The sequence below is a fragment of the Oncorhynchus clarkii genome, chromosome 20, assembly GCF_045791955.1.
Source record: "Oncorhynchus clarkii lewisi isolate Uvic-CL-2024 chromosome 20, UVic_Ocla_1.0, whole genome shotgun sequence".
NCBI lineage: Eukaryota > Metazoa > Chordata > Actinopteri > Salmoniformes > Salmonidae > Oncorhynchus > Oncorhynchus clarkii.
This window is the reverse complement of record NC_092166.1, coordinates 39,047,807-39,119,509: the sequence shown is the minus strand read 5'-3', so window position 1 is coordinate 39,119,509 and position 71,703 is coordinate 39,047,807. Positions and strand designations below refer to the sequence as shown.

The 71,703-nt window shown below is 43.6% G+C and overlaps 3 protein-coding genes across 8 annotated transcripts in view; 2 read left to right on the top strand and 1 right to left on the bottom strand.

Moving 5' to 3' along the window:
• Positions 1-19,896, top strand: part of LOC139376342 (WD repeat-containing protein 47-like) — a 23,543-nt gene extending 3,647 nt beyond the window's left edge. For all 4 annotated transcript variants that reach the window (XM_071118767.1, XM_071118768.1, XM_071118766.1 and 1 more), the window contains 14 exons: positions 1-8; positions 1,474-1,605; positions 4,803-4,979; positions 5,145-5,647; positions 7,587-7,695; positions 10,492-10,685; positions 14,432-14,701; positions 14,828-14,894; positions 15,725-15,894; positions 16,034-16,206; positions 16,497-16,667; positions 16,792-16,923; positions 17,051-17,269; positions 17,643-19,896. The exon at positions 1-8 is cut by the window's left edge and continues 77 nt beyond it. In XM_071118767.1, the coding sequence (XP_070974868.1) occupies positions 1-8; positions 1,474-1,605; positions 4,803-4,979; positions 5,145-5,647; positions 7,587-7,695; positions 10,492-10,685; positions 14,432-14,701; positions 14,828-14,894; positions 15,725-15,894; positions 16,034-16,206; positions 16,497-16,667; positions 16,792-16,923; positions 17,051-17,269; positions 17,643-17,785 (2,468 nt within the window). In that variant the 3' untranslated portion in view covers positions 17,786-19,896. The remainder of the gene's footprint in view (positions 9-1,473; positions 1,606-4,802; positions 4,980-5,144; positions 5,648-7,586; positions 7,696-10,491; positions 10,686-14,431; positions 14,702-14,827; positions 14,895-15,724; positions 15,895-16,033; positions 16,207-16,496; positions 16,668-16,791; positions 16,924-17,050; positions 17,270-17,642) is intronic.
• A 6,495-nt stretch (positions 19,897-26,391) lies between these two features.
• On the bottom strand, positions 26,392-50,960 carry LOC139376341 (G-protein-signaling modulator 2-like). Of its 3 annotated transcripts, none has more exons than XM_071118764.1 (14): positions 50,770-50,960; positions 49,871-49,909; positions 47,049-47,363; positions 36,946-37,167; positions 35,374-35,509; positions 35,076-35,215; positions 33,229-33,352; positions 30,831-30,946; positions 30,245-30,509; positions 29,906-30,118; positions 29,484-29,663; positions 27,866-28,025; positions 27,589-27,788; positions 26,392-27,436 (listed from the first exon to the last, which is right to left on the bottom strand). In XM_071118764.1, the coding sequence occupies exons 3-14, from the start codon at positions 47,111-47,113 to the stop codon at positions 27,266-27,268; spliced, it is 1,992 nt and encodes a 663-aa protein (XP_070974865.1). In that variant the 5' UTR covers positions 47,114-47,363; positions 49,871-49,909; positions 50,770-50,960; the 3' UTR covers positions 26,392-27,265. The 3 variants fall into 3 exon arrangements, with proteins under 3 accessions (XP_070974865.1, XP_070974864.1, XP_070974866.1); XM_071118763.1 differs by having other exon boundaries at positions 27,119-27,436; positions 27,589-27,791; XM_071118765.1 differs by lacking the exons at positions 47,049-47,363; positions 49,871-49,909 and having other exon boundaries at positions 27,119-27,436; positions 27,589-27,791; positions 50,770-50,827.
• A 1,424-nt stretch (positions 50,961-52,384) lies between these two features.
• Positions 52,385-67,919, top strand: LOC139377080 (microtubule organization protein AKNA-like). Its single transcript, XM_071120122.1, has 21 exons — positions 52,385-52,751; positions 52,902-54,262; positions 54,352-54,426; positions 54,574-54,691; positions 56,060-56,196; positions 56,282-56,341; positions 56,516-56,649; positions 56,996-57,179; positions 59,016-59,130; positions 59,192-59,213; positions 60,166-60,345; positions 60,678-60,810; positions 60,936-61,030; positions 61,121-61,434; positions 61,550-61,676; positions 61,916-62,169; positions 64,216-64,359; positions 64,681-64,779; positions 64,915-65,032; positions 65,217-65,379; positions 65,687-67,919. The coding sequence occupies exons 1-21, from the start codon at positions 52,532-52,534 to the stop codon at positions 65,855-65,857; spliced, it is 4,224 nt and encodes a 1,407-aa protein (XP_070976223.1). The 5' UTR covers positions 52,385-52,531; the 3' UTR covers positions 65,858-67,919.
• The last annotated feature ends 3,784 nt before the right edge of the window (positions 67,920-71,703 follow it).

The following is a 71,703-nucleotide window of genomic DNA, read 5'->3' as shown; positions in this document are numbered from 1 at the left end:
CACAGCATGTGAGTCAACAGACAAAGAATAGCCCCCCCACCCCACACACACACACACACTTTGTTCTAGTGTCTGTCTCTGCCCTCACATTTTCCATCTCCCTGTCTTTGTTTGTCTGTTTCCTTTCATCTGTCTTCTTCTGAATGAGCAAACAAATGAGCAATGAATCCTGAAACAGTCCCTCTTTATTTTTCCATCTAATTATTTTCTATTTCTCGCTGCTTCTTTTTCTCCTAGCCCACACACATTCATTGAGCTTTCTCTACCCATCGTCCTATATTAGCTTAGTCACAGATAGTGTAGATGTGAATCCAGCTTGTGAAGCCTGGCTGGATTAGTCTGGGCTCCTCAAGCCAGCTGTGTCTGTGTGTATAAGTGTGTTAGGTTGTCAGCCCAGCTCTTCATGAGTTAGTGTGTAACTGTGTGTGACATATGAGTCAGATTTAGGTCTAGGTTAGATCTCGTGAACATCTCTTTTGCACAATGATTGAAAGCAGTTCAAAGCAACATGGACATTATCTTATTTCTGAAATTTCTCCTTGGACATGATAAAGATCTAAGCCCTTCTACCCTGACATTTAGAATCTAAGGGTGGGTTGCACCAACATGGTTTAAATTAATCTAGGTTTTAAAGTGACAATTCAATTTAGATTAGAGGAAGGATTTAATTGAACTAGGATTAATTTAAAACTAGGTTTAACATTTGGGGCAACAAGATTAATAGATAAACCTTGATTTAACCCAGTTTAAGAGATAATCCATGTTGGTGCAACCCACCCTAAGCCTTAGAGAGATGACTAGATAAACCTTGATTTAACCCAGTTTAAGAGAGAATCCATGTTGGTGCAACCCAACCTAAGCCTTAGAGAGATGAATAGATAAACCTTGATTTAACCCAGTTTAAGAGATAATCCATGTTGGTGCAATCCACCTTAAGCCTTAGAGAGATGAATAGATAAACCTTGATTTAACCCAGTTTAAGAGATAATCCATGTTGGTGCAACCCAACCTAAGCCTTAGAGAGATGAATAGATAAACCTTGATTTAACCCAGTTTAAGAGATAATCCATGTTGGTGCAACCCAACCTAAGCCTTAGAGAGATTAATAGATAAACCTTGATTTAACCCAGTTTAAGAGATAATCCATGTTGGTGCAACCCAACCTAAACCTTAGAGAGCGATAACAGGTTCTACAGGATCTACAGACATTCTGGGTTTATATGTTCAAAACATAATTTTTCATCCCTCCTCTGTCTCTGAGGTAATGTTGAGTCTGATGGGAATGGTAGCGCTACATTGTCTCTAGAAATGAATAAATATGATAAAAGCCCGTTTTTTAAATTGCAAACCTTCTAGACTGTATCGAAGTCCTGAGCTTAGCATGAGTGAATCTGATGTGGCCCAAAATCCACTCTTTCTTTCTCTCTCTCCCCCTCTACCGCTCTCTCCTCTCTTCATCCCTCTCTCCCTCAGTTGGAGTTCACCATGCAGGAGGCAGTGAAGTGTCTTCATGCTCTGGAGGAGGTCTGTCCCTCTAAAGATGACTACAGCAAGCTATGTCTGCTCCTCACCCTGCCTCGTCTCACCAACCACGCTGAGTTCAAGGCATGACACATTTTTATATTTATGGCATACTATATCATCTTATAATAATATATATGATTATTGTTATATGGCATCTGACCTTATGATTCGTACTGTTATTCTAGCACAGTGATTGATTCTACGACTTACTTTTAAGAAGGTTTGGTAACAGTTTACTGAAAGTTTACTGAAAGCATTACTCATCTCATATCGTTTACTGAAAGTTTACTGAAAGCATTACTCATCTCATATATATATATATATATATATATATATATATACTGTATTCTATTCTACTGTATCTTAATCACTTAATGTTCACATATCTGGCATTACTCATCTCATATGTATATACTGTATTCTACTCTATTCTACTGTACCTTAGTCACTTAATGTTCACATATCTGGTATTACTCATCTCATATGTATATACTGTATTCTATTCTACTGTATCTTAGTCACTTAATGTTCACATATCTGGCATTACTCATCTCATATATATATATATATATATACTGTATTCTATACTATTTTACGGTATCTTAGTCACTTAATGTTCACATATCTGGCATTACTCATCTCATATATATATATATATATATACTGTATTCTACTCTATTCTACTGTATCTTAGTCACTTAATGTTCACATATCTGGCATTACTCATCTCATATGTATATACTGTATTCTATTCTACTGTATCTTAGTCACTTAATGTTCACATATCTGGCATTACTCATATATGTATATACTGTATTCTACACTATTCTACGGTACCTCATTCACTTAATAATGTTTACATATCTGGCATTACTCATCTCATATGTATATACTGTATTATATACTATTCTACGGTACCTCATTCACTTAATAATGTTCACATATCTGGCATTACTCATCTCATGTGTACAGTGGGGAGAACAAGTATTTGGTACACTGCCGATTTTGCAGGTTTTCCTACTTATAAAGCATGTAGAGGTCTGTAATTTTTCAGCTGAGAGACGGAATCTAAAACAAAAATCCAGAAAATCACATTGTATGATTTTTAAGTAATTTGCATTTTATTGAATGACATAAGTATTTGATACATCAGAAAAGTAGAACTTAATATTTGGTACAGAAACCTTTGTTTGCAATTACAGAGATCATACATTTCCTGTAGTTCTTGACCAGGTTTGCACACACTGCAGCAGGGATTTTGGCCCACTCCTCCATAAAGACCTTCTTCAGATCCTTCAGGTTTCGGGGCTGTCGCTGGGCAATATGAACTTTCAGCTCCCTCCAAAGATTTTCTATTGGGTTCAGGTCTGGAGACTGGCTAGGCCACTCCAGGACCTTGAGATACTTCTTACGGAGCCACTCCTTAGTTGCCCTGGCTGTGTGTTTCGGGTCGTTGTCATGCTGGAAGACCCAGCCACGATCCATCTTCAATGCTCTTACTGAGGGAAGGAGGTTGTTGGCCAAGATCTCACGATACATGGACCCATCCATCCTCCCCTCAATACGGTGCAGTCGTCCTGTCCCCTTTGCAGAAAAGCATCCCCAAAGAATGATGTTTCCACCTCCATGCTTCACGGTTGGGATGGTGTTCTTGGGGTTGTACTCATCCTTCTTCTTCCTCCAAACACGGCGAGTGGAGTTTAGACCAAAAAACTATACTTTTGTCTCATCAGACCACATGACCTTCTCCCATTCCTCCTCTGGATCATCCAGATGGTCATTGGCAAACTTCAGATGGGCCTGGACATGCGCTGGCTTGAGCAGGGGGACCTTGCGTGCGCTGCAGGATTTTAATCCATGATGGCGTAGTGTGTTACTAATGGTTTTCTTTGAGACTGTGGTCCCAGCTCTCTTCAGGTCATTGACCAGGTCCTGCTGTGTAGTTCTGGGCTGATCACTCACCTTCCTCATGATCATTGATGCCACACTAGGTGAGATCTTGCATGGAGCCCCAGACCGAGGGTGATTGAACGTCATCTTGAACTTCTTCCATTTTCTAATAACTGCGCCAACAGTTGTTTCATTCTCACCAAACTGCTTGCCTATTGTCCTGTAGCCCATCCCAGCCTTGTGCAGGTCTACAATTTTATCCCTGATGTCCTTACACAGCTCCCTGGTCTTTGCCATTGTGGAGAGGTTGGAGTCTGTTTGATTGAGTGTGTGGACAGGTGTCTTTTATACAGGTAAAGAGTTCAAACAGGTGCAGTTAATACATGTAATGAGTGGAGAACAGGAGGGATTCTCAAAGAAAAACTAACAGGTCATGAATTGTATGATTTTTAAGTAATTAATTTGCATTTTATTGCATGACAAGTATTTGATCACCTACCAACCAGTAAGAATTCCGGCTCTCACAGACCTGTTGATTTTTCTTTAAGAAGCCCTCCTGTTCAAGAACTACAGTATGATCTCGTATGATCTCTGTAATTGCAAACAAAGGTTTCTGTACCAAATATTAAGTTCTGCTTTTCTGATGTATCAAATACTTATGTCATGCAATAAAATGCAAATTAATTACTTAAAAATCATACTCTCTCACAGTTGATGTGTACCTATGATAAAAATTACAGACCTCTACATGCTTTGTCAGTAGGAAAACCTGCAAAATCGGCAGTGTATCAAATACTTGTATATACTGTATTCTACGGTATCGCATTCACTTAATAATGTTTACATATCTGGCATTACTCATCTCATATGTCTATACTGTATTCTATACTATTCTACGGTATCTTAGTCACTTAATGTTCACATATCTGACATTACTCATCTCATATGTATATACTGTATTCTACACTATTCTACGGTACCTCATTCACTTAATAATGTTTACATATCTGGCATTACTCATCATATGTATATTCTGTATTCTCTACTATTCTACTGTATCTTAGTCCGTTCCACTCTGACATCGCTCGTCCATATGTATAGTCTTAATTCATTCCTACTTAGATTTGTGTATTGGGTATATGTTGTGTAATTTGTTAGATATTCCTAGTTAGATATTACTGCACTGTCGGAGCTAGAAGCTCAAGCATTTCGCCACACCCGCAATAACATCTGCTAATCACTTGTACGTGACCAATAAACTTTGATTTGAAAAGGCAGTATTACATTGTTCATTGTTCTAAGCATGTATGAGCCCTTGTGGTTTATTATTCTCTCATAATGTTTGGGTTTTAGCTAATTGACTAAACAGTATAATGTTTCCCCTCCAGGACTGGAACCCCAGCACGGCGCGGGTGCACTGTTTTGAAGAGGCGTGCACCATGGTAGCAGAGTTCATCCCTGCAGACAGGAAGCTGAGCGAAGCTGGGTTCAGGGCCTCAGGGAACCGCCTCTTCCAGCTCCTCATTAAAGGAGTTCTGTATGAGTGCTGCGTCGAGTTCTGCCAGGTACTTACAAAGTACCTATACCATTCTATCGATCACTTGATATTACTGTTTTAGTTTAATATGATGTTGTGATTTCATTGCTTGCTTGATTATATTAATTAACCATTGATTCATGCCATGCTTAAGTGGCTGATAGATTGATGGATTGACTACCTCTGTCTCCAGAGCAAGGCGACAGGCGAGGAGATCACGGAGGGCGAGGTGCTCCTGGGGGTGGACATGCTGTGTGGGAACGGCTGTGACGACCTGGACCTGTCCTTACTGTCCTGGATGCAGAACCTGTCCCACAGCGTCTTCTCCTGCGCCTTCGAGCAGAAGCTGCTCCAGATCCATGTGGACCGCCTGGTCAAGCCCGCCAAGGCCGGCTATGCAGACCTGCTCACCCCGCTAATCAGCAAGCTGTCCCCCTACCCCTCCTCGCCCCTCCGCCGCCCCCAGTCCGCCGATGCCTACATGTCCCGCTCCCTGAACCCGGCCCTGGACGGGCTGTCCTATGGTCTGTCTGGCCAGGAGAAGAGGGGCCCAGGGGGGGACATGGCGGGGGGGAAGGGGGTGTCCCCCATGTCTCATTCCTTCGCTAACTACCACACGGGGGGCCAGAGTCTGAGCAGGAGTCTGATGCTGGAGAGCTCCGACTGCCACAGCATCTTTGAGGAGTCGCCTGAGAGGTGAGAGGAGGATGGGTTGGATTCATGTAGTGCTTTTCAATATGGAGGTGTAAAAGAGTTTTCCATTGTAAGTGGGGAATTTAACTCATCTACCATTAATGTGGAGTACCCACCTGGGTGATGCGCTCTACCTAGTCATTTTCCCCTCTAGAATAATCCCCAACCATTGGCTAAGTAGGCCAAGTAATTGCATGAATTAACCTGTTTGATTTAGCCTAGACACTGGAGTAGACTGTTGATTAGCCTGCGTGGTAGAAAACACTTGAGACTCTACTGTTGAAGGAGAAGCTCAGTGATTATCTTGAAGTTTTCTACTGCTCAATAACACCCACTTATGTGGACGCCGTGACAGTAGGGCGTAGCTGAGTGACAGTAGGGATTATCTGAGTTGTGTCTGGTACATCTGTTTGTACTCTGCAACCCTCTCTCTGCACTTGCATTTCACTGCACCGTTTAGACCTGCTGTATCCTGTGCTCGTGATGAATACACCTGGATTTGATTTTATGTCTTGCTAACTTCATTGCTGTGATTGGTGTTGGCAAGAAAGCACAAACAGATGTGGGGCTCAAATCAAATGTTATTTGTCACATGCGGGGGGCAGTGCAAATAGTCTGGGTAGCCATTTGATTAGATGTTCAGGAGTCTTATGGCTTGAGGATAGAAGCTGTTTAGAATCCTCTTGGTCCTAGACTTGGCGCTCCGGTACTGCTTACCATGCGGTAGCAGAGAGAACAGTCTATGACTAGGGTGGCTGGAGTCTTTGACAATTTTTAGGTCCTTCCTCTGACACTGCCTGGTATAGAGGGCCTGGATGGCAAAAAGCTTGGCCCCAGTGATGTACTGGGAGGTACGCACTGCACTCTGTAGTGCCTTGCGGTCGGAGGCCGAGCAGTTGCCATACCAGGCAGTGATGCATCCCGTCAGGATGCTCTTGATGGTACAGCTGTAGAACCTTTTAAGGATCTGAGGACCCATGACAAATCTTTTCAGTCTCCTGAGGGGAAATATAGGTTTTGTTGTGCCCTCTTCAGGACTGTCTTGGTGTGTTTGGACCATGTTAGTTTGTTGGTGATGTGGACGCCAAGGAACTACAGCCCACTACAGCCCAGTCGATGAGAATGGGGGTGTGCTCGGTCCTCCATTTGTCTGTAGTCCACAATCATCTCCTTTGTCTTGATCACGTTGAGGGAGAGGTTGTTGTCCTGGCACCACCCAGTCAGGTCTCTGACCTCCTCCCAATAGGCTGTCTTGTTGGTGATCAGGCCTACCACTGTTGTGTCATCGGCAAACTTAATGATGGTGTTGGAGTCATGCCTGGCTGTGTAGTCATGGGTGAACAGGGAGTACAGGAGGGGACTGAGCACGCACCCCTGAGGGGCCCCTGTGTTGAGGATCAGCGTGGCAGATGTGTTGTTACCTACCCAGTTGCAGAGGGAGGTGTTTAGTCCCAGGGTCCTTAGCTTATTGATGAGCTTTGAGGGCACTACGGTGTTGAACGCTGAGCTGTAGTCAATGAATAGCATTCCTCACATAGGTGTTCCTTTTGTCCAGGTGGGAAAGGGCAGTGTGGAGTGCAATAGAGATTGCATCATCTGTGGATCTGTTGGGGCGGTATACACATTTGAGTGGGTCTTGCACCACTAGGAGCGCCGCCTCTTTATGAGCGTTTTCCTGTTTGCTTATGGCGGTATACAGCTCATTGAGTGCGGTTTTAGTGGTGGTATGTAGACAGCTACGAAAAATACAGAAACTCTCTAGGTAGATAGTGTGGTCTACAGCTTATCATGAGATACTCTGCCTCAGGTGAGCAAAACCTCGAGACTTCCTTAGATATCGTGCACCAGCTGTTGTTTACAAATATACATAGACCGCCACCCCTTGTCTTACCAGAGGCTAGTCCATAGAGCAGAAGTTAATCTTTCTGGTTCTTCTTCCTAGCTCCAGGACGGACACGCCCGTAGATAAGATGATGAGTTCGGGCACCCTGCGCCCTGACTCCGCCCCTGGAGAGGACGCCCCATCACCAGGCTCTGCAGAGAGGAACGAGGTAAAACACCTGATGGAGGAAGATGAGATGTAACCACGTCTGTCTTGCAAAATATACAGATTTCTAGAAAATACATTTGAAGTCGGAAGTTTACATACACTTAGGTTGGCGTCATTAACTTGTTTTTCAACCCCTCCACAAATTTCTTGTTAACAAACTATAGTTTTGGCAAGTTGGTTAAGACATCTACTTTGTGTAGGACACAAGTCATTTTTTCCAACAATTGTTTACAGACAGATTATTTCACTTATAATTCACGGTATCACAATTCTAGTGGGTCAGAAGTTTACATACACTAAGTTGACTGTGCCTTTAAGCAGCTTGGAAAATTCAAGAAAATAATGTCATGGCTTTAGAAGTTTCTGATAGGCTAATTGACATCATTTGAGTCAATTGGAGGTGTACCTGTGGATGTATTTCAAGGCTTACCTTCAAACTCAGTGCCTCTTTGCTTGACATCATGGGAAAATCAAAAGAAATCAGCCAAGACCCCAGAAAAAGAATTGTAGACCTCCACAAGTCTGGTTCACCCTTGGGAGCAATTTCCAAATGCCTGAAGGTACCACGTTAATCTGTACAAACAATAGTACGCAAGTATAAACACCATGGGACCACGCAACCGTCATACCGCTCAGGAAGGCAATGCTTTCTGTCTCCTAGAGATGAACGTACTTTGGTGCGAAAAGTGCAAATCAATTCCAGAACAGCAGCAAAGGACCTTGTGAAGATGCTGGAGGAAACAGGTACAAAAGTATCTATATCCACAGTAAAACAAGTCCTATATCGACATAACCTGAAAGGCCGCTCAGCAAGGAAATAGCCACTGCTCCAAAACCACCATAAAAAAGCCAGACTACGGTTTGCCACTGCACATGGGGACAAAGATCGTACTTTTTGGAGAAATGTCCTCTGGTCTGATGAAACAAAAATAGAACTGTTTGGCCATAATGACCATCGTTATGTTTGGAGGAAAAAGGGGGAGGCTTGCAAGCCGAAGAACACCATCCCAACCGTGAAGCACGGGGGTGGCAGCATCATGTTGTGGGGGGTGCTTTGCTGCAGGAGGGACTGGTGCACTTCACAAAATAGATGGCATCATGAGGGAGTAAAATTATGTAGATATATTGAAGCAACATCTCAAGACATCAATCAGGAAGTTAAAGCTTGGTCGCAAATCGGTCTTCCAAATGGACAATGACCCCAAGCATACTTCCAAAGTTGTGGCAAAATGGCTTAAGGACAACAAAGTCAAGGTATTGGAGTGGCCATCACAAAGCCCTGACCTCAATTCTATCCTATGGGCAGAACTGAAAAAGCGTGTGCAAGCAAGGAGGCCTACAAACCTGACTCAGTTACCCCAGCTCTGTCAGGAGGAATGGGCCAGAATTCACCCAACTTATTGTGGGAAGCTTGTGGAAGGCTACCCAAAACATTTGACCCAAGTTAAACAATTTAAAGGCAATGCCAAATACTAATTGAGTGTTATATAAACTTCTGACCCCCTGGGAATGTGATGAAAGAAATAAAAGCTGAAATAAATCATTCTCTCTACTATTATTCCCATTTGACATTCTTAAAATAAAGTGGTGATCCTAACTGACCTAAGACAAGTAATTTTTACTAGGACTAAATGTCAGGAATTGTGAAACTGAGTTTAAATGTATTTGGCTAAAGTGTATGATATCTTCCAACTTCAACTGTAAGTGCATGAGATGGAAACCATTTTTACCCAGTTCCAACAAACTCTGGAGTCATCTTCTCTGCTGATGTGTATGGGTTGTGGATTGTGGAGAGGATTACTTTCAAAGATGGTGGCCTTCTCCCTCAGTCTAAATATAGGCCGGACTTAGAGTTGAATGTGTGTGGTGTGTATGAGACTCACTGAGTCATCGACCTTCTGGGGCTTACAGGGCCTGAATTACAGCCAAGAGACATGTCACCTGCCCTGCTCTCTCTGTGTGTGTGTGTGTGTGTGTGTGTGTGTGTGTGTGTGTGTGTGGCGCGCACACACGAGTTACAGTACAGCCGAAAGGACACTAGTCCCCTGACTCCACTCCAACTCTAGGCTTCGAAGAGATGAGACTGTGTGAATTAACAGCCCTGCTCAGCCATGTCACCTGGGAGACTGATCAACAGACTGTGTGATTTCACCTTCAGATGAGACTCTGGTTTGTGGGTCCCTCTGCCACACCGTGTGTGTGGTTATTGGATTTCACACTGGCTGTGGTCCCTGTGTCAACGAGGGTGAGAGATGGCAATGCATGTCATGAACGGCTCATTTCTTCCAACCCTCTCTCTCTTTCCCTCTGCATCTCCCTCGTCTTTGGCATGCTGGCCCCTGGTCAGTGTGTAAGTTAATGCCTATCAAATGGCACTGCAGAGGGCACAGTAAGGAAAGTTGCCTTTGACACACTGTCTTTTCTCTCTCTCTGAAGTTACAGAGGGAAGGGGTGTGGGGTCAGTGCTGGCTTTGAATGTGAATGGCAGTATGTAAGAAGTTGGCTGTACGTCAAACTATTTCTGAATTTGGTTTATTTTAGTATGGTGTGTGTGTGTGACTACTGAGAAGTTGGAAGGGTTTTACCAGCAGTGTGTGTCGGTGTATGTACGGTGCGGTGCGTTCAGAAAGTATTCAGACCCCTTGACTTTTTTCCACATGTTGTTACTTTACAGCCTTATTCTAAAATGGATTACAAAAAAATACTCAGCAATCTACACACAATACCACATAATGACAAAGTGAAAACAAGTTGTATGTGTGACGTTATGTTCACTGTGTGTCTCTTACCACCTCAGCTGCATGACTCGACAGAGAAGTTTGAGGAGTTCTACCGCCAGCGTCTGAGAGTGCAGCAGCACCTGGAACAGAAGCAGCAGCAGAGACAACTCTACCAGCAGATGCTTCTGGAGGGAGGGGTAAAACACAGTGACCAGCCAGCCCCCGGGACAGACGCCATGCAGCACAGCCTCACTGAGACGTTCCTCAACAGGTTAGAGATTGGAATGTGGACACACACACACACACCCTGACACACACAGCACAGGACTTCAGGTCCTCAACAGGTCAGTTCACCCATCACTGCACAGCACAAAGTCTGAAACCAACATAACAAACATGAGGTTGCCTTGATTTTCTGTGGTTTGATGAGTTGCCATTTCGTCCCAGACCGTGTAATGACTCTCCTGTTGGACTGCTCTATCTGTGGCAGACCACATTCTGTCAGACGTTAAATTACGTCATGTAGTTAGTAGTTCCTTCATGTGATGAATGGAATAAGGGTTGTTGCTAAACATATTGATTAAATCAAGCACGATTGCCTCAGCCATTTGCAAAAAAACTAAACTTGGCCAATTTTAGAAGACGCAAACCCCTCCCTGTATAGCCCATGGCTTCGACCTAACACGAGGCAATGGAAAGACGCATGTTGAATCCCCAAAATTCAGGACAGTCTGGGTTCAGCGTGACACCAAAATATGGGAACATTTTGAATCTAGTTAAAGTAGGAAAGGACAAAGAAAGGTCCCAAGAGAACTGTGGAGACACTAAGGATGTCATTATGCCCTGACCTTATAAATAATGCAGGGGGGGTTAGATAGGGGGAGATCAAAAGGGCTTTGTCCTACTGATGCACACCGCAGTCTAGAAGGGAGAGCATTAGTGATGGGTCGCCCGCGAACAAACAGATATTTTTGGTGATCGCCTGGAACCGAACCGCATCTGTGAAGGCACCGTTCACGAGGCTCCCTGATTTGCATAGTGCTTATTGAGCTCCAAACAGCGATGATCTGTAGATACGTTCTAAAATCATGAAGGTGGAGCAATGGGAAGAGGTGAGAGCCTCATTCTGTTCCACGCAGAATGTTTGCGGTGTGTTTAAAATTCAAAATAAAAAGCGGCCTTTTCTTTGTTGCAAGAGAGGTCATTTTGTGAGGTACAATGTATTTGAACTCAGGTATACAATCTGACATAATGGTTGGCAACCTTTTTCTGCTTACATTAGAAATGTGATATTTTTCAGGGTTTAGATTTTTTTCTTTTTTATTAACTACTGAACGAAGAGCCGTTTCGGAGCCAAATGAACAGCTCATTTAGATGAGCGGAGCCAAAAGATTTGGACTGCCAATCACTGGAGAGCATGGCCTTGACCCTATGATGTCATCTCGACTATCGTGAAACCACAGTTCAATGAGAGAATCTAGCCTCAGCCTGGATGGTTCAAAGCCTGGATGTGACTGTTGTATTGTCCTGTTGGACAAAACTGCTGACTAATGCTTAGAGACACACGACTTGACATACTGGTGTTTTTCTCAGTAACAGGTTGTGAAAGGGGACGTTGGTTTGTGTGTGTTGGGGGGGAGGTGCTGATGGTGGTGGTGTTGCGGGTTGGTGATGATTAATGATTGGGTGTATAGTGGAGCCTGGTACCCCAGATGGAGCAGGGTGTGCCTAGGGTTTGGGCTGGGCAGGGGGAGGCTGGAGTGGAGGAAGCCACAAGGGACCCCTCATTGTCGCCCCCCGCCGCCTGCTGCTCCTCTCTGTTCTTTATGAACGGTCGTTAATGTCCTGAGCACCAGCTGCTCCTGTGGTAGCTGCTCCGTGTGTCTCTGGAGCAGAGCCAGACTCCAACTGTCATAATCCAACATATTTATAATGTCCTGAGCACCAGCTGCTCCTGTGGTACCTGCTCCGTGTGTCTCTGGAGCAGAGCCAGACTCCGACTGTCATAATCCAACATATTTATAATGTCCTGAGCACCAGCTGCTCCTGTGGTACCTGCTCCGTGTGTCTCTGGAGCAGAGCCAGACTCCGACTGTCATAATCCAACATATTTATAATGTCCTGAGCACCAGCTGCTCCTGTGGTACCTGCTCCGTGTGTCTCTGGAGCAGAGCCAGACTCCGACTGTCATAATCCAACATATTTACAGTGCCTTGCGAAAGTATTCGGCCCCCTTGAACTTTGCGACCTTTTGCCACATTTCAGGCTTCAAACATAAATATATAAAACTGTATTTTTTTGTGAAGAATCAACAACAAGTGGGACACAATCATGAAGTGGAACGACATTTATTGGATATTTCAAACTTTTTTAACAAATCAAAAACTGAAAAATTGGGCGTGCAAAATTATTCAGCCCCCTTAAGTTAATACTTTGTAGCGCCACCTTTTGCTGCGATTACAGCTGTAAGTCGCTTGGGGTATGTCTCTATCAGTTTTGCACATCGAGAGACTGAATTTTTTTCCCATTCCTCCTTGCAAAACAGCTCGAGCTCAGTGAGGTTGGATGGAGAGCATTTGTGAACAGCAGTTTTCAGTTCTTTCCACAGATTCTCGATTGGATTCAGGTCTGGACTTTGACTTGGCCATTCTAACACCTGGATATGTTTATTTTTGAACCATTCCATTGTAGATTTTGCTTTATGTTTTGGATCATTGTCTTGTTGGAAGACAAATCTCCGTCCAGTCTCAGGTCTTTTGCAGACTCCATCAAGTTTACTTCCAGAATGGTCCTGTATTTGGCTCCATCCATCTTCCCATCAATTTTAACCATCTTCCCTGTCCCTGCTGAAGAAAAGCAGGCCCAAACCATGATGCTGCCACCACCATGTTTGACAGTGGGGATGGTGTGTTCAATGTGATGAGCTGTGTTGCTTTTACGCCAAACATAACGTTTTGCATTGTTGCCAAAAAGTTCAATTTTGGTTTCATCTGACCAGAGCACCTTCTTCCACATGTTTGGTGTGTCTCCCAGGTGGCTTGTGGCAAACTTTAAACAACACTTTTTATGGATATCTTTAAGAAATGGCTTTCTTCTTGCCACTCTTCCAAAAAGGCCAGATTTGTGCAATATACGACTGATTGTTGTCCTATGGACAGAGTCTCCCACCTCAGCTGTAGATCTCTGCAGTTCATCCAGAGTGATCATGGGCCTCTTGGCTGCATCTCTGATCAGTCTTCTCCTTGTATGAGCTGAAAGTTTAGAGGGACGGCCAGGTCTTGGTAGATTTGCAGTGGTCTGATACTCCTTCCATTTCAATATTATCGCTTGCACAGTGCTCCTTGGGATGTTTAAAGCTTGGGAAATCTTTTTGTATCCAAATCCGGCTTTAAACTTCTTCACAACAGTATCTCGGACCTGCCTGGTGTGTTCCTTGTTCTTCATGATGCTCTCTGCGCTTTTGACGGACCTCTGAGACTATCACAGTGCAGGTGCATTTATACGGAGACTTGATTACACACAGGTGGATTGTATTTATCATCATTAGTCATTTAGGTCAACATTGGATCATTCAGAGATCCTCACTGAACTTTTGGAGAGAGTTTGCTGCACTGAAAGTAAAGGGGCTGAATAATTTTGCACGCACAATTTTTCAGTTTTTGATTTGTTAAAAAAGTTTGAAATATCCAATACATGTCGTTCCACTTCATGATTGTGTCCCACTTGTTGTTGATTCTTCACAAAAAAATACAGTTTTATATCTTTATGTTTGAAGCCTGAAATGTGGCAAAAGGTCGCAATGTTCAAGGGGGCCGAATACTTTCGCAAGGCACTGTATAATGTCCTGAGCACCAGCTGCTCCTGTGGTAGCTGCTCCGTGTGTCTCTGGAGCAGAGCCAGACTCCGACTGTCATAATCCAACATATTTAACCTACTGACACTATTAAAAAGACAGAGGTGTGTCTGTCTCTGTCCTGTCCTGTCCTGTGTATTAACCTGTGTGTTCTGTCTACCCAGGTCTATTCAGAAGCTGGAGGAGTTGAACGTTGGGATGGAGAGTCTAGAGGAGGATGTCCAGTCTCTGGCCCAGCAGTGCAATGGTACCGGCCCCTCTCCCGAGAACAACAATATCGGTGACCCCGTAGGCTTGACCCCTGACCCCGCCGTGACCCTGACCCCAGAGCAGGGCCAGCCCCATGGAGGAGGGGTGGTCAGTAGCACGCCGCAGCGCACCGCAGCGGGTCGGGGGGTACACCCAGTGAACGAATCCCCAGTGGTCTGCGAGAGGTGAGCTACGGGTGGGTGTTTGTGTCACACACATATGTCTGTGTGGCAGTTTTGTATACATTTTGTTTGTCTTTGTGTACATACACGGAGTAATGTACTAATGTGTTGTATCTGTGTGTGGTCTAGTCCTCAAGTAGCCGGACAGCCTTCCGCATTAGACGACTCACCAGGAGCCCTAACCCGAAGTAAGGAGGTAGGTTCCTATCCCCTTGTCTTTCGTCCGTACACACACAGTCTGTCTAACCTTAGTAGAACTCTTTAGGAGTGAGAGGCATTGGGGCGGCAGGTGGTTAGAGCGTTGGGCCAGTAACCGAAAGGTTGCTGGATCGAATCCCCGAGCTGACAGGGTAAAAATCTGTCGTTCTGCCCCTGAACAAGGCAGTTAACTCACTGTTCCTGGTAGGCCGTTACTGTAGAATAAGATTAACTGACTTGCCTAGTTAAATACATCAAAAAAAATATATGGTATCAATTCAGTGTATCCACTGAGGTCATGCACAGTAATCCTAGATTATGCACTGTGATGAGTGGAGATTGAATCCATCAGATTATAGTTAGACCAGCAGCGATGAAGGGTGTTCCATGTTGACATGAGCTGTTGGCTCTATTTCAGAATAATGGCATAGAAGATCAACCCAGATTACACTGGTAATTATGTTAAACCCATTGCCACTGTACATGAGCTGTTGGCTCTATTTCAGAATAATGGCATAGAAGATCAATTATATTATTGCCACTGTATGTATGTGCGGGCAGTTCTGTGTGTGTGAAAGACATTTATTTTTTTACAATGTTTATTTAACTAGGCAAGTCAGTTCAGAACAAATGTTTATTTACAATGACAGCCTACACCGGCCAAACCTGGATGACTCTGGGCCCGCCCTATGGGACTCCCAATCACGTCCGGATGTGATACAGCCTGGACCTTCTTAACTCTGCTGACGGGCTAAAAAGCACTTGCCCGAGGCAAGTGGGATATCTTCGTTCTCATCCCGAATGTTTGTTTGTTTGTGTGTGTTGCAGGGGGACAACGGGGACAAGCCCAAGGCCCTGTTTGTAGCTGTGAACACCTTGGAGGACACTCAGGCAGTGCGCGCTGTAGCCTTCCACCCCACGGGGGCGCTATACGCTGTGGGCTCCAACTCTAAGACGCTACGCGTGTGTGCCTACCCAGATGCACCGCTGGACACCAGGTAACACACACACACACACACAGCCTAATATCTAATCATTCCTGAAATTGTTGATATCTACTGTTTAATTCCTTTGCGAGGTATTCTGCTGTAATGAGACTTTATCTCTCTCTCTCACTCACCCCCCCCCCTCCCTCAGTGGGGTGTCGGGTATGACCAAGCAGCCGGAGGTTCGTTTTAAGAGGAATAAACACCATAAAGGTTCTATCTACTGTGTGGCCTGGAGTCACTGTGGAAAGCTACTAGCCACCGGCTCCAATGACAAATACGTCAAAGTCCTGCCCTTCAGTGCCGAGACCTGCAACGCCACAGGTAAACTCAATACACAGTTTCAAATCCGTTAGAAATCCTTTCCATTCAAAGGTTGGGATCTATAACATTTAAATCCACTCTATACTCAGGTTGGGAATCTATAACATTTAAATCCACTCTATACTCGGGTTGGGATCAATTCAGTTTAAATCCTTAAATGTAATTCATCTCCTGAAATGACTGAATTAAATTGGAATTGACTCAATATACACCTGACAATGAAAGTTCCAGTTGTCTTGATTTCAGTTGGGTACACGCTCTTTCCGTTAAAGTTTGAGTCTCTCTCTCAGGTCCAGACCTGGAGTTCAGTATGCACGACGGTACCATCAGAGACCTGGCGTTCATGGAGGGACCAGAGAGTGGAGGGGCCATCCTGATCAGCGCCGGAGCCGGAGACTGTAACATCTACACCACTGACTGTCAGCGAGGACAGGGCCTACACGCTCTCAGCGGACACACAGGTACACACACTCATTTTTACATTCCACTCATGTTCTACTTAGTTAGTCATCGTTATTCCTATATGGAAAATAAAGGCTTCTTCCATGAGAGAGAGAGACTGATGGTCCGTGTGTTTATCCTCAGGTCACGTTCTGTCTCTGTATACGTGGGGGGGGTGGATGATAGCGTCAGGCTCTCAGGACAAGACTGTGAGGTTCTGGGACCTGAGGATACCCACTTGTGTTAGAGTGGTGGGCACTGCCTTCCATGGATCAGGTTGGTACTGCTACCCTACACACCAAGAAACAGACCCACACACATTTATGAGACCTACTTATTAGTCTTTCTCCCTCTTCCCCTCCGTCTAATATTCTCTTTTTCTTTTCTTCTCTCCCCCTCTCAGGCAGTCCCGTTGCCTCGGTAGCGGTTGACCCTAGCGGTCGTCTCCTAGCGACGGGACAGGAGGACAGCGGCTGTATGCTCTATGACATCAGAGGGGGACGCGTTGTGCAGACGTACCGGCCCCACTCCAGCGACGTGCGCTCCGTTAGGTTCTCCCCCGGGGCACACTACCTGCTCACTGGTTCCTACGACACCAAGGTCATGGTCAGCAACCTGCAAGGTAAGGAAGACCTCTAGGGAAGATCTCAATTCGTGTCCTCACTCCTCCTCGTTTCCTTCTCAATGCCCATTAGAGGAGAAGGTCACAGGGATGGGACCGCTGGCTTTTTCACCCAATGGGTTTTGAGAAGGCGACAAAAAGAGGGCACGAGGAGTGGGCTATTGAGTTCTTCCCCTTGTCACTGAATAGTCTCTGATTGGTGTGTTCTTCAACTGTGTAACTGCGCGTTAGCAGTCTTACCAAAGCACAAAGAAGCTAGTGAAGTATTTATTTGTTTAAGCTGCTACCAATGACTTGGACTCAGACGTCCAAGCATGTGTTATTTGGGCCCTTTGTACTCACAATATATTGAAATGTGTGTTTGTCTCTGTAGGTGACTTGACGAAGCCGTTGCCCCTGACTCTGGTAGGGGAGCACGGTGACAAGGTGATCCAGTGCAGGTGGCATACACACGACCTGTCCTTCCTCTCCTCCTCCGCTGACCGTACCGTCACACTCTGGACACACAACCCCTAACAGACACACACTCATGTCCTTCCTCTCCTCCTCTGCTGACTGTACCGTCACACTCTGGACACACAACCCCTAACAGACACACACTCATGTCCTTCCTCTCCTCCTCTGCTGACCGTACCGTCACACTCTGGACACACAACCCCTAACAGACACACACTCATGTCCTTCCTCTCCTCCTCTGCTGACCGTACCGTCACACTCTGGACACACAACCCCTAACAGACACACACTCATGTCCTTCCTCTGCTGACCGTACCGTCACACTCTGGACACACAACCCCTAACAGACACACACTCTTGTCCTTCCTCTCCTCTGCTGACCGTACCTTCACACTCTGGACACACAACCCCTAACAGACACACACTCATGTCCTTCCTCTCCTCTGCTGACCGTACCGTCACACTCTGGACACACAACCCCTAACAGACACACACTCATGTCCTTCCTCTCCTCCTCTGCTGACCGTACCGTCACACTCTGGACACACAACACCTAACAGACACACACTCACGCAACACAACCCCTAACATGCACATAGCTCGTGAACACACACAAATATAGACACACAAACACAACCCCTAAGTCACATATAGTGGACATGCATAACCTGTAATACACAACCTGGACACACACATGCACCCTTTTCCTGACACTCTTTTTCCTCTTGCAGCAAACAGGACAGTTTGTCCCTGCTGTACAATTTGGTTGTGTGGCTGTCTCTGGGTATCTTTTAGCTGTATTTAGGTTTGATTTCGTATCTTGCTCAGCTCCCCTCAACATCACTTTAGCAAATGCATCCCCTAGGTGTGTGTGTGTGTGTGTGTGTGTGTGTGTGTGTGAGTGAAATGGAGAGAGTGAAATGGAGAGAGTGAAAACGTGCATCAACTGACCCTTCCCTTCGCTCTATCACACCATTCCTCCACTCGCCCATGACTCTTCACATATTCATCTACAAATGATACATCTACTCCATCATGTTTTGAATAAGGAGAGGGATGTTTTGCTACAGTGCATTGTTTCATATGGTGTCTTGAGTTATCCAGTCTCCCAGTACAGAAACCCATGTGGGTCCCTCTCCATTTCAGGTCAAAAAGTTAAGTTATCTGTGAGATCTTTTCAAGAACAAATTGACATTCCTAATTAGTTTGCACAGTCAGTGTTTTTGTTACAGCGTGTGTTACTATGCTGCTATTATTTGAGAAGAAACCAAGGCAACGATGTTGCGATCTAAACTGCTGACAATATGTCAGTGTGTGACTCTACATCAGGTCCTCCTTGCCGGAGTTGAATCTTTTGCATAGGTTGATCAATTAGCTATCGGTTGCTTAGCTGTTGTCAATACTACTACTGTGGGAGTTTCCGATGCCTAACGTTACTGTGCCAGTCTGCCCACCGTATTTCTGCTTTAGGCTTTGTAAATATCGGAGACAAAAATGTGTACGTTTTTAATGCTGAATCAGTGTTTGGTGCAAAATGCTGTCTTCAGACAGTTGTTGTGGTGTTTCTTGCTATGGCTTGCCTCCAAATAGGAAAAATAAAATAGTTGTTTTATATCGACTTGGAAGGGAATAACAGATCTACTTGTTGGCTTGGCCAGCTTCAGCGTACGGTTAAGCAACACTCCCTGTGTAGTGTAGCTTTGCTTTCATCTGCAATGTTACTGGTTGCTACCTAGATGGCAGGCTCCGCCTATTTGGAAAGGGAGTAGCTTATGCACAATATCTTCTAAAATGATCAACCGTATTAAGGGTGTTTTAGTTTCTTACTTTCAGCTTCTGTATTTTGCACTTTGTCACTAGACACACCATTTAATACGGTTTTGTTTGATTTAGCAAAATGCAGGCTTGAGTTTTAGGCTTTGTTCTTTGTACAGTTTCTCATTTTAAATGAAAAGGCCAAACTAATAAATAGATGTATTTATTTATCTTTTATTATTTTAAAATGTTCTTGTAATATAGGCATCCTTTTCTGTTGATATGAAATTATATAGTGGTTCCGGTATGTAGCTTTTCTAAACCTTGTTTTAAGTGACTAAGAGAAATGAATAGAGCTTATCGAAGTGTGATCGCTGCTGTGGTATCTAAATAAAATCCTCCTTGACATTTCATACTGAACTTGTGTGGTCTGTGATGTCCTTTATGATATCATGATTTCCCTATATTACAAACTCAGCAAAAAAAGAAATGTCCCTTTTTCAGGACTGTCTTTTTAAAGATAATTTGTAAAAATCCAAATAACTTCACAGATCTTCATTGTAAAGGGTTTAAACACTGTTTCCCATGTTTGTTCAATGAACCATAAACAAATAAAGAACATTCACACCTGTGAAGACACTAACAGCTTACAGACGGTAGGCAATTAAGGTCACAGTTATGAAAACATAGGACACTAAAGGGGCCTTTCTACTGACTCTGAAAAACACCACCAGAAAGATGCCCAGGGTCCCTGCTCATCTGCGAGAGCGTGCCTTAGGCATGAGGACCTCTGAGGACTGCAGATGTGGCCAGGGCAATAAATTGCAATGCCCGTACTGCGAGACGCCTAAGACAGCGCTACAGGGAGACAGGATGGACAGTTGATCGTCCTCGCAGTGGCAGACCACGTGTTACAACACCTGCACAGGATCGGTACATCCGAACATCACACTTGCGGGACAGGTACAGGATGGCAACAATTGCCGAGTTACACCAGGAACACAAAATCCCTCCATCAGTGCTCAGACTGTCCACAATAGACTGAGAGATGCTGGACTGGGCTTGTAGGCCTGTTATAAGGCAGGTCCTCACCAGACATCACCGGCAACAACGTCGCCTATGGGCACAAACCCACCGTTGCCGGACCAGACGGGACTGGCAAAAAGTGCTTTTCACTGACGAGTCACGGTTTTGTCTCACCAGGGGTGATGGTCGGATTCTCGTTTATCGTCGAAGGAATGAGCGTTACACCGAGGCCAGAAATGTCCGGGAACTTGCAGGTGCCTTGGTGGAAGAGTGGGGTAACATCTCACAGCAAGAACTGGCAAATCTGGTGCAGTCAATGAGGAGGAGATGCACTGCAGTACTTAGTATCTGGTGTGGCCACCAGCTGCATTGACTGTTACTTTTGATTTTGACCCCAGCTTTTTTCAGGGACACATTATGTCATTTCTGTTAGTCACATATCTGTGGAACTTGTTCAGTTTGTCTCATTTTTTGAATCTTGTTAAGTTAATACAAATATGTACACATGTTAAGTTTGCTGGAAATAAACGCAGTTGACAGTGAGGACGTTTCTTTTTTTGCTGAGTTGATAATGTGCAATGGCATATTGATGCAAATAAAGCCTTTAAGTCCGGGAAATCTCCAGGGCTGGATGTTATACAAGTTGAGGCACCAAACCTTTTGTGATGTACTCAGAGGACTGTTGTTACCATGTTTCAACCACTCCTATGAAAATGGTAGATTATCAGATACTCAACAAGAAGGTCTAATTTCATTATTACTAAAACAGGATACAAGGGGTAAATAAAGATCCAGACCATTTAAAAAATTTGAGGCCCAGTGTTGTGATGCAAGTGTTTTTTTGTTTTTTTTTAAATAGCGCAAAGAATTGAAAAGGTATTGTCTGATATTATTCATCTTAATCAGTTTTTTCTTTACATGGAAGATTCATTGGAGATAATATAAGACAAGTACTGGAACCAATAGAACACGAAGGGAAACCAGGCCTGGCAGTCATAGCTGACTTTGATAAAGTGTGATTAGAATTTATATATAAATGCCTGGAATGTTTCCATTTTGGAGAATATCTTATACAATGTGTAGTAACCCGAGGTGTAAAATATTAAATAGTGGCTACTTCTCAGAAAGTATTAAACTGTCAAGAGGAGTAAAACAAGGTTGTCCATTATCGGCATTTCTATTTATTATTGCCATCGAAATGTTAGCTATTAAAATCAGATCCAACAATAATATCAAAGGGCTAGAAATCTAGGGCTTAAAAACAAAGGTGTCATTGTACACTGATGATTCATGTTTTCTTTTAAATCCACAATTTGGATCCATAGAGGATTTAGATACTTTTTCTATCCTCTCTTGATTAAAACCAAATTATGATAAGTGTGCTATATTACGTATTGGATCACAAAAAAATACAACTTTTACATTACCATGTACTTTACCAATAACATGGTCTGACGGTGATGTGGACATACTCGATATATACCGTTGAAGTAGGAAGTTTACATACACTTAGGTTGGAGTGATTAAGACTGTGCCTTTAAACAGGTTGGAAAATTCCAGAAAATGATGTCATGGCTTTAGAATAATGGACCGCGCAGTCATCATACCACTCAGGAAGGAGATGCATTTGTCTCCTAGAGATGAACATACTTTGGTGTGAAAAGTGCAAATCAATCTCAGAACAACAGCAAAGGACCTTGTGACGATGCTGGAGGAAGCAGGTACAAGGTATCTATATCTACAGTAAAACGAGTCCTATATCGACATAACCTGAAAGGCCGCTCAGCAAGGAAGAAGCCACTGCTCCAAAACCGCCATAAAAAAGCCAGACTATGGTTTGCAACTGCAAGTGGGTAAAGATCGTACTTTTTGGTGAAATGTCCTCTGGTCTGATGAAACAAAAATAGAACTGTTTGGCCGGAATGACCATCGTTATGTTTGGAGGGAAAAGGGGGAGGCTTGCAAGCCGAAGAACACCATCCCAACATTAAAGCACGGAGGTTCCAGCATCATGTTGTGGGGGTGCTTTGCTGCAGGAGGGACTGGTGCACTTCACAAAATAGATGGCGTCATGAGGAAGTAAAATTATGAGGATTTATTGAAGCAACATCTCAAGACATCAGGAAGTTAAAGCTTGGTCGCAAATGGGTCTTCCAAAGGGACAATGACCCCAAGCATACTTCCAAATTTGTGGCAAAATTGTTTAAGGACAACAAAGTCAAGATTTTGGAGTGGCCATCACAAAGCCCTGACCTCAATCCTATAGAAAATGTGTGGGCAGAACTGAAAAAGAGTGTGCGAGCAAGGAGGCCTACAAACCTGACTCAGTTACACCAGCTTTGTCAGGAGGAATGGGCCAAAATTCACCCAACTTATTGTGGAAAACTTGTGGAAGGCTACCCAAAACGTTTGACCCACGTTAAACAATTTAAATGCAATGCTACCAAATACAAATTGAGTGTATGTAAACTTCTGACCCACTGGGAATGTGATGAAAGAAATAAAAGCTCAAATAAATAATTCTCTCTACTATTATTCTGACATTTCCCATTCTTAAAATAAAGTGGTGATCCTAACTGACCTGAGACAGGCAATTGTTATTAGGAGGAAATGTCAGGAAATGTGAAAAACTGAGTTTAAATGTATTTGGCTAAGGTGTATGTCAACTTCCGACTTTGTATATCCCGAAAGAAAGAAATACTCTCACTCCAATGCATTTTAATAGAAAGTTAGCAAAATAGATAAGATCTTGCTACCATGGAAAGGAAAATACCTGTCAATTTGTGGAAAAATTGCCCTGATTAACTCTTTAGTCATATCCCAGTTTACCTATTTGCTTATGGCCTTCACTACACCATTTTTTAATTATATGAGCAAAACATTTTTCATTTTATTTGGAATGGCAAGCCAGACAAAATTAAACTTGCCTATTTATATAATGAATATGATGAAATATCTAAGCATTAGACCTCTCACTAAAGGCTTCAGGCATACAAAAGTTATACTTAAATCCGAACTGGTTCTCTAGCAGATTAGTAAGAATGTCTTACCCCATGTTCAAGAATGGCTTATTTCAGATTACAACCTCTCACTTTCGGTTATTTGAATATGAAATATCCAAAATATCTCTATTTTTAAAACAAGCCATAGAAAGTTGGTTGCAATTTCAGTTTAATCCACCAGAAAAGAGAGAACAATAATACAACAAATATTATGGTTAAACTCAAATAAACTTATTGATCAACAACAAAAATGTTTTTCCAAAAAATGTTTAAAAACGGTATAATCTTTGTAAATAATATAAATCGGAGGATATGTCATACATGCAGCTAACACAAATATATGGAAATGTCTGCTGTACCCAACATTACCACAAAAATGGAAGAGGCAAGTGGAAGGAAAAAAGTAAGGATCTTGTCTGTCGGTCCTGCATTAAAGACAAAAAATGGTTGTAAATGTAAAATGTAATTTAAAATACATTGTGTCCGTAAAATGTATATAGTATGTATAAACTGGAAGTAGAAGCCTTAGTGTTGCTGTGCATTCGTTTAATCCAATTAGGGGAGGGGTGGTAGGTTTAGGGGAAAATAATATATATACACTACCGTTCAAAAGTTTGGGGTCACTTAGAAATGTCCTTGTTGAAAGAAAAACACGTTTTGTCCATTAAAATAACATCAAATTGATCAGAAATACAGTATAGACATTATTAATGTTGTAAATGACTGTTGTAGCTGGAAATGGCAGATTTTTAATGGAATGTCTACATAGGCGTATGGAGGAGGCCCATTATCAGCAATCATCACTCCTGTGTTCCAATGGCACGTTGTGTTAGCTAATCCAAGTTTATCATTTTAAAAGGCTAGTTGATCATTAGAAAACCCTTTTGCAATTATGTAAGCACAGCTGAAAACTGTTATTCTCATTAAAGAAGCAATACAACTGGCCTTCTTTAGACTAGTTGAGTATCTGGAGCATCAGGATTTGTGGGTTCAATTACAGGCTCAAAATAGCCAGAAACAAAGAACTTTCTTCTGAAACTCGTCAGTCTATTCTTGTTCTGAGAAATGAAGGCTATTCCATGAGAGAAATTGCCAAGAAACTGAAGATCTCGTACAACGCTGTGTACTACTCCCTTCACAGAACAGGTTCTAACCAGAATAGAAAGAGGAGTGGGAGGCCCCGGTACACAACTGAGCAAGAGGACAAGTACATTAAAGTGTCTAGTTTGAGAAACAGATGCCTCACAAGTCCTCAACTGGCAGCTTCATTGAATAGTACCCGCAAAACACCAGTCTCAACGTCAACAGTGAAGAGGCGACTCCGAGATGCTGGCCTTCTAGGCAGAGTTGCAAAGAAAAAGCTGTATCTCAGACTGGCCAATAAAAATAAAAGATTAAGATGGACAAAAGAACACAGACACTGGACAGAGGAACTAGAAGGCCAGCATCCCGGAGTCGCCTCTTCACTGTTGACGTTGAGACTGGTGTTGCGAAGTAATACAAAAAATCTGAAAGATGAGTCAAATTTATTGCCACCATTTTCAATACTCCAGCACCCTCCCCTTGCAAGGATAACAACACAGGCCCTTTTTATAAAATGCTTTGAGTTGCAGGAAACGGGGGGAGGTTGCTTGGGCCATTCCTCCATACAGATTCTTACCAGATCCTTGATATCCTTCGTTTTCTCTTATGGTCTGCTCTCTACAATTCAAACAAGTTATTCAATGGGGTTTATGTCAAGAGACTGAGATGGCAATTTGCAAAATGTTGATTTTGTGTTAAATTAACAATTTCTTTGTGGATTTTGATTAGTGCTTGGGGTTATTGTCTTACTGGAAGATCCACTTGCGGTCCTGGGGCCTCATTTATAAAAATGTTCTTACATTTATACTTGAACTTAGTCGTAAGATCATTTCTGACAGTGTGCTTACATTTGATTCATAAAAGATACCGAGCATAAATAAAATATTGTTTACGCAGGTTCTAAGAAGCCCATTTGTAATTTACGCACTGGTGATCAATAAATCTCGAATTAACTTCAAATTGACGGCACCTGAACGTGCCTTACAATCAGCGATTTCCCCTTATAGAATGCTAGCACAAATGAGGGTGTTGTCAGGAATAGCCATGAATCATCATGCGCAAGTCATTCCGGTCTCAGAAAACTCTCCTTTCTAAAAGCACGGGTTTCTGTCTTCCAATAAGAACAGCCATGATTACTTTTTTATAATTTGACACTATTTATAGAACATCGCATCCTGTTTTTAATTCAAAACACCTTGCATCTGGCAATTCATTCCTCACACCTTTAATTGATAATTGCTAACAAATGCAAAGTTCACCACAGGCTTGGATGCATATGCATCCCAAACTGAAATGCCCCTACATAACCAACAGGAAAATAATTTTGCGCAAAGATAAGGTCATTTCCACGTCAAGGTAAGGTTTTATAAATGACTCATGTGGTTTTCTGCGTAAGTCATACTTCAGATCAAAATCGATCGTAAGTCCGTTTTATAAACGAGGCACCTAGTACTTGGTAAAGTTCATGATGCCATTGACCTATTTTGCTTCCAGCATGGCCAGGAAGCTCTATGTCCATGTCATCTGACCATAGCTAAGCCTGGAGTTTGTTAAACAGCATCTCATATGGACTAATAAGTTTGATTGAATCTTACTTAGGCCCATCACTCCATGAAGAGCATAGCCCATCACCAACACCTCACCAGTGAACTCGACTTTGGGCAGTCATTAATTCCAGGAGTAGCCGATCCTTCTGTGCTTTGGTGTGCCATCTCCATGTAGCTGCACTGAATAAAGAAAGCACACTGGCTTCTTGCTGTTTTGCAAATAAGAACACACACACACACACACACACACAACTTTTTGAGAACACATTTTAACATAAGACATGATTTCTATACTAAATAAACAAGTGTTCTGCTCTCATAAAAACAATATAGGAAGTACAAAATAGCATCAGGGACGAAACACACCCATGGGTGTATTCATTATTTTATCAAAGATGGTTTAGGCTGAAAGAGCATTTCTTACCTAAATGAGGTATCCCCACAACTCCTAACATACACATATAGACAATTCAAAAACACATGGAAAGATAGTGCTGTACCTGTCTTTGAGTCTACATCAGAAAAAAATGGTGCAAAATCAAACCAACCACTTCAAGCCACAAGGGGAAGTAAAACGGCAGCACGTAAGCACTTAATAAAACAAAATCATTACCAAAAAAGGTACAATAAATACATGAGTCATGACTGCAGTTGTTTGTATCTAAAGATACATTTTCAGGTTGTAGTGAGTACATAATCATAGAAAAGAATGCCCTGGACCTACTCATTTGATATGTTAGCTCATGTTCATGTTCAGTACAAGGTAAAATCTTAGGAAAAATTGAGAACAGTTGATTTCATAGTCTATAACCCTCAGTAGGTTAGTTTTTGAATGTTGCATTGTTCCCTATAGGCTACTACATTAATGCTGGCAGTGCTTTCAACTGGGAAATGAGGCTTCTGAATCCTAACAACAACAACAACAACAACAACAACCATTATTGATCTATGTTATGGAGAGAAAATACCATTGAAAAGTTCTGGTCTATGTAAAATAGCCCCATCCACTGTTGAGTACAGTATCAACGTCCTCATCTCCACAAGTGGACGAAACTTCCACACCGTTTTCCTCCAGAAGCCCCGTCTCCTGGGTTTTCACCCGTCGCGGTACTCTACATGGGCAGGGCTCAGTTGGAGCAGGGCCGTGCTGCGGAGCCTGCAGCGGAGGGCAGGGTGACCCGCTGCTCGTCCATGCGTTTGGCCTGGGACCTCGTGATGAGGCTGAAGAAGTCCTCGTCTGGGACGGTGGGGCCACGGGCCGGGGGAGGGGCGCAGCGCTGGTCATCCAGACGAGAACCCTGAGGGGAAGGAGGGTATAGGAGGTAAAAAAGTGGACGAAAAGGAAGACTTTTCCCCCCTTTCAATATAAAGTACTGAGATCTAGCACAATGTTTTGCTACATTGTGCAACACCACCCTAGTGAAAAGTTGAGTCTATTTAAACCTCACACCTGGCATTTGACAAGCATGTCGAAGAAGTCATCGTCAGGCTCCGTGTTGCCTGCGTTAGCCATCAGGTGGCTGAGGACAGCCTGGCTGCTGTGCCTGTTGAGCCGAAGGCCAGGCAAACTACCCCCAGCACCTCCACCTTCCTCTAACCGGCGACCCTGGGCACCAGACCCAGAGCCCAGGCCTGCTACTGCCTCGGACACTGCTGGAGGAGAGGGAGAGAGGTCAGAGCGAGAGATCAAGGCGATCACAGAGAAATGTTGATGTGTGTGTACTCACATTTCCTCATGGCTCTGGGTGGAGAGTCAGAGGAGCTGGTACTGACTGACAGACGGCTCTTCTCTTGTATGGAACAGCGCTGGTCGTCCATCCGGTTACTCTGGAAACGACTTAGCAGGTCAAAGAAGCCCTCGTCCCCGAGCATGTCTGGACTGGCCCTCTGAGTGAGTGAGACATATTTGAATCAGTGGAGGCTCCTCAGAGGAGAACCATCCTACTCTGTGAATTTCATAAAAATGTAAATAGCGAACCAAAAAATAAATGTATACAAGACTATACAAAATATATTCACGCCACCAAATAACTGATTAAACACTGAATATATTGAAGGTCTACAGTAGCCTCAACAGCACCATCTTGGGTAATACCATGGTGTAGCCGGAGGACAGCTATTTTGAGTCTTCTAGCTACATAGACTTCAATACAAAACCTAGGAGGCTCATGGTTCTCACCCCCTTCCATAGACCTACACAGTCATTATGACGACCTACGGAGGACGTCCTCCAACCTATCAGAGCTCTTGCAGCATGAACTGACATGTCCATTCAATCAAAGGATCAGAGAATGAATCTAGTACTGAAAGGATAAAATTAAGGAGAAGCAGCAGAAAGAAAGAGAGAGCAAGCTACAGTTGAAGTCAGAAGTTTACATACACCTTAGCCAAATACATTTAAAATCAGTTTCACAATTCCTGACATTTAGTCCTAGTAAAAGTTCCCTGTCTTAGGTCAGTTAGGCTCACCACTTTATTTTAAGAATGTGAAACATTAATAATGGTGACAACGATGTAGGCTGTGTAGCTGTTAGCGGTTATGGTATGACGGTTTGGCTTGGAGAGGTTATTGCGCCTGGTCACAGACCAGTGGAGGCTGCTGAGGGGAGGACGGCTCGTAATAATGGCTGGAGCGGAGTAACTGGAATGGTCTCAGACACATGGAAACCATGTGTCTGATGTATTTGATACCATTCCACTCATTCTGCTCCAGCCTTTATCAAGAGCCTGCCCTCCCAATTAACGTGACACCAACCTCCTGTGTCACAGACATTTTGTGTTTTACACTGAAGTCCACAAGCAAAGGGAAAAGGTGAGAGGAAAGCATGTAGATGCGAGAAGGAATTATACAATGAGCAAAGTGTTGATGCTGTATGAGGCTGCTATGAAAATTAACTGTGTGTGCACGGGGTGATCAGTATTCAGTATTGAATGTGCCAATGTCTGTCACCTTGATTACTCCAATTCGTCTCTCGACCTGTGTACCTACGTTTTAACTTTCATTTGTAGGCTAGGTTGTAGCAACCTCATGATGGGTACAGGGAACATTTGAGTACCTAAACCCATTGCTGTTACATTGAACTGGGTGAATGAAATATGAATAACTGTCGTCTAATATGCTGTAATAGAAATAAGGCACATAAAACAAAACATTTGTCCTCGCTGATCTTAAAACAGCATCAACCATCACCGATTTCAATACTTTATTCCAATCCACAACGAGAAGTACAAGAGGTCACGTCAATCTCACGCTCTCTCTCGTGTGCACGCATGCATACACAGACACACAAACCCATAGAAAAGCACACGCTAGGTGGATACCTGAAACGCAGGTTTCCCTCTTACCTTCTGTGGTCCCTGTGCAGGGTTCTGGGAGGTGTTACTGGTGTCCTGCAGGACTTTACTGGAGCCCCCAGCCCTGGTCTTCTTCCCCCGCAGACGGCTGATGAAGAACAGCTTGGAGGAGCTCTTAGCCAGGGTGTGTTTAGACTGCTTGGTCAGGATGTCACTGGTCCACTTCTGAGCCTGGAGACAAGAGGGAGAGGACACACACGTCAAAAAACAGACTTTATTAAAATCACATCTAACTTCGGTGTCAAAATACACATCAAACAGTTAAGAGTTGTTATAAAGACAAAACAGTACATTTTAAAAAGGTGCCATGTGTAATTAATTTCACTCACTTCAGGTTAATAGTGCACTTTGAATTGCCACTAGGCCTAGGGAAGAGAAAGTCTCAGAATGAACATTTAAACCCAGTGACTTGCATTGATCTTGTCGGGGGTGAGTTTCATGAGCTCCAGGTTTTCCATGCTGTTTCTCCGTCCCATCCGGGGCCTTGCTCCATGCAGGTTGAGGTCCATGTCCTTGATGGGGTTCTCAAACAGGGTGGAGTTGTTGGTGCTGTAGCTCAGCCCCAGCACCATCTGCAGGTCTGACACGTTCATACGGGCCGTCAGCTCCCCGCTCCGGTCACCAGTCTGGAACACACACACACAACTGGGATTGACCATGCTGCATTTTCAGATCAACTCCTCTTTCTTTGATCAGGCTCTTGAAGGCTGTGTCCTGAACTGTATATCTATAGGGGATAAGGGAGGTGGTACCTCTTTGGAGATCTCCAGGTGTTTCTCAGCAAAGTGCATGGCCTGGTCATGGTTCCCCAGGGCGGTGTGAGCGTTCCCTAAACTCCAGCACGCCCGGCCCTCACCAATCCGGTCGTTGAGGTCCTGTGCTATGATCAGGTGTTTGAGGTGGTAGTCTATGGCCCTCTCGTAGTCCTGGAGGAGTGTGTAGGTGTTGCCCAGACTGTAACAGGCCTGAGCCTCTACAGCCCGGTCTTTCAGCTGTCTGGCCAGCTGCAGAGTCCTCCTGACAACCACAATACAACCACATTAGATCACTGGCTGTCATTCAGAGTGACACACAAAGGCTACTCTGGTCCTGAAATTAAGTTCAGTATATGAATTCACACACACATACACTTATCGGTTTGCTAGCCCTCTTGACATTATAGTCCTTTGAGGTATAGCGGCTGCCATTTCTCTCCTGAAAACCCTACGGCCTCTTAACTGTGTGAAAACCTCCAGGGTCCAGACAGAAAGAAGAGTTGTTTTAACAGCTGGACTCGGAGACAGAGGGAGTGAACGTCATTGAGAGAAGATGAATGGCTGGGCTGGGGGTTTGGCTCACTTGTAATGCTCGGCTGCCACTTCAAATTCACCCAGGAATATATACGCGTTCCCCAGGTTGCAGTAGGCCCTTCTCTCTGCTGAGCGGTCGCCAAACTCCTTGGCAATCTGGAGGCGCTGGGAAAGGAAAACAAATGGATGAACACACACGGACACCGGGCCAGAAATGCACCCACCCACCCACCCCAACACCTTGGTACGGAACAGCCAGCCAGCAACTCTACCCGCCCCAACACCTTGGTACGGAACAGCCAGCCAGCGACTCTACCCGCCCCAACACCTTGGTATCGGAACAGCCAGCCAGCGACTACGGAACAGCCAGCCAGCGACTCTACCCACCCCAACACCTTGGTACGGAACAGCCAGCCAGCGACTCTACCCACCCCAACACCTTGGTACGGAACAGCCAGCCAGCGACTCTACCCGCCCCAACACCTTGGTACGGAACAGCCAGCCAGCGACTCTACCCACCCGAACACCTTGGTACGGAACAGCCAGCCAGCGACTACGGAACAGCCAGCCAGCGACTCTACCCACCCAAACACCTTGGTATCAGAACAGCCAGCCAGCGACTCTACCCACCCCAACACCTTGGTATCAGAACAGCCAGCCAGCGACTACGGAACAGCCAGCCAGCGACTCTACCCGCCCCAACACCTTGGTATCAGAACAGCCAGCCAGCGATTACGGAACAGCCAGCCAGCGACTCTACCCACCCCAACACCTTGGTACGGAACAGCCAGCCAGCGACTCTACCCGCACCAACACCTTGGTATCGGAACAGCCAGCCAGCGACTACGGAACAGCCAGCCAGCGACTCTACCCACCCCAACACCTTGGTACGGAACAGCCAGCCAGCGACTACGGAACAGCCAGCCAGCGACTCTACCCACCCCAACACCTTGGTATCGGAACAGCCAGCCAGCGACTCTACCCGCCCCAACACCTTGGTATCGGAACAGCCAGCCAGCGACTCTACCCGCCCCAACACCTTGGTATCGGAACAGCCAGCCAGCGACTACGGAACAGCCAGCCAGCGACTCTACCCGCCCCAACACCTTGGTACGGAACAGCCAGCCAGCGACTCTACCCGCCCCAACACCTTGGTATCGGAACAGCCAGCCAGCGACTCTACCCGCCCCAACACCTTGGTATCGGAACAGCCAGCCAGCGACTTACCCGCCCCAACACCTTGGTATCGGAACAGCCAGCCAGCGACTCTACCCGCACCAACACCTTGGTATCGGAACAGCCAGCCAGCGACTACGGAACAGCCAGCCAGCGACTCTACCCACCCCAACACCTTGGTATCGGAACAGCCAGCCAGCGACTCTACCCGCCCCAACACCTTGGTATCAGAACAGCCAGCCAGCGACTCTACCCGCCCCAACACCTTGGTATCGGAACAGCCAGCCAGCGACTACGGAACAGCCAGCCAGCGACTCTACCCGCCCCAACACCTTGGTACGGAACAGCCAGCCAGCGACTCTACCCGCCCCAACACCTTGGTATCGGAACAGCCAGCCAGCGACTCTACCCGCCCCAACACCTTGGTATCGGAACAGCCAGCCAGCGACTTACCCGCCCCAACACCTTGGTATCGGAACAGCCAGCCAGCGACTCTACCCGCACCAACACCTTGGTATCGGAACAGCCAGCCAGCGACTACGGAACAGCCAGCCAGCGACTCTACCCACCCCAACACCTTGGTACGGAACAGCCAGCCAGCGACTACGGAACAGCCAGCCAGCGACTCTACCCACCCCAACACCTTGGTATCGGAACAGCCAGCCAGCGACTCTACCCGCCCCAACACCTTGGTATCAGAACAGCCAGCCAGCGACTACGGAACAGCCAGCCAGCGACTCTACCCGCCCCAACACCTTGGTACGGAACAGCCAGCCAGCGACTCTACCCGCCCCAACACCTTGGTATCGGAACAGCCAGCCAGCGACTCTACCCGCCCCAACACCTTGGTATCGGAACAGCCAGCCAGCGACTTACCCGCCCCAACACCTTGGTATCGGAACAGCCAGCCAGCGACTCTAGTCTTCCATTATGTGGTGTTTACCTACAGTCTTTCTGTTGACTGTACTGAGCCATACAGGACATTATAATTAACTACAGAGAACCATTGAAAAAGGAAATCTGACGAAAGACTTAACTGGATTTAAATCAAACTTGCCTTTTGCAATGTTTTTGCAGTTACTTTGTGTACAAGCTATTATTAATCATCCAGTGAAGTGAGTTTAACTAGTATTTCTACTATAGAACGCAAAACCACTATTCCATATTGTCATAGGATAAAAATTGTGCGTTTTATATGCTACAACAGTGCAGTTTTTTATTGAATCGAGCAGTAAATGTCACGCTATAAACTTTGATAAGATTTTCATTACCTGTTCATGTGACGCCACTGCATTCTGGAAGTTTCCTAACAGGTAGTGTGTGTTGCCAAGGTTACCATATGTTCGGCCCTGGGCGGCCGGGTCTCCAAGCTCCTTCACTATGGATAAGTTTGCTCTGGATATAGACAAACCATTGAATGAATGATGGACAACAAAGTCAAGGTTTTGGAGTGGCCATCAAAGTCCTGACCTCAATCCTATAGAAAATATGTGGGCAGAACTGAAAAAGTGTGTGCGAGCAAGGAGGCCTACAAACCTGACTCAGTTACACCAGCTCTGTCAGGAGGAATGGGTCAAAATTGACCCAGCTTATTGTGGGAAGCATGTGGAAGGCTACCCGAAACGTTTGACCCAAGTTAAACAATTTAAAAGGGAATGCTACCAAATACTATGAGTGTATGTAAACTTCTGACCCACTGGGAATGTGATGAAAGAAATAATATATATAAATAAAACCAGTCAAAAGTTTGGACACCTACTGATTTAACGTTTTTTCTTCATTTTTACTATTTTCTACATGGTAGAATAATAGTGAAGACATCAAAACTATGAAATAACATATGGAATCATGTAGTGACCGAAAAAGTTAATATTTGTAAAGTAGCCACCCTTTTGCCTTGACAGTTTTGCACACTCTTGGAATTCTCTCAACGAGCTTCATGAGGTAGTCACCTGGAATGCATTTCAATTAACACGTGTGCCTTGTTATTTTTTCTTTTTTTTCTTTCCTTCTTAATGCATTTGAGCCAATCAGTTGGGTTGTGACAAGGTAGGGGTGGTATACAGAAGATGGGGCTATTTGGTTAAAGACCAGGTGCATATTATGGCAAGAACAGCTCAAATAAGCAAAGAGAAACGACAGTCCATCATTACTTTAAGACATGAAGGTCAGTCAATCCTGAACATTTCAAGAACATTGAAAGTGCAGTCGCAAAAACCATCACCAGCGCTATGATGAAACCGGCTCATGAGGACCGCCACAGGAAAGGAAGACCCAGAGTTACCTCTGCTGCAGAGGATAAGTTCATTAGAGTTACCAGCCTCAGAAATGGGCAATTAACTGCACCTCAGATTGCAGCCCAAATAAATGCATCAAAGTTCAAGTAACAGACACATTTCAACATCAACTGTTCAGAGGAGGCCTGTGTGAATCAGGCCTTCATGGTCGAATTGCTGCTAAGAAACCAAAGGACACCAATAAGAAGAGACTTGCTTGAGTCAAGAAACAAAAGCAATTGACATTAGACTGTTGGAAATCTGTCCTTTGGTCAAACAGCATTCTGCAGCGATACGTCATCCCATCTGGTTTGCGCTTAGTGAGACTATCCTTTATTTTTCAACAGAACAATGACCCATAACACACCTCCAGGCTGTGTAAGGGGTTTTTGACCAAGGAGAGTGATGGAGTGCCGGAGCCTACATAATCACCTGACCTCAACCCAATTGAGATGGTTTGGGATGAGTTGGACCACAGAGTGAAGGAAAAGCAGCCAACAAGTGTTCAGCATATGTGGGAACTCAAGACTGTTGGAAAAGCATTCCTCATGAAGCTGTCATCAAGGCAAAGGGTGGCTACTTTGAAGAATATAAAATCTATTTATTTGTTTAACACTTTTTTTGGTTACTACATGATTCCATATGTGTTATTTCATCATTTCGACGTCTTCACTATTTTTCTACAATGTAGAAAATAATAAATATAAAGAAAAACCATTGAATGAGTAGGTCCAAACTTTTGACTGATACTGTACATTTACTCTATGGTATCTGACTTACAAGATGCAAAATGTACCGAACACACATGAATGCAATGCTTGCACACAAACACACCAACTTACTGGTAATATTCCGCTGCTTTCCTAAGTGCAGTAGTGACCTCCTCGGGGAACTCTCCTGGCTCCGCCCCGCTCCAGCAGATGCTCTTTCCTTTTGCATGATACACGTTCCCAAAGTTATACAGCGCCCTCGCCTGTCCCACCTAACAGATACCAAAAAAATATATATATATTTTTTATTTTTTTTAAAACAGGGCCAATGTCAACTCCACAACAGGGGAAAAAAAGCATTTAAACACCAGAATAAACAGTAAATTCGTTTCAGGAGGCTTAATAACCATCATTCATGAATCAATCTCACCTTGTCGTTCAGGTCCATGGCAATGTCTAAGTGCCTCTGACAGCAGACCACAGCCTCATCAAACCTACCCAACACCTTCAATGTGTTGCCTAGGTTACCGCTGGATTTAGCCTCTCCCATCTGGTCCCCGATGGTCCTGAGAATGGGATTTTATTAAAACAGAAAAACACACATGATCTTGACCAATAAAAGGTTAAATTAAACAAATGAAAAGGGTTATATCAGTCTTACCCATTATATATGTCTGATGTGACAATGAATCATTATCCTATCTGGACCAGAATGAGTCTCTCTCTCCAACACCTATTGTTTCTGCAGTGAGGATTCACCATCTTCATCGTATATTTCATCATTTATCTGCAGACTATCAGCAAAAAGCCTACCAATATGCCAACTAGGGAGCCAAATGAACTGCTCTCACCAATGAGATTCGGTAGGCTACACTGACGAGTCACTCACTGAAACGTCACTCTCTGGCAAGTCACGACATGGGCTTTGTATCCTAAGGAAATACAAGCCAGATCTATGGTTTACTTGTCCCGGTGCGATGCCATGGACTTATAACTACGGTGTATGATTTATGAATGGCAAAGGGGTATAGGAGATTGACATTATTCAGTTAAATTTGAGACGTGATAACTAATCAACACATGCTGTTCGGTTGTCAATCAAAGCATCGTAAATGGCCTACGCGCCTTGGCTCTGTGGCTGGCTACAGGAAATAATTAGGCTGGATTAAGTGGATTTCGACTCATTGTTACCACTTATATTACATGGGATGTGCAGATTCACACAGAGACGATTGAAGGAGCATCATGTGCCCTCCATCCTCCGTGTACATTTTTTGGATTGCAACCAACCACAGCGCACACAAATCACATGGGAGAGACAGCATAGTGTCAAACTAGCAGTGTTTTTCGGTCATCGCTCGCCATGTGACTGACCTATCAATAGATCGCTATTAGATTCATATTGGTCATTCTAGCCGAGGAGGGCTAGACTGACTATTGGGACTACCAAATTGAAACGTTAAAACAAAAAGTAGCAGTTAGTTTTTTCAAGTGGTCAAAATATATTTTGGTGGGACAAATATAAAGAGAGGAAGTAGCAATCAAACATTGATACATAACCATAACAGCTGCTAGTTGACTACATTTACTGTCAGCAGTAAAGTAGTCTATATCTAAGATGTTTATCTAAGCCTGTCGCAAAAATCGTGGGCGTATTTATAAATACGACGGCCAGCACATAGGGAAAACACTACAGACATAGGAGTTGTGTGGCGAGGTCATGCTGATAAGACGGGACAATGGTCCTACTCTGAGAAACATTATGAATATGAGCCCTGGGTCATAGGTGTGTTCCTTCCTACCTGGTCATGGTGTGTTCCTTCCTACCTGGTCATGGTGTGTTCCTTCCTACCTGGTCATGGTGTGTTCCTTCCTACCTGGTCATGGTGTGTTCCTTCCTACCTGGTCATGGTGTGTTCCTTCCTACCTGGTCATGGTGTGTTCCTTCCTACCTGGTCAAGGTGTGTTCCTTCCTACCTGGTCAAGGTGTGTTCCTTCCTACCTGGTCAAGGTGAGGTCGTGATGGTGGAACTCCAACGCCTTGGCGTAGTCGTGCAGATGGAAGTATGCATTGCCCAGCTGGCTGTAAATGGCACTCAGCACCTGCAGGTCCTCTGTGCCAACCTGGATGGCTGTTTCGAAGAAGGACACTCCAGCGTGGTAGTCACCCACTTTACAGAGCCGCTCACCCTCCAGGGCCAGCTCCAGGCAGGATGCATCCATCCTACAAGAGGCAATAGAAGGGGTTTAGGTAGAAGATAGGAACAGAGGTCTCTTGTTGATCCAAGATGCTCAGTAGGCACAGACAGGATAAGTTGTTTTGGACAAGAACATTCTCTTGCCCCTTCCACTAACACTCAAAAGAACTACAAGTGTAGCTAGTCTTAACATTCCAAAGTGGCCACAGTTTGAATAAACTAGAAACCAAAAGTTATAGATGGGTTTTCCCCATCTCAAAACCCAGGACTAGCATCCCTCTCACTCCATCAGACTGTGAATGTTTGTTTGGCTACATACTTCCACCTGAGAAAAACAGCCTTGGTTTATCAGTGGGTTTGTTATGGTAGGACGGATCGATCTACGTGGTCTCTACAGTACAATACACAGATCTCTCCGACTGCTCTTCTGAAGACTAGGCTATTCAGTGGGCTTCAATGTTTCCAGAACATTCAGACAAATGTATTGTCTGCTGTGTAGAATGGGGATTGTGCAAGCTGGTGACGATTACATTTCTATCTAAAACGTTCTGGATGTTTGACCCTGAACATAGCCTACTCCTGGTCACTTTAACCCCAGATAGGGTCAGAGGAGTATCCACAAGGGATTATTCACAGGGATGGGTGGATTAACAGATTAGTCACTTTCATGCAACCTGGCTTCGGTTGTTACGCCCTCGTTGACATCTTTTTGTGTTCTACAGCAAAAGCGCCCACCACTTTGTTGAAGAGGAGATGACCTGTGTTCATGCATGCACGCTTTCGACTTCAGGTACTCTATTAAATCAAGTGCCCACCCAGTGTTTTTTTTTTAAGCCCTCAAAAGAATATTGGCATTAGACATAGCCTACTAAAAGACATCTTATGCATTATAAAACATCATATACACTGAACAGAAATATAAATGCAACATGTAAAGTGTTGGTCCCATTTTTCATGAGCTAAAATAAAAGATTGGAGTATCTGTCTGTAATAAATCCCTTCTGTGGGGAAAAACTTATTCTGATTGGCTGGGCCTGGGGGGGGTACCCCCGCCCAGTATGTGAAATCCATATGTTATTAAAAACAACTGATTTTCATCTATGAACTGTAACTCAGTCAAATCTGTCATTTTTGCATGTTGCATTCAGCAAAATATATCAACAGGTATGTTTACTGTATAGATTTGTTTTTTTACTTTAGTCATCTCCAATTACTGACTATAAACAACGTTACATCTTGCAGACGAAATTACAATAAATTGTACTCCACATACTGGATCGAGGTTGCTTTGTTTATTTTAACACACTAAGACCCTACCTGGGTTTCTTTCTCCTTCACAACAGCATCACATGACATATCTAAAGAGGCTTCCACTGGGTTGGTTTGAAAGAGGATTCCTGTGCAGCAACACACTGAACGGTCCAGAGCTAGCCTAAACTCATTACGGATCCGGACACAGGCCTAGGTAGCCTATTCTTTTCAATGTCTCACTGAGCTACTTTCACCAAAGATGTTTTATCCACCCCCCACAAACTAGAATAACCCCTAACGTCATCAACGAACCAAATCAATTCAAATCAAATCTTATTGGTCACATACACATGGTTAGCAGATGTTAACGCAAGTGTAGCGAAATGCTTGTGCTTCTCGTTCCGACAGTGCAGTAATATCTAACAAGTAATCTAATAATTCCCCAACAACTACCTAATACACACAAATCTAAAAGGGGTGAATGAGAATATGTATACAAGTATATGGATGAGCGACATAGGCAAGGTGCAATAGATGGTATATAAACTCAGCAAATAAATAAAATGTCCTCTCACTGTCAACTCTGTTTATTTTCAGCAAACTTAACATGTGTAAATATTTGTATGAACATAAGATTCAGACATAAACTGAACAAGTTCTACAGACATGTGGAATAATGCATCCCCAAACAAAGAGGGGGGGGGGGGGGGGTCAAAAATCAAGTAACAGTCAATGCAGCTGGTGGCCACACCAGTTACTAAGTATTGCAGTGTACCTTGTGGAATGCACCAGATTTGCGCCGTTTTTGCTGTGAGATGTTACCCCAATCTTCCACCAATTATAGGGGGGGTGGCCCTCACCCTCCGATCCAACAGGTCCCAGACGTGAGATCCGGGCTCTTCGCTGGCCATGGCAGAACTCTGACATTCCTGTCTTGTAGGAAATCGCACACAGAACGAGCAGTACGGCTGGTGGCATTGTCATGCTGGAGGGTCATGTCAGGATGAGCCTACAGAAAGGGTACCACATGGAGGGAGAAGGATGACTTCCCTGCAACGCACAGCGTTGAGATTGCCTGCAATGACAACAAGCTCAGTCTGATGATGCTGTGACACACCGCCCAAGAACATGACAGACACTCCACCTCGATCCCGCTCCAGAGTACAGGCCTCGGTGTAACGCTCGTTCCTTCGACATTAAACACGAATCCGACCATCACCCCCGGTGAGACAAAACCGCGACTCGTCAGTGAAGAGCACTTTTTGCCAGTCCTGTCTGGTCCAGCGACGGTGGGTTTGTGCCCAAAGGCGAAGTCGTTGCCGGTGATGTCTGGTGAGGACCTGCCTTACAACAGGCCTACATCTCTCCAGCATCTCTCAGCCTGTTACGGACAGTCTGAGCACTGATGGAGGGATTGTGTGTTCCGGTGTAACTCGGCAGTTGTTGCCATCCTGTACCTGTCCCGCAGGTGTGATGTTCGGATGTACCGATCCTGCGCAGGTGTTGTTACACGTGGTCTCCCACATGTCCATCCTGTCTCCCTGTAGCGCTGTCTTAGGCATCTCACAGCACAGACATTGCAATGTATTGCCCTGGCCACATCTGCAGTCCTCATGCCTCCTTGCAGCATGCCTAAGGCAGGTTCTTGCAGATGAGCAGGGATCCTGGGTATCTTTGTGTTTTTCAGAGTCTGTAGAAAGGCCTCTTTAGTGTCCTAAGTTTTCATAACTGACCTTAATTGCCTACCGCCTGTAGCTGTTAGTGTCTTAACTATTCCACAGGTGCATGTTCACTAATTGTTTACGGTTCATTGAACAAGCATGGGAAATCGTGTTTAAATCATTTTACAATGAAGATCATAAGTTATTTGAATTTTTACGAATTATCTTTGAAAGACAGGGTCCTTTCTTTTTTTGCTGAGTTTACATGTGATATGAGTAAGATATGTAAGATATGTAAACATGATTAAAGTGGCATTATTTAAAGTGGCGTTGTTTAAAGTGACTAGAGATCCATTTATTAAAGTGGCCATTGATTGTGTCTCAATTTAGGCAGCAGCATCTTGAGTTAGTGATTGTTGTTTAGCAGTCTGATGGCCTTGAGATGGAAGCTGTTTTTCAGTCTCTCGTCCCAGCTTTGATCCACCTCTACTGATCTCGCCTTCTGAATGGTAGCGGTGTGAACAGGCAGTGGTTCAGGTGGTTGTTGCCCTTGATGATCTTTTTGGCCTTCCTGTGACATTGGGTGATGTAGGTGTCATGCAGGGTAGGTAGTTTGCCCACAGCGATGCGTTGTGCAGACCGCACCCTTTGGAGAGCCCTGAGGTGTAGGACAGTGCAGTTGTCGTACCAGGCTGTGATACAGCCTAACAGGATGCTCTCGATTGTGCATCTGTAAAAGTTTGTCAGGGTTTTGGGTGACAAGCCAAATTTCTTCAGCCTCCTGAGGTTGAAGAGGCACTGTTGCGCCTTCACCAAAGGCGTGGGTGGACCATTTCAGTTTGTCTGTGATGTGTACGCAGAGGAACTTAGTCCTTGTTAGTGGGCCGCGACGGTGGCACTGTATTATCCTCAAAGCGGGCAAAGAAGGTGTTTAGTTTGTCTGGAAGCATGATGGTGTCCGTGACGTGGCTGGTTCTTTTTCTAGTCTGATTTCCTGTAGACCTTGCCACATACGTCATGTCTGAGCCATTGAATTGCAACTCCACCTTGTTCCTGTACTGGCATTTCACTTGTTTGATGGGGAGGAGGGATTTTGCTTGTTTGATTGGAGGGAACAACTACATTGGGAATATGGCTGAATATAAACATACCTCTTTTCTATGGTTAAATGTGGTGGTTAGCGCTTTCAGTTGTGTGAATGCCGCCATCCATCCACGGTTTCTGGTTAGGGTAGGTTTTAATAGTCAGTGGTTACATCATCTCCAATGCACTTCTTTATAAACTCACTGAGTCAGCGTATAGGTTTATGTTGATCTCTGTGGCTAACCAGAACATATTCCAGTCCACGTGATCAAAACAATCTTGAAGCGTGGTTTCCGATTGGTCAGACCAGCGTTGAGTTGTTATCGTCACTGGTACGTCCTGTTTGAGTTCCTTCCTATAAGAGGGCGAGTGCATTACCCCTGTGCGTAGTGCAATCAATATGCTGATAGAATTTAGCTAGTCTTGTTCTCAAATTTGCTTTGTTAAAATCCCCAGCTACAACAAATGCAGCCTCGGGATATATGGTTTTCAGTTTACATAGAGTCCAGTGAAGTTCCTTGAGGGACATCTTGGTGTCTGTTTGAGGGGGAATGTACACAGCTGTGACTATCTGACGAGAATTAACTTGGTAGGTAAAATGGCCAGCATTTGATTGTAAGGAATTCTAGGTTGGGTGAGCAGAAGGACTTGAGTTCCTGTATGTTGTTATGATTACACCATGATTCGTTAATCATGAAGCATACACCCCCGCGCTTCCGCTTCCCAGAGAGGTGTTTCTGTCGGCGCGATGCACGGAGAAGCCCAGTGGCTGAACAGATTCTGACAACAAATCCCGAGAGAGCCATGTTTCCGTGAAACAGAGAATGTTACAATCTCTGAGGTCTCTCTGGAAGGCAACCCTTGCGCAAATGTTGTCTCTTGTTGTCAAGAGACCATAACACTCGCCGCCAATGTCCACTCGGGAGCGGTGGGCAATGTGCTCTTCTACGGAGCCTGACCCAGAGGCCACTCAGTCTGCGGCGCCGTTGTTTTAGGTTGGCTACTGGGATTAGATCCATTATCCTGGTTGGTGGTCCGAACAGAGGACTCGCTTCGGGAAAGTCGTATTCCTGGTCGTAGTGTTGGTAGTTGACGTTGCTCTTATTTCCAATAGTTCTTCCCGGCTGTATGTAATAAGATTTAAGGTTTCCTGGGGTAACAATGTAACAAATAATACCAACAAAAAAAAAGTATAAATACTGCATCGTTTCCTAAGAACTCGAAACGAGGCGACCATCTGTCGGCGCCATCTTGCAGTAACCATTGTTTTTTTTGCATGCCACACAATACGGTCAACCAGTAAAGTCCATGATATTGCTACAGTATTAGCCTAACCCTAAACATAGGACAGAGGTTTAACATCTCAGCATTATCAGACAAGATCTCTCTCGCCTCTGGCCTTGTCACCTGGGATTACTACAGTTGGCCCGACAGTGATTAGAAAGGCCCTGCTTATAGAACTGCTGGGCAGCATTAGAGAGCTTTGTTAAAGGTGTCTAATCAGATTCAGGTGGCCGAGAGGTTTATTCAATTTAAAACGTACAAGGTTTGATTAGGAGTGAGATACATTCTTGCTTAATTCAACACTAAAATGTAAGCCTGCCATAATTGTCAATGCGCAAATGCAATTTAATGGTTGACCAGAAAAATGCTTAAATTCTATACGCAGGGATGAACATGGTTGAAAATCCAACGATGGTGCCTTCTACCAAACAAATGTCTTCCACTCCTTTCAAAGAAGTTGAATAAACCAATTTTAAAACTGCAAATACAAAGCAAATCATGAATGTTTGAGGGGATTGTTAAATATTGATATATAATCCCAGTACCAGTCAAAAGTTAGGACACACCTACTCATTCAAGTGTTTTTTTTTCTTTTTTTTCTACATTGTAGAATAGTAAAGACATAAAAACTATGAAATAACACATATGGAATCAAAAAAAAAGTGTTAAACAAATCAAATAATATATTTTAGATTCCTCAAAGTAGCCACTCTTTGCCTTGATGACAGCTTTGCACACTTTTGGCATTCTCTCAAGCAGCTTCATCTGGAACACTTTTCCAACCGTCTTGAAGGAGTTCCCAGATATGCTGAGCACTTGTTGGCTGCTTTTCCTTCACTCTGCAGTCCAACTCATCCCAAACCTCAATTGGGTTGAGGTCAGGTGATTGTGGAGGCCTTGGTCAAATAGCCCTTACACAGCCTGGAGGTGTATGGAGTCATTGTTCTGTTGAAAAACAAATGATAGTGCAAACCCGATGGGATGCTGTATCACTGCAAAATGCTGTGGTAGCCATGCTGGCTTACAAAGACACGGCGGTTGGAACCAAAAATCCAAAATTTGGACTCATTAGACCAAAAGGACAGATTTCTACCGGTCTAACGTCCATTGCTCATGTTTCTTGGCCCTAGCAAATCTCTTGTTCCGATTGGTGTTCTTTAGTAGTGGATTCTTTGCAGCAATTCAACAGTGGTGTAGAAAGAACTCAATTGTCATACTTGAGTAAAAGTAAAGATACTTGAGTCATTTTCTATGAAGGTAAGTCACCTAGTAAAATACTACTTGAATAAAAGTATTTGGTTTTAAAAAAATACTTAAGTATCAAAAAGTAAATGGAATCGTTAAAATGTACTTAAGTATCAAAAGTATAATTCATGGCTCTGTCGTAACCGGCCGCGACCGGGAGGTCCGTGGGGCGACGCACAATTGGCCTAGCGTCGCCCGGGTTAGGGAGGGCTTGGTCGGTAGGGGTGTCCTTGTCTCATCGCGCACCAGCAACTCCTGTGGCGGGCTGGGCGCAGTGTGCGCTAACCAAGGTGGCCAGGTGCACGGTGTTTCCTCCGGCGCATTGGTGCGGCTGGCTTCCGGGTTGGATGCGTGCTGTGTTAAGAAGCAGTGCGGCTTGGTTGGGTTGTGTATCGGAGGACGCATGACTTTCAACCTTCGTCTCTCCCGAGCCCGTACGGGAGTTGTAGCGATGAGACAAGATAGTAGCTACTACAACAATTGGATACCACGAAATTGGGGAGGAAAAAGGGGTAAAATTCAAAAAAAATAAAAAAAAGTATAATTCATTTCAAATTCCTTCTATTAAGCAAACCAGAGCATAATTTTCTCTTTTTTATTTATGGATAGCAAGGGATGCAAACTGGTGAGGGCCCAAAAAGGTTGACACTTTTTTTTGCACTGAAACATGCAACAACAAAAAAACCCTGCTAGGGAGAAATGCAGGTTTTAACTATTTAAACAAATAATATGATCTACATGATCAGGCTCTGTATGTAAAATAAAAAGTGTTTCATGTGAACCTAATCCACACCTAAAAAAAATGTTTTTATTAAAGCAATCCAATGTAAAGTCTAGACAATATTTGTTGCACACACACACACACACACACACACACACACACACACACACACACACACACACGTGTTACTGTCAAGTTCAACAAGCAAAATCTTTGGGCTACACTGCACATTACTACAGTTGTACACTTTCTGCCTGTGGACAACTGTTCTACAATGTGCCAGCAGAGCATGATACCCTTTGTTGGCATAATTGATCTCTTACAGGCAGAGTACACATGGCATACCCCTTTTAATGCACTGTATTGAAAAAGTGAGAAAGAGAAAGTGTGTGGTGTTCCTTTCACCTCAATTGTGGCATCGAGGCTTAAGCCAGGCCCAGCTACACTTGGTCGCTGAATGCACTTAAAACGTCTTAGGGCTAGGCGTCCCGTCAGCAGGACAACCGTCGACAATTTCCGGTGAAATTGGAGGGCGCGCAATATTCAAGTAAACAATCTGGAAAATTATGGATATTAAACATCTAGGTACATACAAGTGTCTTATATCGGCTAAAAGCTTAAATTCTTGTTAATCTAACTGCATTGTACGATTTACAATGGTCTTTACAGAGAGAGCATGCCATGTGATTGTTTGAGGAGGCACCCCACAACATATTTTCAACCTGCAGGCTTCATAAAATCACAAATAGCAATTAAATAATCACTTACTTTTTGAAAATCTTCCTCTGATTTGCAATCCAAAGTGTCCCAGCTACAACATACATGGTCCCTAGGTTAGATAAAATCCTTCTTTATATCCCAAAAAGTCTTTAGTTGGCACCATCGATTTGAGTTCAACATGCAGACAAAGGAATCCAAAAAGCTACCGCTAAAGTTTGTTAAAATAAGTCAAACTACATGTCGATTCAATCCTCAGGTACCCTAAAATGTAATTAAACTATAATATTTCATACAGAAAGAAGTATGTTCAATAGAAAAGTAAAATTAGCAAGTGCGCGTCGTCTTCGTCACCGATTTCCAACTCCCTGTACCAAAACTAAAAATTCTTACTCGTTTTGGAAGAAACAAGCTTGAAACCTTAAAACAAAGAGTGTTGACATCTAGTTGAAGCCATAGGAATTGCAATCTGGGAGCTGGAATTGCATAGGACCCATAGTTTGGAAGAGCTATGGAAGAGCATGGGATAAAAATTAAAAATAAAAAAATATATATCCAGTTGGTTTTTCATTGGATTGTCTCCTACCATATCAATTGTGTTATAGTCTCATATATTATTTTTTATATTTCTACAAACTTCAAAGTGTTTTCTATCCAATGGTACCAACTATATGCATATCCTGGCTTCTGGGCCTGAGTAACAGGCAGTTTACTTTGGGCACGTCAGTCAGGCGGACCCTAGCCCTAACAAGATTATCACCACGCAACGCCTCAATTTCACCCAATTCTCTCATTCTGAAAATTAACCACATACCTTAGAGGGAAAACATTAGTTCACAGAGAGTAGTTCGTTCGCTAGTTAACATTTCACACAGATTGCTTACTGGACCCTGGCAACTAATGCATTATAACTTGAACGGCAAGGAGTCGTATACCAGTTAATACTATAGCGAATTGGTTAGGTTACTAACATTAACTCACCTGATCTTGTAACATTAGCTATCTAACGTTAGCTGTCTGACTTTACTAACCAGCTAATTTTCACACCATGAACTAAATTATTTGATCAATTAAGTTGGCCAGTGTTGCTCAACATTTCTGGCTAACTAATGGAGAATTCAATTTGCCAGCAAGATACTTAACAATGCTAACAATACTTGTTCCATCACACTTTCTCCCTCACCTCAAACTTTCCAAATGCCAGTTGTTTTTTGGTTACAGCTCATGAAGTACGCTTCATCACCTTACACCCCCCAAGAGTGTGCAAAGCTGTCATCAAGGCAAAGGGTGGCTACTTTGAAGAATCTCAAATATATTTAAGATTTGTTTAACAATTTTTTGGTTACTCCGTGATTACATGTTATTTCATAGTTTTGATGTCTTCACTATTAGAAAAATGAAGAAAAACCCTTGAATGAGTAGGTGTCCAAACTTTTGACTGGCTCTGTATATTTAGTTTGTTTTTTTTTGGGGGGGGGGGTTAAAAGTTTTCAATATAAACTTAAACGACTAGAGCCAGCTATAAAGCATTAGCTTTAAAACTGAGACATTTCCATGGGAAAATGGTTTACAATTGCAGGAAATTCGCATTTTTGTCTCTGCGTCCAAGAGGGCCTCTAAAACCACACCATTGGCCACAGCTACTAACCCACTCCCCTTTAACAACTTCAGTAAAATGGAAGGGGAAATCTAGCCTAGCAATTCACACCTGAAAGCTACATGGGAAAGCTGATCTCATCCCGTGCGACAGACTTATGAGACACCAGTATGAGATATAGGTCTATTGTGTACATGTATAAAATCCTACACATCAGTTCTGTTCAACACTTTTTTTCACTAGTATGAGAGAAAGTTTAAAGCACCCGTTCTAGGCCGTACATGAAATAAAATGTTGACCAAAGATTGAGAGAGTAGTGTATGGGGGTATGAGTAGGTTCATGCCTACCTGTAGCGGACATGATAGGACTGGTCCTCATCAACAATGCTAACCAAAGAGCCAATGGAATCCATTGAATATTTATAAGTGGGACGATCTCAGTTTAAATCCCAAAAATTGTGATGAAAAACCAAAAAGTTAAAAAAACATTGATGATGTCCAGGAGAACTAGTCCTACAATTCCCCTTGTGCTCGCTTTTGAATCCTCTTAAGCTGACACGTAGCTCCAGGAATGACAGAGAGAGATCTTCAGACAGTGTTGTCAGTCAGGCTACAGTTTGAGCTTGGCTTAGAAGTGCCAGCACAGCTCTCCCCAGCAGCCCTCTGTGAAGAGAACACAAGATGCTGTGTGTAAAGCCTCCTTCTGACCACACGACACTACAGCAACACCCACTAAACAGCGTGCACAAGAAAGGCAGGTGGGGGTGTGAGAGAGGAGTGGATAGGCGATGGATGGGTTCAGTGGCAGCCAAACCCCACACAAGCTGTCAATCACTGACTCAACCATGAGTGCTCGGAGGTGCGCTAGGCTCTACCGGAGGGTGAGTGTGAGGATACAGCTAGGCAAGCAGAGAAGCAGAGAAGGATTTTCACCAATCACAACAGATACATTTAATGCTTTATGCAAATCATTGGTAAGCAAAATAGAACATGTATCCACCACAGCAAAGATAATTGTAGATGGATTGAAATCATATTATTTAGTGAGAAATAGGGAAAGTAGCCTGGCCGCAGACTCAAAACATGACCTGTACAGTGAAGACTTGTGTGGAAATTCCATTGTAAGTACAGTGATTAGTCTAGTAGGTAAGGTACAGCACCAGAGCAAGACCAACTGCCACCTCGTTCCCACATGCGGTCAAGTAGGCCCCCTCTTTACCTATGCACACATTTTAGTAGTAAACAGGTTTTCCCAAACCCAATTTAGGCTACTACTACACATCAAGAGCAGATCATTACAAATGTAAAGGACAGACAGTATTCAAATGTATGCTGCAGGTGCATATTAAATGATGAATTTTAAAATGGTTTATTTATTGGTGGATAATAGAGGGATATTCTGATAGATTAGCAAAAAATAGTATCACAACAGCTTGTAACCAAATGACATTCACAAAGATTATTGAAAGACTTGAGCCAGTCATCACTTTCTTAACCCAGGAGTAATCAACTTTCAACCTGGTTGGAGATGGTCCACCATAAACCTCCCCTTTGTTGATCTGCTCGTTGGATACAGCTTCATAAAACCAATGCATCATCACATTTTGAAGCAAAATTGAAAGACCTCAGTGGTCACATGAAGATCAGAGGTCACAGAGAGCAGCAGGGCATTGAATTCACTCCAGAAAACCACTGTCCTCAGTTTAACCCCACACCACTAAAACCCCGGCAGGCAGCAGAGCAGACACGAGAAAGACTTGCACCCCTCAGCCAAGAAGGATATAGAAACAACTGTGATCAGTAAAAACCTCTTACATTAGGATAACTCTTCTGGAAGCAACTGTTTGTTAATAAGGCTGATGCACACAAATATCATGTAATTAGATGGAATTATATAGTGCCAAGCCTTCCCTTTCATTAGGAATTGAGGCTTGCACAGATGCCTCCTGGTGTATGCAGAATTTGCACAAGTGATGTCGGCATGGAAATGGGTTTGGCAGCTTGACTTTAGATCGCTTTTGATTACAGTGAGTAACATAACTTTGGGGTACTTGTGAGCTCTCTCTTTAACTGTGTTAGGGCCTAGCCTACATGATGACCTGCAGAAAGTGTTTGTGAGTTCTCTTCGTGGACAACCTAGATTCAGGGACCGGCCGGCAGCCATCCATGCCACAGAGCAGAACTGTAACCAAAAAGCGCTGGTTGTCACATCAGGGGGAGGCCAGAATCTGACAGCCACTCCAAGATGGAGGTTATTTCAGCACAGTTTTATATTTCACTCCACAATCCCATATCGTAGCCACAATGAGTATACAGAAAACCTCATTTTGGGAACATTGTAGACAGCTTATCTTTGGAGCAACTATTTGTAGCAAGTTTATCATTGCATCTATTTGGGGCAGTTGCATAAATCAATGATCCCCAAATCTTGGAGAACAAAGCTATGAGAACTAGGTCAGCTCTGCTCTGCTGTTTAGCAGCCAGGTTAATGTGAACTACTTTAATACAAAGTGGAGCCTGCTTGTGTTTCGGGAATCTGTTCCCAAACTACATACATGCTCGTTCATATGCATGAGGCCTTTTCCAGTAGTGTGCGCCAAATGGAAAAGGGAGATACCTAGTCAGTTGTCCAACTGAATGTATTCAACGGAAATGTGTCTTCCGCATTTAACCCAACCCCCTCTGCCATATCGACATCCATGTCGTCGGAGCCCGGGGAACAGTGGATTAACTGCCTTGCTCAGGGGAAGAACGACAGATTTTTACCTTGTCAGCTCGGGGATTCGATCCAGCAACCTTCCTCTTACTGGCCCAACGCTCTGAACCGGCCACCCCTGGTGACAAAGCTGCACTCTGTATGAAGTAGTGGTTAAATGGACAAGTGATCTACTAATACAGCGCAGCTGCGGTAACAAAAGCAGTCATTTGAAAGGCCAGCTTCACCGGAAGCTCCCACATCACACACTGGACTGTCACCATGACCTCATCTTTAATGTACTCACAGGGTGATCTATTGTGTCTTTGTGTCCACATCCTCTTATTAGCCAAGCAAACATAGAAACACCAAAGCAGCATAATGCCTGATAGCAGGGATACAGCCAGCAAGGATACAGCCAGCAAATCACCATCAAAACAAAAGGGACCGATCTAGAAAGAGAAACACTCCTCACCTGAAATTATTCAGTGCTGGGATTGGGACTATGAGAAACCTGGTAAAAAAAAAAAGATAGTGACATAGCTAGATTATTTTCAATAGTTGAATATTCTTCTAGTTCGACTGGTTTCTTTCAGACATAGATCTTGCTAGCCTAGTGTCCTAATTCATTTCCAAAAATGAGATTTAGTCATACCATGATTTCCCAGTAAATTTTTTTTCTTCCAAATTTCCATTGCACTTTTACAGTAACTAATTTAGTAAACTGTAGGTGTTTTGTACATGAGACATACGGGCAATTCCACGATAACAGAATGATGCTGAGAATGATTTAAAAAGTCATGTCAAACAAAAAAAACAATTACAAACCATATAACTATGCACAAAGACTACTTTTAGCAATTTCCACTTAGAATTTTACAAAAACACATTTACCCGAAGAACAGTGCAGATGCAAACTTTGGTAACAGAATGGCAGAACAAACCGCACAACCCGTCATTCTGTTACCAAACTTTGCATACGTAAAAAAAAAATACATATAAATCAGATTAACTGAAATTGGAGCCTTATCACTTTCACTGTTACCGTGGATTTGCAAATAATGACATAGTCAAAATAAATATTTCCTAACATAAGTCGTTCCCCAAATGGTGAACTCGGTTCTTTTGAAAACTTCAGTCACCATCTGACAGATTTGATCAGCAAATCAAATGAGAAAGCCACCTAACTGTTAACGTTAGCAAGTTAACAAGCCAGTTCTAACCATATTGCAAGCTACAACCAAAACCATAGCAATATTTTGTATTTACCTTATAACTAAAAGGGCTACACAACCAGAGAACCTTTACAACCTGTTAGCAAGCTAGCTAACGTTACTGTAATTAGCTAACTGGGTAGGCTAGCAGTCCACTTACTTTAGGCGGTCCAGTTCGAACAATGGTTTTACTCCCTTTTTCAATACTTCGACGGTAAATAAAAATTCAGTTTTATTCTACAACAACAAAACCTAACTTCTTAGCTATAAATTCGGCACTTTGCTAACCTAGCTATTAATAAAGTTTTGGCTAGCTGGCTAACTTGGATGAGTGGGTGGGGAACTTAGCTACGGTTACTCTGTGTTGTCGGTTCAGTAGCCAATCAGCGGAGCAGATTCAAAGGTAGCCACGCCCTAAATAACCGTCTCTTGGGCGGTACAGCCATCACTCTGGACCAATGACATTTGAATAATGAACGTGTCCACTGTACGATGAGTCATTCATGTCATCTTCATGCAGCTGCAAAGTGTCAAATGGGTCAGCAAAAATGATGCTATCATCAGCAAACTAAAACAAAGAGAGTCGTTTTTCACTGTAACGGCATCTACTAATGCAAACATCTCAGTTTTGGGGCTGGAAATTAGTAAGTAAAGTTACCAGCATCGACTGCCTCTCTAGCTAACGTGAGTTGCACTGTTGAAGAAAGTTTGCTGATAATGTTGAGGCTAGCAAACTAACAAGCTAACGTTAAGTTACTTACTTTAAATAAATTGAGAGGTGGTCAAAACACACAAGTGTTTTCAAAAGCTCTGCGTTTGTCAGCAGCAGGGGGAGAAGAGTGAAGTGTTCCCCCATGCTTTTTTGAGAAGTTTTCAAGAGTTACGGAAGCAACCAAACCCCTCCCCTCGCGTCAAGTCCAGACGTTCAGCGATACAATGTACATTATTGATGAATCCACAGGTATTAACCTGCCCTAGAGCTTGAAACAATGTGACATGCGAAATTGGAACTGGTGTGTTGTGTCAGAACTTAAAGATCACATACGAATCAATTATGTGCAGGATAGAACACATTCTAAACAGATGAGATTGTTAAAGCTGAAGTTGGACTGCTAAGGGCCAGGTCAGGTGAGTTTCAGTAGGTACAGGACAGACAAATGCTGATAAGCAGGGGTAGAGGTAGCCTTATAAATAGAAGCGTTACTCCACGTTCATGATATTAGACTAATAACATTTACATTTGGATATTTTCTTTTTTATTCATTACATAAATAAAAAGTGCCAATATTCGTATGTAAATGTTTATTATTAACCATGAATTTGGCATACTATTTATAGGGTTAGTGTAGAGATTGTTTTAAGAGGTTGCATCGACTGTATGAGACCTTTGAGAGAGAGATTAGTTATCCTAATAGAATTGTACTTATACTGGCTTAGTAAGTGCTTGTGAACTTATGACATACTTGTTATGTTGAAGAGCAAGTTTATATAGTCTCTCACATTACTCATACATGCACCCACAGACACATACCGTAGGTTAGGCTACTCTCTCACTCATATGCACAGATACTCTCATACTCACACACAAACCTACCCTCAAACACACATCACTCACGCCTACACAATGCATACAGATTCTTGAATAATTGAGATGAACTCATCTTGATCTATTGTTGTCGGTTCACCCGTCTGCGTTGCTAAGGAATGAACACGGCCATTGTCCTCCTCTTCCCTTTTCCCTCTATCTGCAGACCGAGGCAGACGGGAACCGGGAGACCAGAGTCAAGGCATCGGTGAAAAACTGGGCCAGAGAAAGGGCTCCTTTTAAGGAGGGGACCATTTTGAGGGAGGAGGTCAGCATTGGGGAAGTTGTTGAAGCCGTGGGCTAGCACAGCACCAGGATAGTTCTGAGTGACGAGCACATGGAAGGGGATCCCCAAGATCAAGAGGAGGATTCTGAAGCCCAGAGGAGAGCCTCTTCCCCTCAGTCCTCTGTGCTATGGGAGAAGTGTATCCGGCAGAGTATCTTTGTGGACCTGAGTGAGGATGAGAGTCTCCACTTCAGTGACCTGGAGGGCTCCTTCACGGTGCATCTCTCCCAGGCAGAGTCGGCTATCTCAGGGAACAGCATCCATCTCAGTGGTAAGACTTACGCTGTCAACTTGCAATTACTCTAGAAACACCATTGTTATACTTCAGCAATTTGTAACAATATCATGCCAATCTATAAAATGACTGTAGCATACTGTTCCTATGAATACTTCACAACTTCTTACTCTCTGTCATTCATAGAGAACTTAGAGCTGTCAGTGTCTGACTCTGGGGAGTCCTCCACAGAGAGCAGTAGCTGTGTCAGTGGCCAGAGTGAGAGAGTGGTGGAGGGTAAGACCAAGAGCGGTGGGAAGTGGGTGTCTGCCCAGAGACCCAACACTGAGCAGGAGCAGACCATCTGGGAGTATGAGAACGCAGGAGACACCTCCGATGAAGAACAGGAGGACCTTCCACATGACGGGGACCTGGGAAGCCAGTACATTAAGCCCTCAACCAATGACAGTCACAAGTCTGAGGAGAATTGCAAAATAGCTGATGTTCTATCAAAAGACCAAGCTGGAGCATTGCATTCAAGACACAATGTTAGAGATCATTTTGATTTGCCAGCAATGGTTGGAGAGATCAATATCATACAAGGTCACATGCAAATTGAAGTCAACACTATGAACCATGTATCTATAACTCCACCCGAGGGAGAGGGTAAAGGAGCTTTTTTTTACTCTACAAAACCAGAGGCTGTTCCCACATGCAGTAGTCCTGTCCGTAAAGTCCCACACCCAGACATCACCCAGCTGCTGCTCCGTCACTTTTCCCAGGATGAGCTGTTCTGCTCAGGCAGTCTGATCGAGGCAGAGACCCTGCCGGAGGTGTCCCTTCTGGAGAGCATGGACGAGACAGTGCTGAGCAGGGGCCCATTGCACAGGAGCACAGGGAGCCCCAATAATAATAATAGTGGAGGAGCCCCACGACGCAGCAGCACAGGGGGACCCAGCAGCGAGAGTGAGAGGAGTCAGAGCCTACAGGAAGAAGATGAAGGGAAGAGTGTTCAAATGAGTCCAAGAAAAAACCTGGAGGAGAAAAATGGAAGAAGGACTGCCTCAGAGGGAAAGAACACACGGAGTGCTGAGTCTTACAGCAGTGACGTCAACTCTCCTCAATATAGTGGCATATCAACCAGTAAAAGGGAAGTCCCTGAACAGGACAGTAATGGTAGCAATGGTTCAGACCTAACCAAAGAGGAAGATGAGAATGATGAAGATGAGGAGGAAGACCAAATCTGTAGAGGTCCCCTGGTCAGAACCAGGTCTTTCAGCGAATTAAAGTATGGACAGGGCCAAGTCCACTACCCACTCCCTGACTTCTCCAAGGTGGCTCCCAAAGTGAAAATCCCGAAGAGTACCAGTGTTCCGGTGAGACCTGTCAGCCAGTCTCCCAGCTTCCTCAGAGCTCAGTCCTCGCCAGGCATGCTGGGTAAGTCCTCTGCTTTGGAGGTGATCCACAGAGTGATGGAGGACTCTATTCAGCCCTCAGAGAGACCCTACGTGTTTCGAGACCAGGACAAGCAGACAGAAACCTCCCCAGGACTGGTGCGTCACCTACAGGTGAGTCATCATGTTCAGTAGTTTAGCTCACACACCGCTATACAAATGCGTCATACATCCTTCATCCAGAAGACATCTTTCTCTTTTAGGCTGAATACGATAAACTAATGACTAAGTATGCAGAGGCTGAGAACCTCCTTGATCAGATGAGACTGGGGACAAAAGTAAGCCTTCAGAATGTTTTCTCTTTTTAAACACTTCTTTCTCTATGGTCTTTCTGTTCTTTCATCTCATTAAATATAGTCTTAAGACAGCCTTCTTATTCTTGTCAATTTGGACTGAATTTATCTCAAAATGTGTCAACAAATTAGAATCAAGCACCCTCTGACCTTACCCTGGATTTTGACTGTGGTGACCAACAAGACCTTCCGGGTCCTGGTGGAAGCCATTTTGGATCTATGCTCTTCCCCAACCCCCCATCTCCTACAGGTAAGATGCTATCTCTGACATCTGATATTATGACGGGTCCTCTCTCTGTTACAAATTACCTGGCCAAGAGCCACCGTTTTCCTTAGTGGCAAATGGGGTCTGATGACATAAGATTCTGGTTACACTCAGTCACAACTAGCCTGTCAGTTTTAAGTTCCTCGGCATACACATCACAGACAAACTGAATTGGTCCACTCACACAGACAGCATTGTGAAGAAGGCGCAGCAGCGCCTCTTCAACCTCAGGAGGCTGAAGAAATTTGGCTTGTCACCAAAAGCACTCACAAACTTCTACAGATGCACAATCGAGAGCATCCTGGCGGGCTGTATCACCGCCTGGTACGGCAACTGCTCCGCCCTCAATCGTAAGGCTCTCCAGAGGGTAGTGAGGTCTGCACAACGCATCACCGGGGGCAAACTACCTGCCATCCAGGACACCTACACCACCCGATGTCACAGGAAGGCCATAAAGATCATCAAGGACATCAACCACCCGAGCCACTGCCTGTTCACCCCGCTATCATCCAGAAGGCGAGGTCAGTACAGGTGCATCAAAGCTGGGACCGAGAGACTGAAAAACAGCTTCTATCTCAAGGCCATCAGACTGTTAAACAGCCACCACTAACATTGAGTGGCTGCTGCCAACACACTGACACTGACTCAACTCCAGCCACTTTAATAATGGGAATTGATGGGAAATGATGTAAATATATCACTAGCCACTTTAAACAATGCTACCTTATATAATGTTACTTACCCTACATTATTCATCTCATATGCATACGTATATACTGTACTCTATATCATCGACTGTATCCTTATGCAATACATGTATCACTAGCCACTTTAACTATGCCACTTTGTTTACATACTCATCTCATATGTATATACTGTACTCGATACCATCTACTGTATCTTGCCTATGCTGCTCTGTACCATCACTCATTCATATATCCTTATGTACATATTCTTTATCCCCTTACACTGTGTACAAGACAGTAGTTTTGGAATTGTTAGTTAGATTACTTGTTGGTTATTACTGCATTGTCGGAACTAGAAGCACAAGCATTTCGCTACACTCGCATTAACATCTGCTAACCATGTGTATGTGACAAATACGATTTGATTTGATTTGTCATAAGAGTGAGGATTCCAGAAAAAAAAGACGACACAAATATATTATACAACCAGTTTACATGAGATGATGCAACCTTATCAATGACATGAGTAATTCCTCATTAAATTAAAACATTTTCACACAAAATCATCATCAATTAGAAATAACATACTTTCCATTTTCAATGCTGTAGAATTTAGGCCATAACATACGTTGGATCTGCATCGTTTCAGCTTTTGTTGTGTTTGCAGGACAATGTACTGATGGCCCAAATCAACAAAACCACTCTAAACAGCCTAGCACTTCTCCGACCCAGACTGACCAACAGAGTGAAGGGGAAAGGATGACCAGGGAGTTGAGGGATATTATCAGTCAGTTTTTGCAGAAGGTAACCTGGAAAACATACCAAAGCTGTATAGTGGTGCATTATCATTTAAATGGTACTGAATTATAAACACTTATTTTTATTACAGGTGGATGAATTCAAAATGTGTCTGACCACAATGTCAATTGCTATTGAAGAGCAAGAAATGGTAAATGGATCTTAGTTACTTTCAGTCTTTTTCTGTTCAGGACTGTATTCTGGGTGATGTAATTATAAAGATGTTTTAACAATTGTAACTTATAATAAGAGTTGATTCTCATTTCCTTTATTCAATAAGCAGAGTATGTTGTTATGTAATTCATAACGTTGTGTTGTTTTCCAGGTGTTTAAAAGTATGATGGATTCCCAGGACCAGCTGGAGAGGCGGTACATCAGTAAGAAGGAGGAGCACAGAACTCTGGAGATGCAGAACTACTTTGGCCTGGCCAGGAACACAGGCCAGTTCGACCCCGAAAGGTTAGATGTCAACTGATTAATCTTATTGTGTGTGAGGAGTTTGAGTTAAACAGTATATCTGCGTGACTCACGCTATAGGGCCACCCAGAACTGTACTGTGCTGGCTCGGCTATTTTCTTTTCACATAGACCTTTCCGTGCGGTTCCAGCAACAATGGTAGATGTGTAACTAGGTCAGCTCAGTAGCCTGCAGCTTGGCTTGGCACAGTTTAGCCCTAAAGTGTGTGTGAATTAGGCAGTTCTGTCTAAAACCAGAAACATACTGACACCCAGGCTAGGTTTGTGTAGAATTCAGCATGATGTGAGGGGTATTTTATGCACATTGTCGGTTCTTTTTGTGTGTGAAGGCAGGTGGAGGGGGAGATATTCAGGATAGGGATGCATCTAGAGGACATTAAAGAGCTGATTGACAGGAACGTGCGTGAGCAGCAGCTCTCCCCACCCCACTCATCCTCCACACTCCTGTCACTGTGTGGGGGTCCCAGTCTCCCTGGTCTGCTCACCCCCTCACTTCCACCACCCATGCATGAGGTAACACACTCACTTACTCATAGCATAGCTGTTCATTCGCTGCTTTGCCCTTTATTTGCTTGCTCACTCTTTCACTCACTCACTCACTCACTCACTCACTCACTCAAATACCTTAATGATTACTGCATAAATGCATGTACTTACAAGCCTTTTACCAAGTAGTTATATAGATTATTGCGCTGTTAGTTACACTGGTATAAGACTCTGTAATAGAGGTCGACCGATTAATCGGAATGGCCGACCAATGTCTTTCTTAAAATCAATACACAGAAGTATATATTTTGAAACCTGCATATTTAGCTAAAAGAAATCCAGGTTAGCAGGCAATAATTAACCAGGTGAAATTGTGTCACTTCTCTTGCGTTCATTGCACGCAGAGTCAGGGTATATGCAACAGTTTGGGCTGCCTGGCTCATTGCGAACTAATTTGCCAGAATTTTACGTAATTATGACATAACATTGAAGGTTGTACAATGTAACAAGAATATTTAGACTTAGGGATGCCACCCGTTAGATAAAATACCGAACGGTTCCGTATTTCACTGAAATAATAAACGTTTTGTTTTTTCGAAATGATAGTTTCCGGATTCGACCATATTAATGACCAAAGGCTCGTATTTCTGTGTGTTATGTTATCATTAAGTCTATGATTTGATATTTGATAGAGCAGTCTGACTGAGCGATGATAGGCAGCAGCAGGCTCGTAAGCATTCATTCAAACAGCACTTTCGTGCGTTTTGCCAGCAGCTCTTCGCAAGCACAGCGCTGTTTATGACTTCAAGCCTATCAGCCTAATGGCTGGTGTAACCGATGTGAAATGGCTAGCTAGTTAGCGTGGCGCGCGCTAATAGCATTTCAAACGTCACTCGCTCTGAGACTTGGAGTGGTTGTTCCCCTTGCTCTGCATGGGTAACGCTGCTTCGAGGGTGGCTGTTGTCGTTGTGTTCCTGGTTCGAGCCCAGGGAGGAGCGAGGAGAGGGACGGAAGCTATACTGTTACACTGGCAATACTAAAGTGCATATAAGAACATCCAATAGTCAAAGGTAAATGAAATACAAATGGTATAGAGAGAAATAGTCCTATAAATACGATATTAACTACAACCTAAAACCTCTTACCTTGGAATATTGAAGTTTCATGTTAAAAGGAACCACCAACTTTCATGTTCTTAGCAAGGAACTCAAACGTTAGCTTTTTTACATATTGCACTTTTACTTAACTTTTACTTCTTTTGCATTATTTAAACCAAATTGAACATGTTTCATTATTTATTTGAGGCTAAATTGATTTTTATTGATGTATTATATTAAGTTAAAATAAGTGTTCATTCAGTATTGTTGTAATTGTCATTATTACAAATAAAACATTTAAAAATTGTCAGATTAATCGGTATCGGCGTAATCAACTAAGGGACTAATTGCACCATCTACGTTTCCTTCATCTTAAATGCATGCATGTGAGACGTGTTTGTGTGAGCAACATGAGCTGTGGATGCACGTGTTCTGTGCAGCAGTAGTCCTGATGAACAGGGCTACATTTAATTCCCAAAAGTTGCGTCCTCTCCTCGGCCCCCCGTTCACTCCCCCTCACAGATCTGGTAGGACTGAGTAGTTGAAAGCGATATGGTGTAAACTAGGAGGAACAATACCTTATCCCCATCTGTGGAGGGGACAACTTTGTAGAATTAAATGCAGCCCAAGTCCTTGTTTTGAAAGTGGAGGCGTGTCCAGCGCTCTAATTGAGCGACAATCATTTCCGATGTCGCTCATGTTTCACAGTGAGGACACATTAGCTACTCAAAATGTGTTCTCCTCTTATCAACCTCTCTGTGGTCAGGGTCTCACATTACAGATTCCAGGCCCCTGTTTTTCCACTGGGGGTTATGAGACAGTGGAGAGGGAGGAAGATGAGGAGGATGAGGAAGAGGCCAGTGAGGTCCATGGACATGATGGTTTAGACCAGAGCTGTGATCTCACACCTGCTGACCCCCACCTGCTGACTGAACAGCACAGGACACAGCAGTGTCAGTCTACGGTACTCATCACGCCTCTGAGTTGCTCAATAAGACTATAAATTCATGGGTTTCTTCACTGTGCAATACTACACTGTGTACCATCTACATTCCTGCAATACTACATTGTGTACCATCTACATTCCTGCAATACTATACTGTGTACCATCTACATTCCTGCAATACTACATTGTGTACCATCTACATTCCTGCAGTACTACACTGTGTACCATCTACATTCCTGCAGTACTACACTGTGTACCATCTACATTCCTGCAGTACTACACTGTGTACCATCTACATTCCTGCAATACTACACTGTGTACCATCTACATTCCTGCAATACTACACTGTGTACCATCTACATTCCTGCAGTACTACACTGTGTACCATCTACATTCCTGCAATACTACACTGTGTACCATCTACATTCCTGCAATACTACACTGTGTACCATCTACATTCCTGCAGTACTACACTGTGTACCATCTACATTCCTGCAGTACTACACTGTGTACCATCTACATTCCTGCAGTACTACACTGTGTACCATCTACATTCCTGCAGTACTACACTGTGTACCATCTACATTCCTGAAATACTACACTGTGTACCATCTACATTCCTGCAGTACTACACTGTGTACCATCTACATTCCTGCAATACTACACTGTGTACCATCTACATACAGTACTTGTGTTTTTATGCCTTATGACATCAAGTAGAAATCCTGTCTTGGGGAGTGATATTATCTGTCATTTCCATTACATTGACATCAATGGCAGTTATTGTACCTGCGGTACATGAATGGCTTTAGATTCAGATATTCAGAAAGTCATGTAGACTGATATCAGGCACACTTCTGGCCCTCCCATGGGGGATAATGTTCCATCCGGGCACAAAGGTGGTGTTGGGTTCCGTTAGCAGTAGGAACAGTTTGTTTTAGTCGCTGTGTTTCTGTCTGTTCCCCCGGAGGCTCTCACAGGGCTCCCTGGAGACAGTGGACATCACCAACACGGAGGAACAGGAGGAGGAAGAAGAGGAGAGGAGCTGGACCTGCTCGGGCCTATCTGAGCGGATAGCTCGTGATAGGGTTCTGCAGTATTTGGCTCTCCAGAACCCGGGATTTCGAGACAGACTTTGGACAACTGAAAGGTTAGTGTTTTGGCATTTGAGTGTACTGTACTAGATAAGTAAACAAGCTAACCAATTCAATATTCACCCAAGACAACTCTTTTCTTTATAATGTAGCAGATGTGCATAATGTATGGACCACACAACTAATCCCCACTCTAGTGTAATTGATACAGTTGTGGTTATTTGATGTGGTGATTTCAGAAATACCATAGTAAGAGATGGTGTGCTGTCTTATATTGCAAAACTGACACGTCAAATATTCCTGAAAGGTCTGTGGGACAAGTATTTACCAATGAAACCTGTCTTCATCTTTTTATTTTGACCGTGTATTGTTGTCATTGTTACTGTAGCCTGCAGCAGAGTCCCCTGAGCCCAGACTGTGACCTGGGAGGGAGTGTGAGTCTGGCTTTAGAGGTTTCCTGTTCCTCTTGTCTGAAGAGCCAGTCCCAGAGCATCACAGACCACACTCTCACCACTTCCCAGGTATCTTCTATGACTTATATTAGCTGTCCCATGTTTATTTCTGTATTTACTCTAACTCCCTAGCCAATAGCACAGACCATTGTAATATTGTACAGTAGCTACATGGATGTTATTTTTTGTTGCAGAGAATAGTGAGTCCAGAGACAGACAGTGGGATAGGGAGCTCTGACTTGAGTCTCCAAGCCACAGGACTTTCTCAACCAAAACTCCATACAGAAAGGTACAGGCACGCACATCCATACAACTGCTTACAGGCTGACTGAAAAAGTCAATGTTTCATGTTTATTATGTTGTTACGATCCAACCTCAGGCTCCAGCTCCAGCCTGATGGGAATTCCAATCCTATCAGTATGAGTGACAGTGAAGGCTCCTGCACCAACCTGCAGACCACTATGCATCAGCCTGTACAGGTGGGAGAGAGGAGACCCAACGCGCAGGGAAATGTCCATTCAGCTGGGCTGACCGGAAAAGCGACACCTAGCCTGCAGTCTACTGTCCATCTGACTAGGGATATTGGAGAGAGGAGACCCAGCCTACAGACACCTGCTGAGCTGCAGCTTTGCACCACTGCGGTGGACCACTGTGTGACCAGCACTACTCAGAGTGTACCTGCCGGACTGCATGGTGAGTGATGAGGAATCACAGAGTGCCTGCTGTGGTCGTAGTGAAAGTATAGACGTTATTCAGTAGACAGTACAGCAGAGAAAACACTGAACTAAATGCTCTAATGTACACACAGAGGGTGAATCCCACACTACCAGTCAGCTCAGTCATCACGGCCCTGACTGCCCATTCAAAACCTCCCATAGCATCACCATGGATATGCCACAGAGAGACTGCCACTCCCACACCTGTTCCTGTCACAGGTCAGTCTCAAAGTACTGAGTATTCAAAACCTCCCATAGCATCACCATGGATATGCCACAGAGAGACTGCCACTCCCACACCTGTTCCTGTCACAGGTCAGTCTCAAAGTACTGAGTATTCAACTCAAGAGTCAACTTTATCATATGACATGGGTAACCAAGTCAGGCTGCCAGGTAATACCTCATAGAGGCCAAAACATATTGTTTTTGAGTTGGCCAACCCCTCTCTCTCTCTCCAGTTCGGCCATCCAGGCCCTGCAGTCGGAGGTGTCCCAGCTGAAGAGAGACCTGAAGGAGGGTCTGGTCCAGCTGCCACACCTCTCCCAGAGGATGGATTATCTGACCTCCAGATGCAGGCAGAACAGAGACAGAAGACCCAAGACCCGGCCCAGAACACACCACAAACCAGCAGGGAGCAGACAGAGTCTGACCAACACCAACTCCAAGATAGAAGACTGGATCTCCTCAGATATGGACCCCAGCAAGAGCAAAGGTACCTTACTAACCGGGTTAATGTACTGGGAGTGTAATCCAAACCAAGTTGCTAACAACAATGCTATTTTGCATCAGGGTTGATGCCTGCCTATGTCTAATGCAGTAGTACAGGGTTCCCAAGTTGGCAGCAGATTTGATTCCCCCCCCCCAAGTTTTCTGAACAAAAACTAAAAATATAAATATATTTAAGTAAGACTGAAATCACCAGGAAATCAGTTCCAAGTGATTTTAACTTAGGAAATCTGTTCCCAAGTATTCCCACACATAAATGTAGAGGAATAGGTGATTGTATCCCAATGTAATAAAGGTTTGAATAGAAAAGGTGTATACAGCAGTAGTTACTGTATATACAGAGCATTGGGAAAGTATTCAGACCCCTTGACTTTTTACACATTTTGTTACGCAACAGCCTTATTCTGAAATGGATTAAATAAAAATGATCAGGAATCTACACACAATACCCCATAATGACAAAGCTAAAACTGTTTTTTTTTTTTTTTTTTGCAAATGTATTAAATATTTAAAAAACAAAATACCTTATTTACATACGTATTCAGACCCTTTGCTATCAGACTCGAAATTGAGCTCAGGTGCATCCTGTTTCCATTTATCATCCTTGAGATGTTTGTACAACTTGATCCACCTGTGGTAAATTCACTTGATTGGACATGATTTGGAAAGGCACACACCTGTCTATATAAGGTCCCACAGTTGACAGTGCATGTCAGAGCAAAAACCAAGCCATGAAGTCAAAGGAATTGTCCGTAGAGCTCCGAGACAGGATTGTGTTGAGCCACAGCTATGGGGAAGGGTACCAAAACATTTCTGCAGCATTGAAGGTCCCCAAGAACACAGTGGCCTCCATCATTCTTAAATGGAAGAAGTTTGGAACCACCAAGACTTCCTAGAGCTGGCCGCCCAGCCAAACTGAGCAATCGGGGGAGAAAGGCCTTGGTTAAGGAGGTGACCAAGAACCCGATTGTCAGTCTGACAGAGCTCTAGAGTTCCTCTGGAAATGGGAGAACCTTCCATAAGGACGACCATCTGCAGCACTCCACCAATCAGGCCTTTATAGTAGAGTGGCCAGGCGGAAGCCACTCCTCAGTAAAAAGGCACATGACAGCCCACTTGGAGTTTGCCAAAAGACACCTAAAGACTCTCTCAGACCATGAGAAACAAGATTCTTAGGTCTGATGAAACCAAGCTTGAACACTTTGGCTTGAATGCCACGCATCACTTCTGGAGGAAACCTGGCACCATCCCTACTGTGAAGCATGGTGGTGGCAGCTTCATGCTGTGGGGATGTTTTTCAGCCGCAGGGACTGGGAGACTAGTCAGGGTTGAGGGAAAGATGGACAGAGCAAAGTACAGAGATATTCTTGATGAAAACCTGCTCCAGAGCACTCAGGACCTCATACTGGGGCAAAGGTTCACCTTCCAACAGAACAATGACCTTAAGCACACAGCCAAGACAATGCAGGAGTGGCTTCATGACAAGTCTCTGAATGTCCTTGAGTGGCCCAGACAGAGCCCGGACTTGAACCCAATCGAACATCTCTGGAGAGACCTGAAAATAGCTGTGCAGTGACGCTCCCCATACAACCTGACAGCGCTTGAGAGGATCTGCAGAGAAGAATGGGAGAGACTCCCCAAATACAGGTGTGCCAAGCTTGCAGCATCATACCCAAGAAGACTAGATGCTGTAATCGCTGCTAAAAGGTGCTTCAACAAAGTACTGAGTAAAGGGTCTGAATACTTATGGAAATGTGATATTTCCATTTTTTATTTGTAATACATTTGCAAACATTTCTAAAATCCAGTTTTTGCTTTGTCATTATGGGGTATTGTGTGGAGATTGATGAGGTTAAAAAAAAAACTATTTCAGCAATTTTAGAATAACAAAATGTGGGAAAAGTCAAGAGGTCTGAATACTTTCCGAAGGCACCGTATATGTAGGTCATTGTATGTGTATAATGTGCTTTTAATGTCGTACACCACTTGTGAACAAACTTACAATCCCCTTGTATGTGGTCGTTTTCTCTAGGTACAGACAGTGTGGAGTCGGACCGGTCTGGGATCATGCTACCATTCCACAGTACACCACTAGGTGGCAGGAGAGGAAGCAGCAAGCCCTACTCCTGCTCAGATGGACCAGTGAAACCCCAGAGCAGAAAACCCTTGAATACAGGTTGGTGGTGCTGGTGTTGACTTTCTGCTTATGGGTCTAAAATAAACGGAACAATTGCAAAAACAAGAGTGATTCTTACATTATATTTAACAAAATATTAAATCAGTTGCTGAGTCAGATTTTGGTACTTCAGCTTGCAGAATTTGCTTTAAAGTTGTATTTGGTGGTCATAAAGGCAGTTGTGTGTGTTTCTACATGTAATTGTCTGTTGGTGTTATGTATTATGTCATGTTTTATGTGGACCCCAGGAAAGGTAGCTGCAGCTTTGGCTGTAGCTAATTGGGATCCTAATAAAATACTAAATACTAAAATCCCTTTTAGCATCAGAGGAGAACCGTTCTCTGGAGACCTCCAATCTCACCCATCCCAGTCCTCCAGCACTCTGGCACTCATACAAGAACAAGAGCTACAGATCTCCACGTAAGGACCAGCAACAAGCCCCTGTGACCCTGCCATGACCGTGTATCATTCTGACTACTTTACCCATTTCAACATGTAAACATTGGAACAGATTCGTCAGGGTTGTGATGTTGATTCTGTCTTTTTTCATTGTAGCACAACCAGGTGACATGGAGAATGTCTACTCTAAGGGCAGGTATCCTCTCTCCTCTCAGCCTCTACAGAAGCCTCTGTTGCAAGTCAACTATGGCTCCTCCTGCAGTTTACCTGCAGGGTAAGATATGGTTTCATCATTTATTGCCATAATCTATTTGCCTTATTTGAATCCATATTTATCCTCCATATTGCTTGAACCTTCATCAGTGAAGGTGAAAGAGAAGAACTGAGATGCTTCCCAGGATTGCCTACTTCTACACTACTGTACTCATGCTCTCGCTCTTCTCCGTGGGTCTCAACAGTTTCAAAGTGCGAGAGCAGCAGTCTGTCTCCCACCACCGGAGGCGCTCTACCCAGTCAGACTCAGCACTGCTGCCCAGCAACGTGTGCTTTCAGCAGACCTTTCCCCCAGCTCTCAGCCCCCCCAGGACTGGGGTCATAGCCAGCAGGCACAAAGCCAGCAGGGTGAGCCTGGCCACATGGAAAACATTCTTTCATATCAATGGGTGCCAGTAATGTTTTACTTGTATTTACTGAGAAATGATTAGTGGTACTGTTAACTTGTAACAATTTAGCACATCTGGTACTCGTACTGCACAGTTTTTGTTTGTGTTTGATTTAATTTGACAAATAATTATAATCCTAAAAGAACCAAGGAGCTTTTTGTAGGTTATTATCATTTCATGTCAGAAGCGTTTTCTATGCCTTTTGTAAGTAAATTAAAGGTGACTGAGATACAAGCGTAACCTTAAACTGTTGTTGTTTGTCTTAGGATGAGGACATCAACAGGACATTGGACAGGGCTATCGAGGCAGCCCGCATTATGAAGAGGACCACTGAAAGGATGGCCAAGAGCCTGTCAGCTGACCTTGCCAAGGTTGAGCTGTACAGGAAGTTACACGGCCTTCACCCATTGACAGGGAGGAACAATACTGGCTCATAACACTCTAATTGACACACTGGAGATACTGCTGCTACTATAGGGCTGGTCCAGGATTAGCTAACCAGTGAATTCAGCAGGGATTATTTTGTATACAGGTGAAGTCGGGAAGTTGACATACACATTAGCCAAATACATTTAAACTCAGTTTTTCACAATTCCTGACATTTAGTCCTAGTAAAAAATTCCCTGTTTTAGGTCAGTTAGAATCACCACTATTTTAAGAATGTGAAATGTCAGAATAATAGTAGAGAGAATTATTTATTTCAGCTTTTATTTATTTCATCACATTCCTAGTGGGTCAGAAGTTTACATACACTCAATTAGTATTTGATAGGATTGCCTTTAAATGGTTTAACTTGGGTCAAACGTTGTGGGTAGCCTTCCACAAGCTTCCCACTATAAGTAGGGTGAATTTTGGCCCATTCCTCCTGACAGAGCTGGTGTAACTGAGTCAGGTTTGAAGGCCTCCTTGCTCACACATGCTTTTTCAGTTCTGCCCACACATTTTCTATAGGATTGAGGTCAGGGCTTTGTGATGGTCACTCCAATACCTTGACTTTGTTGTCCTTAAGCCATTTTGCCACAACTTTGGAAGTATGCTTGGGGTCATTGTCCATTTGGAAGACCCATTTGCGACCAAGCTTAACTTCCTGACTGATGTCTTGAGATGTTGCTTCAATTTATCCACATAATTTTCCTTCCTCATGATGCCATCTATTTTGTGAAGTGCACCAGTCCCTCCTGCAGCAAAGCACCCCCACAACATGATGCTGCCACCTCCGTGCTTCACGGTTGGGATGGTGTTCTTCGGCTTGCAAGCCTCCCCCTTTTTCCTCCAAACATAACGATGGTCATTATGGCCAAACAGTTGTGTTTGGCCATAATGTGGATATAGATACTTTTGCACCTGTTTCCTCCAGCATCTTCACAAGGCCCTTTGCTGCTGTTCTTGGATTGATGTCCACTTTTCGCACCAAAGTACGTTCATCTCTAGGAGACAGAACGCGCCTCCTTCCTGAGCGGTATGACGGCTGCGTGGTCCCATGGTGTTTATACTTGTGTACTATTGTTTGTACAGATGAACGTAGTACATTCAGGCGTTTGGAAATTGCTCCCAAGGATGAACCAGACTTGTGGAGGTCTACTATTTTTTTCTGAGGTCTTGGCTGATATCTTTTGATTTTCCCATGATGTCAAGCAAAGAGGCACTGAGGTTGAAGGTAGACCTTGAAATACATCCACAGGTACACCTCCAATTGACTCAAATGTTGTCAATTAGCCTATCAGAAGCTTCTAAAGCCATGACATAATTTTCTGGAATTTTCCATGCTGTTTAAAGGCACAGTCAACTTAGTGTATGTACACTTCTGACCCACTGGAGTTGTGATACAGTGAATTATAAATTAATCTCTCTGTAAACAATTGTTGGAAAAATGACTTGTGTCATGCACAAAGTAGATGTCCTAACCGTCTTTCCAAAACTATAGTTTGTTAACAAGACATTTGTGGAGCGGTTGAAAAATGAGTTTTAGTGACTCCAACCTAAGTGTATGTAAACTTCTGACTTCAACTGTATATTTTAATAATACTATAACACTAACTCATGGATTAGCGCTGTGGCAACTTCCAACCCAAAGCTAAACATTATTAAACCTTCAGTTTACAATTAGAAAAACTTTTGAATGTGTTTTTGGAAAATGGATGTATTTGAGAAATTTGACTGAATCTGATCGTTTATTTTTGAATTACATTATTTATAACCATTTGGTCTCATTAGTGATTTTGTAAATGTCATATTACTGAAAAGATCAAAATTTGATGTTGCAAAATGTCCCCACTTATTCGAGAGGCCTGTGTGTGTTAAGATGAACAGAAGGGGAAGGGGCACCAGCGCTGTTCATAGTGGGCTACTGTAATTGACTAAACATGTAACCTTTGCCTTGGTAACAACAGCTGCCTCAGTACTACTACCATTACTACCAGTATCATTCAGCCACTTCAACGTATAATCTCTTAGGCCGCAGGACATCACTATCAAATGATCCTGTTCCTACCTACCCAACTGTCCGTCCACCATTCCCCAACACACATACCAAGATTACTTTGATTTAAAAAAATCTGCCAGATTTTGAATATTACATTACAGAAAAATCACCTTCACTTCTTTATGAGAATGGGTATCGATATTTGTATTCTTAGCTAATTTGTTCATCTGACACCCTCCTGCTCAGCACCTATCTGTGCCTGTTTGAGCTTGCCAGGCTTAATAAACCAATAGAAAAGTTTTATAAATTGCAAGCCCAGCCCATCTGGCACTACAGGCAGACTCAAGCAAACGCTCAAAGTATTTGAAATGTTTTTCAAGTATTTGAACCAAAGTCTGATCCAGCTCATCCCCTATTCATAAAACACAACCTTTACAGCTATCACACTGATACTGTCCATGTGTCCTCACAGAGGTATGAAACTGCCCTGTGGTCTTGAGGTGTCTGTTTCCTCCGACACATTGGTGCGGCTGGCTTCCGGGTTGGATGCGCGCTGTGTTAAGAAGCAGTGCGGCTTGGTTGGGTTGTGTTTCGGAGGACACATGACTTTCAACCTTCATCTCTCCCGAGCCCGTACTGGAGTTGTAGCAATGAGACAAGATAGTAGCTACTAACAATTGGATACCACGAAATTGGGGAGAAAAAGGGGGTAAAATTCGAAAAAAAAGAGACAGGACACCATTATGTTAACTGCTCCCTCCCTGCGTGATGTGTGTTTCTATTCTGGGGGAAACTATGGTCCAAGACATCCACATAAAAGAGAGGGACCTAGTTCAAATGGAAGTCTAAGTGATGTACCCCCACAGTGTCAAACCTGATCCCTACGCACACACATTTAAGGACATATTCTCACAATTTTCAGTTGCCTGCCACTGGCCAGTGCTTTGTATTGGAATAGCAATAGCGCTTACCGTTAAAAGTACTTAATTAAAAATACTTTAAAGTACTACTTAAGTTGTTTTTTGGGGTATCTGTACTTTACTATTTATATTTTTGGCAACTTTTACTTCACTACATTCAGAAATAAAATAAGATACTTTTTACTCCATACATTTTCCGTGACACCCAAAAGTACTTGTTACATTTTGACAGAAAATGGTCCAATTCACACACTTATCAAGAGAACATCCCTGGTCATCCCTACTGCATCTGATCTGGCGGACTCACTAAACACAAATGCTTCGTCTGTAAATGATGTCTGAGTGTTGGAGTGTGAACCTGGCTATCGGTCAATAAAAAAATACAATTAATATACACTGCTCAAAAAAATAAAGGGAACACTAAAATAACACATCCTAGATCTGAATGAATGAAATATTCTTATTAAATACTTTTTTCTTTACATAGTTGAATGTGCTGACAACAAAATCACAAAAATGATCAATGGAAATCAAATGTATCAACCCATGGAGGTCTGGATTTGGAGTGACAGTCAAAATTAAGGCTACCTCTGGCGAGCACATGGAGGGCTGTGCGGCCCCCCCAAAGAAATGCCACCCCACACCGTGACTGACCCACCGCCAAACCGGTCATGCTGGAGGATGTTGCAGGCAGCAGAACGTTCTCCACGGCGTCTCCAGGCTCTGTCACGTCTGTCACGTGCTCAGTGTGAACCTGCTTTCATCTGTGAAGAGCACAGGGCGCCAGTGGCGAATTTGCCAATCTTGGTGTTCGCTGGCAAATGCCAAACGTCCTGCACGGTGTTAGGCTGAAAGCACAACCCCCACCTGTGGACGTCGGGCCCTCATACCACCCTCATGGAGTCTGTTTCTGACCGTTTGAGCAGACACATGCACATTTGTGGCCTGCTGGAGGTCATTTTGCAGGGCTCTGGCAGTGCTCCTCCTGCTCCTCCTTGCACAAAGGCGGAGGTAGCGGTCCTGCTGCTGGGTTGTTGCCCTCCTACGGCCTCCTCCACGTCTCCTGATGTACTAGCCTGTCTCCTTGTAGCGCCTCCATGCTCTGGACACTATGCTGACAGACACAGCAAACCTTCTTGCCACAACTCACATTGATGTGCCATCCTGGATGAGCTGCACTACCTGAGCCACTTGTGTGGGTTGTAGACTCCGTCTCATGCTACCACTAGAGTGAAAGCACCGCCAGCATTCAAAAGTGACCAAAACATCAGCCAGGAAGCATAGGAACTGAGAAGTGGTCTGTGGTTAGAGAACCACTCCTTTATTGGGGGTGTATTGCTAATTGCCTATAATTTCCACCTGTTGTTTATTTCATTTGCACAACAGCATGTGAAATTTGTCAATCAGTGTTGCTTCCTAAGTGGACAGTTTGATTTCACAGAAGTGTGATTGACTTGGAGTTACATTGTGTTGTTTAAGTGTTCCCTTTATTTTTTTGATCAGTGTATATTTTTAGATTAGTGCCGTCTGGTTTGATTAAAATAAGGAATTTAAAATTATTTATACTTTCACTTTTTATACTTAAATACATTTGAGCAATTTATCACCTATACTCCCTCTCTGGCTTCTAGGTCATCAGGCTGCTGATTATCCCGTACACGTGTCACCATCGTCAAGCACACCAGCGCCTCATGACACTCACCTGGACTCCATCACCTCCTTGATTGTCTTCCCTATATCTGTCACTCCCCTTGGTTCTTTCCTCAGTTGTTATTGTCTCTGTTTCATGTCGGTGCGTTGTTTGTTTCGTGTTTATGCCTTTATTTAATAAAACACTCCCTCCCTGTACTTGCTTCCTGACTCTCAGCACTTGTTACACAAGTCCATTTACTTTTGATAATTAAGTATATTTAAAACCAAATACTTTTAGACTTTTACTCAAGTAGTATTTTATAGGGTGACTCACTTGAGTTATTTTCTATTAAGGTATCTTTACTTTCACTCAAGTATGACAATTTAGTACTTTTTCCACTACTGGTGTTTACACACTTGAATTGTTTGAAGTAGCAATAGTATTTACACACAATGGCACACTTAACATGTTGTATTTCCAAAGCTACATGTGAAGTGGCTCACAATCACACCTGACAATAATCCTCCAGACTGCATGTGAATGAACTCCCATGGTTGAGTGCTCAACTCCTTTCTGCCTCGAATTAGTCCTTTTGAAAGTTTTTCTTGATAAGTCCTTTTGTTGAACTCTAATGGGGCAAAAGGAGATCTCCACCTATGATACCCAAACAATCCCTTACAGCTAGTACTGTGGCACCAATCCAATGTTACTGATAGAATATCTGTCTGATATAATGGGATATAATACATCTAATCGCCCTAATCTTAACCCTGTTGTTAATCTTTTATCTATCTGAATAGTAGAAAAGTAACTGAATAACATACTTTTGTTTTCTTCTTTTGGTGGCATTTTTGAATTTTCAACATGTCCAATACACACAGGTTCACAGATTTGTTCCTGGAACATCACGGTCTAGGTCTGGAACCAAAAAGGGTTCTACCTGGAACCAAAAGGGGTTCTCCTTTTGGGACAGCCAAATAATGGAAAATAGTTTGGCTGAAACAATGGTTTTGGCAGAGGAGATATATAAACAAGCTCTTATTAAATGTTTTAAAAATATATAAAACTCACCAAACTATTCCTGAGATATTTACGTACTAGAAACTATTTGAAAATCAAACTCGCAAAAATAATTACACAATTACACGCATTTCCATCAATGAATGTATTTTTAAAGCCCTTTTACGTCAGCAGAGTCGCAAAGTGCTTATATTATATGCAGATGTAGAAGCACGGTGGCTAAGTTCCAAACTTCTGCCATCTAAGAATGATGGAGGCCACTGTGTTCTTGGGGACCTTCAATGCTGC

Coding starts and splice junctions, on each gene's coding strand:
- LOC139376341 (XM_071118763.1), bottom strand. CDS start 47,113: ATGGATTCCATTGGCTCTTTGGTTAGCATTGTTGATGAGGACCAGTCC. Junction 35,216..35,373: donor CCATGGACCTGAACGACAAG/GTGAGATTGATT, acceptor GGTATCTGTTAG/GTGGGACAGGCGAGGGCGCT. Junction 29,664..29,905: donor TCACCCCCGACAAGATCAAT/GCAAGTCACTGG, acceptor TCTTGTCTCCAG/GCTCAGAAGTGGACCAGTGA.
- LOC139377080 (XM_071120122.1), top strand. CDS start 52,532: ATGGAAGGGGATCCCCAAGATCAAGAGGAGGATTCTGAAGCCCAGAGG. Junction 54,692..56,059: donor CAACCCCCCATCTCCTACAG/GTAAGATGCTAT, acceptor TTGTGTTTGCAG/GACAATGTACTGATGGCCCA. Junction 65,033..65,216: donor TCCTGCAGTTTACCTGCAGG/GTAAGATATGGT, acceptor GGGTCTCAACAG/TTTCAAAGTGCGAGAGCAGC.